Source organism: Glycine soja, chromosome 10, assembly GCF_004193775.1.
Source record: "Glycine soja cultivar W05 chromosome 10, ASM419377v2, whole genome shotgun sequence".
Lineage (NCBI taxonomy): Eukaryota > Viridiplantae > Streptophyta > Magnoliopsida > Fabales > Fabaceae > Glycine > Glycine soja.
In genome coordinates this window covers 27,191,713-27,252,660 of record NC_041011.1, presented here as the reverse complement: position 1 = coordinate 27,252,660, position 60,948 = coordinate 27,191,713, and the positions used below count along the sequence as shown (strand labels likewise).

General features: G+C 37.2%; 2 protein-coding genes and 1 non-coding gene across 3 annotated transcripts; 2 read left to right on the top strand and 1 right to left on the bottom strand.

Moving 5' to 3' along the window:
• The first annotated feature begins 8,346 nt into the window (after window positions 1–8,346).
• Window positions 8,347–10,129, top strand: LOC114371585 (probable WRKY transcription factor 61). The gene is made up of 2 exons (XM_028328981.1): window positions 8,347–8,421; window positions 9,287–10,129. Exons 1-2 carry the CDS (start codon window positions 8,347–8,349, stop codon window positions 10,127–10,129), a joined length of 918 nt encoding a protein of 305 aa, XP_028184782.1.
• Window positions 10,130–19,929: 9,800 nt separating this feature from the next.
• On the top strand, window positions 19,930–20,036 carry LOC114372711. Its single transcript, XR_003658280.1, has one exon. It is a non-coding gene; the product is annotated as a small nucleolar RNA R71 (small nucleolar RNA).
• A 10,277-nt stretch (window positions 20,037–30,313) lies between these two features.
• LOC114371584 lies at window positions 30,314–30,844 on the bottom strand. The gene has a single exon (XM_028328980.1). The coding sequence runs from the start codon at window positions 30,842–30,844 to the stop codon at window positions 30,314–30,316; it is 531 nt and encodes a 176-aa protein (XP_028184781.1).
• Window positions 30,845–60,948: the final 30,104 nt, after the last annotated feature.

The window sequence follows — 60,948 nt, the reverse complement described above, 5'->3', positions numbered from 1 at the left end:
AAGTCTACGATTCTTATATAGTCCCCACCCTCCAAAAAAAAAAAAACAAACAAACAAACACGCGCATTCACTAACACTAATATATTGACCATATAGTTATAGATTGAGGTATAGTGAATCATGATCTGAGTCAATTTTGGTTCATTTTGAATTGCACCTGGTCAATGATATAGTTCTAGTGTGTATACTAACTTAACTCGTCATACGACAAAAATTCATTTCTATATGCCTCTCTAGCAACTAGCATTTACAATCGGTCTCTATCAATTTTGCCCCCCGGGGATAGACCTACATCTCTAATATCAGAGAGGTGCATGTCTTCATACAATTTAAAAGTTTTTAATGCTATAATAGCAATAACTTGTCTTTATTTGAAGTTTCATTGCCTTTAATTTTATCTTCTGATTGATAAGGTTGGTTTTGATGGAGAAAATATTAAGGGAAGGATGTCATTTTTTTAATTTAATATTTAGGTGAATCGAGTATCAAAAGGTTACCAAGATAAGACAAAAGAATGTCGATTTCACCATGAAAAAATATGAACTTTAATATTTTATTAATTCCGGTGGATTTATAATTTATTATCCAACACTGTTCGTTAAAAAGGGGACTCAAATGTTGCACTAACGATCTTGTAAAGCACTTGTATATATTTTTTTGCTACAAATATTTATTATTTTATATGGATAGGTATCAAAATAGAGCCAAATGGCAGAAATCCAACAAAGCTTCTAGGGGATTGGGGTTAATTAGATCACCTTCTTCATCATAACCTTGTCTAGCTTGAGCTGAATGTCCATTTTCATATAAAGTGTCACAGTTAAGTGGAGTACTAGCTAGTGGGAAGTCGCATGTCTCTATCACTATCTCTTTTCTATTCATTACTTATCCTAAATTTTCAACATACTTACGCTAATAATAAATGAATAATATACTTTCCATGTTTTTGTAGTGCTGTTGGTAAAGAGACTAGACTAGAGAGACTAGAGAATGTTGATGACTTGATTAGCTACCAAATGATTTTTAAGAAGCATAACATAAGAGTATGTTACTACAAACATTGCAATGAAATTATTACTTTCAGCATATGAAAAATGGGATACATTGTACATCTGCACAGGCTTCAATGAGAAGTCTCCCTATCCAGTTGTTGTGCTTCAAACAGGTAAATCATACTTAACCAATTTTATTATATAAGGAAATTTTCTTATACATCATATCTATTTTGTTTTCCCAAATAAAAAACTAATTTACCACTATGGGACAACGCAAAAAGGAAGAAGGATCTCCATTCCATAGAATAAAACTAGAGAGAAAAGGACATCCAACAAACATATTTAAAGCCTTTTAATTAAGTATTTTCAACAAAAAAGTTTGCTCTTCAACAGAATAGTGATGAACCTGATTTGGCAGAAGCAGAACTGGATGACAGTCTTTGCCTCCTTGCTTTTTCAGCTTTTTCCAAGTAATATTGATGAGATTGGTGTTTGGTCCCTGCAAGGTAAGAAGAACCTCAATAGATTAAGTATTTAAATGTGCACAATGAAATGGAGATTTATAAGAAAAATGTAAATATAAAGGCGTATCGAATTATCTACATCTGATAATCAAAACAAACCAATCCAAAAGAAATTAAACATCATTGAAGGTACTGCAGTTATTTAAAAACTCTAATTTTGTTCAAGTTTGTGATAATGCGGGCAAAACACATGGGTCGGGGGAGCTGACAAAGTCAAAGAGTATGAAATCATCATTTAAAGGGAAAGTTACTAGTTTATTCTTATGAAGGAATAAGAAACCATCCAGAGAAAATTGTTGTGAATCTCAATCTAAAAATGAATCCCAATCCATTGTCATTGAAGCATCAGATTCTCCAGTCATTTCATCTACAGTCCTTAGGGATGATGTGTCTCAAAGAACGAAAACTGCAGTTTCTCTTTCCTTTTTTCTTATATGTACCAATATCTTGCCAAGTAACTTACTCTGTGCCTTGTCTACCTAACTAATAAAATTAGTCCCTTCAAACTTATGGAACTATAGATATGGTTGCATGAGTTGGAGGCTGCATGGTTTACTGTTACGAAAATTGGATGATGTGGTAGCAGGTTGTATTTAAGCAACAGTCTATTTACTTGAGCAATTGTTTAGGATTTTTTGCTAATGCTGGAATGGTGAAACAAATGAAAACTTGACCTGGTTATGAACATCATTGGATTGTAATTGATAGAACTAGCTTTTGTCACTCAGCATTTATTATGTTATATGTTTTGATTTATTTATTTCATACATAAAATAAAATTATTTTGAAACCGATCAAAAATTAATTATATGAATTGAATTGCATGTGTAAAAATGTTAAATATATAACGACGAAACATAAAGCTTATTAAAACATTACAAGCTATTTACGATATTTTAAAGTAAAAATAAAAGTAAAAATTTGCCTTTCTATAATTGAATGTGTAATTCCATTCAATAAATTAAAATTTAAACAAGCAAAAAATAAATATTTCATAATTTTTTTCTTCAGTTCTAATTTTTTTAATTCCTATAGTTTCTACAAAAATGTTTTAATGAAGAATGAAAAATTATCGTATCAAACATTGCTTAATAACAATATCAAACAAATATAATTTCAGATGATAAAATTAAATGAATTTATAAAATTTTCTTACCCTATCAACCATTCCCATATTTTTATCATTTAAAACTATTAATTTTTATGATAACTAGCAATTTTGTTTATGTATTAAATGAGATGAGTATTTTGTAATAATAAAAATTTATACCTAAATTTTTTTGCATTTTTTAATATTCAAATTATAGGTATATATAATTTTTTTAATATATTAAATGAGATGAGCATTTTAGGTATATTTTTTAATATTCAAATTATATCATACCTAAAATTTATAATAAATAAAATATTTATAAATTATATTTTGAGTTTATAGTCAACAGTTTAAATTATGATATAAATTTGTTTTTAATTATTAATAATTTCTTTAAAAACAGTTGTTGATATTTAATTTAAATATGAAGAAAAAAATTAGATCAAGATAGCTAGGAAATTAAGAAGATATTATTATTATTATTATTATATATAAAGGAAAACGTTAACCAATGTAATAAGGATTAAGGGTATCGGTTAAGAAAGTAAAAAAAAAGAATCCAAATTCATAAACATTCATTTTTCTATAAATTTTAAATGAGCTTTCATATTATTTTTAATAAACAAAATTCTGTTTTACTAATTTTTTAACTAGTATTCTTATAGGAGCATTGGTTATATATATATAAAGGAAAAATTCCATTTAAGAAGGAATATTGTCCGTAAGAATGCAGTATCAGAAATTTGATACCAATTTGTGACCACCATCACAATTTGATACCAATTTGATACGAAGGTACAATCTTCCACTGATGGTAGTCATAACGAGATCAGCGGAAGAAGATGTAAAAAACGATATATATATATATATATATATATATATATATATATATATATATATATATATATATATATATATATATCGTTTTAAAAAAATAGCTATATATAAATAAAGACAATTAAAAAGATAGTAGTACCTAATGATATAAGTAAAATCTTATATCTTTAATAAAAATTGGTAAATAAATAGAGTGGAGGATTCTGACTTCTGAGACTCTTTACGGTATGTAGTTTCATTTAAGGGCATTCATGGTGTGCATTCATGGTGTGCAGATACAGTTTGCGAGAAAGAAGAAAGTATATAATCAGTTTCAGAATTAGAGATGAAGAAAGGGGCACTGATTCTCCAACACAGGCGGGAGAGATTGACACATGAAATCTTTTTCCAATCTATTACAGCAGCTGTTACTTTGTTAACAACATAACTCCACCGGAGAATCTAGCAAATGTGGTGAAGGATTTTGAGACAAATTTGGCTTTGGTATACAAAGAGGGAGCAGAACACATAACCACAAACACTGAGACCTTCGAGGAAAGAGATAGAAAACAAAGTCGAAGAAACAAGGGAATGAGAGGGGAGGGAGAAAAACATAGTTTCTTACAAAAGGCCTTCACGAAAGGAATTGGCCAATCTCATTCAACAGACAAGAGGAAGTAGACGTGTTCAATGAATTTATTCAGCAACCAAATTGAAATAAAAATAAAAAATTGAAAAATAATAACATATAAAGTTTGCTAAACTACAGCTCATTGTCAAATAAAAAGCAAACTAACATGAAGACATGAACCACACCAAATTAACAAATACCATCCATACCTCTTTTTCTTTTAATAGAGCAGCATAATTAACAGCTAGTGCTTTAATTTCTGCCTGGGATGCTTCAAGTCTATTGCTTTCTGCTTTATATTCTTCTATCTACAACAAACACAATTTTTTTTAAAAAAAAAATTACACCTTTAACCATAATAAGAACCTACCTCTGCGTATTTAAGGGGAAAATATGTGCCATAAAATTTGAATACATTTCACTTTCATGCAATAGGCAAAATTAAATTCTATAACAAGGATATCCCACCCTAAAAAGATAACAAGCATAAGAACAAAACAATCAAATGAAACAACTCATGTTGATCTTAATGCAAACTTTTATTATGCAGCTTACCAAGGTAAGACTAAAATTTTGATTGAAGAATATCACCACAAATTTTATTATATCAAGGATTAGTTTGGTATCTCTTAAAATGAGAGGGGAAATTATAAGAAAAAATCATTAGTAAATTTTTCAGCCGAATTTTGTAGAATAAATGATACATACACTACTAATAGTATAAAAGACTTATAGTCCTATACTGGCATCAAATTACAAACTATCACAATAAATTTGTTAATTTTTTAATAATTAACTTAAAATTTATACTAATTTTTTATAACATTGTAAAAAAAATATCAAACTAACAATACCTGCTCATCAAACATAATTTTATGGGAGTATGAACTTATACTATTAAATTGATATAAACTACTACCTCTTTATCAGACTCATAATTTGCAAATTTCTTATGCGAATGTGATCAGCTAATAATCTGATTTTTGAAAATGTGAAACAAAATTCTCTTTATAGAAAGTAAGAAAATGACTAAATCATCATTAGTTTGATATGTAGTACGAAGTAAAATTTTATCATAGTAAGGGTTAATTTGATATCCTTTAATGAAAGTGGTGTAATGTGTGTGTGAGACTGTGAGTGAATCTCTAATAGTCTAATTTTGCGAACAGGTGGATATGGGGTGGCTCAGATCCTCGTTACATGTCCAATGTAGCCACTGATTGGGATGACATATTGAAAATTATAGAGAAGCTGATAGGGGAAGATGAAGTTGAAGGAGTTGGGCTTGTAAATTTCAACAAGACTGAACTAACACAATGGGAGCATCTTATTCCTGAGGCAACACATGTTGTTCTGCCTCTGGAGTATGCTGCAAGAAATGTGACATGGGAGTCCTTGTACCCGCAATGGATCGATGAGGAAGAAGAAACCCAAGTTCCCGTTTGTCCTTCTCTGCCAAGTCTAAGGTCCCCTGGCATAAGACCTAACCTCATTTACTGTGAAGCTTCCTTGTAGGAATGGAGGGAATTGGTCTATAGATGTTGCTCGGTTGCACCTTCAGCTTGCAGCTGCTGCCCTTGCAACCTTTTTCAAAGGCAACTACCCCGTTTATGTGCTCTTCGTTACCAACTGCTTTCCAATACGATGAATATTTACGTGTAAAGAACTCGTTGCACGCCAAGGGAATCTGTGGTTATACAAACCAAACTTAAGTGTTTTGAGAGAAAAGGTCCATCTTCCTATAGGGTCTTGTGAACTTGCACTTCCTATGAGAGGAAAAGGTAAGTTATACTCTCTTTTTGTCCCTTAGATTCTTTAGACAGAACATCATTATTATATGCCTTCAAAAATCAAATGCATAGTTAATTGTTGCAATTGTCTGTGTTTCACCGAGAAGGTTTTTAAAACCGGTCTGCGATTGTGAATTTGGTTGCAATGTCAAGGTTTTTGGGGTCTTTGCAACCACATTATTACCACAATTATGGCCACATCAACCATATTCGTTTGTAATTTCCCGCAAGGTCAAGGATGTTGACCAAACCGCAACCATAATTTAAAACCTTGTACACAAACAATGACTTGTTTACAGTTTCATATATTTCTGGAAATTTTGATGACTGTTGAAGACTCCAAAAGACAATAAACAGAAATGGAGACTCCAAGAACAAAGAAAATGACACTTTTCTTTCATGCTTAATCATACTACATACTCATTGATGATCATGAAAGTTAGAATGTCATCTTTACAATGTAATAATTGCATGTACTACTACTATCATGTTTTTGTCATTATATTTTTCTTATCATGAAGTTGACACTAAATGAATCGGATTAATTAGAAACAGAGTTGGTTTACAACGGGAATGCTCCCAGAGAAGCATATGCAACAATTCTGCATTCAGCTCATGTTTACGTTTGTGGGGCTATAGCTGTGGCACAAAGCATCCGCAAGTCTGGATCAACTCGAGACCTTGTAATACTTGTTGATGAGACAATCAGCAGCTATCACAGAAGTGGTCTGGAAGCAGCAGGTTGGAAGGTTAGAACAATACAAATGGTGTATTGTATTCTATGGTCTTATTCTGATCATATACTAACAACTGTCACCACAAATCAATTTTATAGGAATTTACCTATCGACATATATACTTCTTGGTTACATGGTCATAAGATATGCATGAGTAACTAATGCTTTGTTGATTGAAGACTACAAGCATAAAAAAAAACAAGGATAACTGCACCCAAAGCATGTGGTAAACGAATAGAGCAAGAGCAGCAAGACAGGTAGGAACTAGGTGGTGTTGCTGCTGGGGCATGCTAGTCACTAAACTAAAACGTTTATTGGCAGTGTCCCATGCAAAGACAACTTATGTCAGTTATCAAAATCTCTATCGTTTAAAACAAATTATGTTAGTTATCAAAATCTCCAACTTTTGAATAAGTCAAATGAACATTAATCCAGTACAAAGAAAACCAGAAACAAAGAGATTGAGAGTTATAAGTAATTTATAATATTCTCTAATTAAATATTTTTTTTAAAAAGAAATTCTTTTGAAATAAACAATAAAATTACATCAGGTAGTAGGTAGAGTTAAAACTTAAAACCTATATGCAGACATTTGGACTTGAATTTAATCACAAAGCTTGGACTTGAAATTAAACAATAGTTGTTTTGGGGATTTGATTTAAAATTTGAATACAAATGCAAACAAACCACAAGGTATCCATGTATGGGGACAGAGATCTAGAAAGTAGAACTAATACACAGTATTCAACAATGTATACATCACCAGAAATTGCAGAACCATTCTTAGACAATATTCAGCATAATTAGAAAACCATCACCCGAAGAGAGTATGAGAGATTCGTTGTTAGCCACAATCTTTCGAGTGTGGAACAAACTTTGTACTTAAGATATTAACTACAGAGATCCAGATAAAAGAACTTTTGTTTGGGCACACACAAACAGCTCACATTGGTATAATTTATACTATAGCTTCACTGAAATTTCTGCAGATCTGCATTCCAGTGCAGCCACCATACTCGAATGCAAGTCACAAGCATTATTCTTTGATTTGAAGGTGCATAGCCAATCGTTTCCAAATGCTAAGGAAGATAGAGGAGCCAGCCACTGATTCCTATATTAGAAAACCATGTATATGTATTTTGAATAGTTTGTTAGTTATCATTTTGCAGACAGTTAGTTGTCCCTTTCTTTTATGTTTTGCGCTGCTGTCAGCTGATAGTCTTGATGTATATAAATAGGATCTATTGTATTCTTTGGCTTTTAGACTAGTGAATTATGCTTCATTCTGAATGTCACAAGATTCATTCTGTCTGTTCATGGTTCTTCATATTGATTTTTCAATTCAAAGCTCTTTAATCTTTTGGAATTTTCATCTTGGTTTTATTTGATACCACTTTTTACATCATAATCGGTGGATTCTTCATTCTTTTCTAACCCACAATTGACAGACCCAGTTTCAGGACAAAATTGTGCTTAATAAATTATTAGTCTTGTCCAACTATCATGTAAACCCGGTTAATTTTTTTTTCTTTACAACTAGTCCTAACTTAATCCAAACATTAAGAGGCATAAGTTAATAGGGTTTACTAACAAAACCCAATATTATTTTACCCATATACAGATAAGAAGATTTTATTTTTAAATGGAGAACTAAACTGAAGGCCCTGCCATTGCGATCTACCATCACGTGAATTGCTTTCAACACGTGAATTTTTATACAGATGAATGATGGGTGCCATTGCAGAAAATATGGGCAGAAAATGGGCAAAGGAAACCCATGCCCCCGAGCTTACTATCGATGCACTGCTTCTCCATCTTGTCCAGTAAGAAAACAGGTATGAATCCTCTAATGACTTGTTTTGAATAATTAATAAACAGAGCAGAATAGAAAACAATAAATTCTGTTTTTGATGGGCATATAGAAAACAATGAAAATTAACAATTAGTCTACATACATATGATGCATGCATGCAGTCATGTATTGACTAATTAATTTTATTTCTTTCATTTTCTTTACTCTTTCAATTTGTTTTTCTTAAGTAGTATCTCAATTTTCACTATTTTATATATTACATTGGACTAGATTAGATACATTAATAAAAATTGAGTTGCTAATTTAATTGTGCCATGGGATGGGAAGCCTAATAGCTAGTAAGGTACTCTATTTCCTCTAAACTTCACTACACTATCACACTTCAATCAATGGTCCTCTAATCTAAATGTAGGGTTCTCTACCTAGGATGGAAGGGTAGGGACTGGATTTTTGTAACAGGTTATGTGGAGCTGGTTTGGATGTATTCACCTCTGAACCAGCTGGTCACATAACCACTGCTTGTACTTTCAGTACCTCTGCTACTCCTAGTATTAATACAATATACATATTTTTGCTGAGAAAAAAAAACACTATCACACTTCAAATCTTTTGAACTTCTACCACTTTGTACTTGGGCATTCAAGTGATTAGTTAGTAAAAGTAAAGGTAGATTTATCAGGTTTGAATAGTATTGGTTTTCTTAACTTTTTTATTGATGTTATGACATCAAATTAAGCTGAAATTAGAATCCAAAAATTGGTGTGTTTGATATAAGTTACTATTATTAGCTTACAAGGTTTCAGCTCTTAACTTATATAGCTTATAAGCTAATTTTACTAAACATGTTATTAATTAATATCATTTTCTTTTAATTAATTAATTTTCAGGTGCAAAGATGTGCTGAAGACATGTCCATATTGATTACCACCTATGAAGGAACTCACAATAACCCGCTTCCTATGTCAGCCACTGCAATGGCCTGCAAAACTTTTGCTACAGCTTCCATGCTCCAATCTCCCTCATTGAGTTCACAACATGGATTAGTTGATTCAGCTATATCCTCCATCATCAACTCTAGTGCTCCTTATTACAACCCTAATAATGCTCTAAACTTCTCTACACACCAAGTTTCAAGACGACAACAATTCTACTTCCCCAACTCATCCATTTCAACCTTGAATTCTCACCCCACAATCACTTTAGACCTTACAACACCTCCAACTTCTTCCTCAAATTCAAGCTTCACTTGCATGCCAAAATATTCATCAACAAACCTTAACTTTTCCTCAGGTTTCTCTCCTCTACATTCTAGCATGCCGCAATCACCTTGGAACAGGTATAGTGGTTACTCCAACTCTGGAACACTTTATCAAAATAGACACCAAGGTGGTAATTACATGTTAAACACGGGAAATCAAAATCAGCCACATTCTGTAGGGCATCTCCATCAACCTATTTACATGAGCAACAATAGTACCATTTCTCAGCATTCTTTCCCTAATCCCATTGTTGCTGCAACTGAGGCAATAATCAGAAGCAACCCAAAATTTCAATCAGCACTAGCAACTGCTCTCACAACATATGTTGGCAATGAAGCTAGTAGTGGTAGGACAAGAGAAAATCATGTTCTTGAGAGTGCAGAACTGATGAAGTTAAAGCTGCTACGTAGTGAAAATAGTATAGGAAACTCAAGTATATTTCCACTACCACTACCGGAGCAAAGGAAGTGAAACAAAACTTCAAGCATTGCGTATGTGTCCGTTTGTATAAGATGTTGGTTGACTTGATTTCAATTTTGAATGAGAACCGAAGAGTTGATTTCAATTTTAAAAAAAAAAAAACAGGTTTTTTTAAAACTTTTGCAGCAATGCATGACAAGAAGAGAAAACCTGGTTGGGGAGCTATGGGTTTCCTGATCCTTGTAGCCCTCTGTTTTCAGAGAAGCAAGTGCAACCCTTGTAACCAACTCTCTGCAATATTGTGCCATTCTTTTGGATTTGGAGTAATATAACAGATTGGGGAGCGAAATTGCACAAAAGGAATGAAGTTGATGACTTCAATCAACCATTTTAATTTAAATTTCACTAAAATTAGGATTCTACACTAACTTTTGGAAGGGATTGAAGACCAACAAATTTATTATCATCATAACAATTACCATGTAAAGCTAAGATTCAACTATATATGAACAAAGTTGAACATATCAACAAAATATCAAATTAAAAAAACATAACCAATATATCAATATAAATATATTTTACTAATAAAACACCATACGAACATCAACCAGAGCTTCAATAAGAAATAATCACTGACCCGTTTGCAGCCCACTCAAAAATGCATCAGCTTCTTCATCAACAACTCATCGATGACATGCGCGCGTCTTCCCTGCAACCACGATTACCAAACATCACCGTTAAAAGAAAATACATGGAACCCGCGACCTTTCTTCAACAGTACACCAACCACTTAACTTAAAACAAGGTTAAAATAAGCTTAACCTAACAAAGTTACTAACTGACTAACCAATCTCTGTCTTCACGAAACTTCGAGCTGAGAAGTTGGAGCGATGAAGTCGAAGAGGTGAGGTCAATGTCAAAGAAAGGAGCTTCAATGGAAGAAGGGGTAGGGCTTCAATGTCAAAGAGCTGAGGTCAATGTCAAAGAAAGGAGCAAGCAGAAAGGTCTAGGGTTCACAGCAAGGAGAAAGCTAGTAGAAAGGTCTAGGGTTCACAGCAAGGAGAAAGCTAGCATAAAGGTACGTACAGCCGCGAGGTTTCGTAGCAAGCAGCAAGCGGTTTTTCCTTTTTTATTTTTAGAATTATGACGGTTTTTTTTCTAAAAACCGGCATAAATTTTATTAAACATAACATTCTAAGGCGGTTTTCAATAACCGCCTTAGAAAGTGCGTCGTAAAATGCAATTTGTTACACAAAAATTACAAAAATGCCACCGCACCACTTTCTAAAGCGGTTCCACAAATAACCGTCGTAAATCACGTGTCATAAAAAGCCATTTTTCTAGTAGTGCCAGTGAGGCAGCCACAGCGGTGACTCAACCCCATCATTCTAGATGTGGTGAAAAAGGAAGTGACCAAGCTCTTACAAGCTGGAATCATCTACCCATTTCTGACAACCAGTGGGTGAGTCCAGTCCAAGTGGTTCCTAAGAGGACAGGCCTCACAGTGATCAAGAATGAAAAGGATAAGTTTATCCCCACAAGAGTGTAGAACAGCTGGCGAGTTTGCATTGATTATAGGAGGCTGAATCAGGTAACTAGAAAAGATCATTTTCCCCTGCCTTTCATTGATCAAATGCTTGAGCGCTTGGCAGGTAAGTCTCATTACTGTTTTCTTGATGGTTTTTCTGGTTATTTAGAAATTCATATTGCTCATGAGGATCAAGAAAAGACCATATTCACCTGTCCCTTTGGCACTTTTGCCTATAGGAGGATGCCCTTTGGCCTATGCAATGCCCCTGGTACCTTCCAGCGGTGTATGCTTAGCATTTTCAGTGATTTTTTAGAGAGTTGCATAGAGGTATTTATGGATGATTTTACTGTTTAAGGATCCTCTTTTGATACATGTTTGGATAGTCTGGATAAAGTTCTTAGTAGATGCATTGAAACTAACCTTGTGCTGAATTTTGAAAAATGTCACTTCATGGTAGAACAAGGTATAGTTTTAGGGCATATCATTTCCAGTAGGGGCATAGAGGTAGACCCTACAAAAATAGATGTTATTTCACAATTTCCTTACCCCTCTTGCGTGCGAGAGGTTCATTCTTTTCTTGGTCATGCAGGGTTTTATAGGCGCTTTATCAAGGATTTTAGCAAAGTGGCCCTTCCACTATCCAATCTACTGCAAAAGAAGGTGGAGTTTGATTTTGATGACTGATGCAAAGGGGCTTTTGATTGCCTCAAGCGTGCGGTGACTACCACCCCTATCATTCAGGCACCTGATTGGACAGCCCCATTTGAGCTAATGTGCGATGCATCCAATTACGCATTTGGGGTTGTCCTTGCTCAAAAGATTGATAAGCTGCCTCGGGTGATCTACTACGCTTCCAGAACTTTGGATGATGCTCAAGCAAATTACACTACCACAGAGAAGGAGCTATTAGCGATAGTTTTTGCTCTTGAAAAATTTAGTTCATATTTGCTTGGTACTCGTGTTATTGTTTATACTGACCATGCAGCTCTGAAGTACTTGTTGAAGAAGGTTGAATCAAAGCCTTGATCGATCAGGTGGATGCTTTGGCTCCAAGAGTTTGATTTAGAGATTCGTGATCGGAGTGCTGCGCAGAACCTCATGGCTGACCATCTGAGTAGTATTAAGCGTCTGTCTGAGGACTCACCCATTCGGGATGATTTTCTGGATGACCATTTGTACATTTTGTATAGTATTTCTGATTCCTTCCCCACTCCTTGGTTTGCTAATATTGTGAATTATTTGGTTGCTTCTGTTTTTCCTCCCTTAGCATCTAAAGCTCAAAATGATAAAATTAAGAGCGATGCTAAGCATTATATTTGGGATGACCCCGATTTGTGGAGGTTGTGCAGTGACCAGGTTATTAGGAGATGCATTCCAGACCATGAGATTGACTCGGTCCTGCAATTCTATCATTCTTCCGCACCAGGTGGCCATGTTGGCATACAGAGGACAACTCGTAAGGTGCTTGACTGTAGTTTCTATTGGCCCACCATCTTCAATTACATCTTCAAGGACAACTCGTAAGGACCCCGAATCTGTAGCACTTGTGAGCCTTATCAGAGGGCAGGTGGCTCACCTTCATGGAGACAACAAATGTCTCAACAACTCATGTTATTTTGTGAGGTGTTTGATGTCTGGGGTATAGATTTTATGGGGCCTTTCCCTGTCTCTTTTGGTTTTGTTTATATTCTCCTTGTTGTTGATTATGTTTCAAAATGGGTGGAAGCCAAACCCACCAGAACTAACGATGCTAAGGTCATTGTGGATTTTGTTAGATCTAATCTATTTTGCAGGTTTAGAGTCCTTAGAGCCATTGTTCGTGATCAAGGCACCCATTTCTGTAACAGATCCATGTATGCCTTGCTCAAAAAGTATGGGGTCGTACACCGAATTTCCACACTGATCGAGGCCGTACCCGAATCAAATAAACATTAGAATGCAGTAACTAGGAAGTGATCCTAGGTCGTTTCCCAACGAGCAATGACTAACCAAATGTTCATAATATGCTTCGTTATAACAGTAACAATTGGGGGGTGTTTGTTTTGTGAATTTAAGAACAAACAGATTGGAATACGAAATTAATAGTATTAAAAACATGTTGTTTCCTCTGATTCAGAAGTCATTCTCTTATCCTAGGTTATGAGGATTTCACCCCTGGCAGTTAACCACTTAATCCAACCCTAATTTAATTTACTAAGCGAAAATCAATTTAGGGTTTTCAATATGTGATTAAGCAACACATACACCAATTAACCCCTTGTTCATTAAGCACGAACGTAATTTAAGCACAAAGGCAATTAATCAAACACGAAGCATGCACAGATTAACAGAACGCATGTGGGTTAATTGGTGAAGGGAAAACCGATAGGAGAGCAACATTAAAATCAGAACCTCAAAGAGAGTGACGCTTCTTCCTCAGAGGGAAACAACACTAGAAATTTAGCCTTCCATAAGTTCAACCAAAGCATAAAACATAAATGAAGCTAAAGGCAGAAAACGAAAATGAAACTAAAGGCAAAAGAAGAAACAGAAACAAAATTGCAATTAGAAGCAGAAAATCAAAAAATGCATTCACGTGAACAGTAATACCAAGCTCCAAAACGTAAAACCCTAAAACTCCTGAATAATAGAATAACAGAATTAGCCTGCACGAATCTATTTATAAGGGTCACTCAAAGTCACTGAGCCTGATTACATTATTTTGGCCTAAAACGAAATAAAAACACTAAATAAAAACTGAACGCAATAAAATGAAATTAGACGAAATCTAATAAAATTGCCTTCTCTCTTCAAGACCAATCTGGCTCAGCCCAATTGCTTATAATTATCCTGAAATTGAATTAAAAACACCAAATTAGTCAAGTGGGCCCAATTGATAAAATTGAATAATAAATTCGACAAATAGAGTTAATCAATAATTAAATTGGTGACAAAAAGAGTTAAGAAATAGGAGAAAATAATGACACATTAAAATCCCCCACACTTAGCTTTTTGCACTCCTGGGCAAAATTAAAAACAAAGCAAAGAACAAATCTAGAAACATTAAAGAGAGATAAACAAACACCAAAGCAATTACATATTTCTCACTGAGTCTCAGGAAATGAAAGGAATAGGTAATATCCAATGTGCAATGAGTTAAAGAATCAAGACAGTCATGAAAATCATCCAAGCATCTCAAACATGGCCAGGTAGTCAATCAACTCAAATATAAGTGATATAGCCTCACAAGATATTCACTCTATCTCTCAAGTGTCTAGGCTACTGTTTACTCTCAAGGCACCCATGAAAACAAACACCACATAGACTTGGCAAAATTCTAAAATTGACAAACAAACTTCACAAACACATGCACATGAGGATCAGAAGGTCTTTTAAGGTTGTAATGGGGCCAAGGACAAGGTAGGGAAAAATATGGAATAAGTGGCTAAAACCCTAAATGAATAGAGGAGCGATGGGGAATAAGTGGAAATTAAGCACAAGTAGTAAACCAAAACCCTCTAATATCAACAAAATCAACCAAGGCTTCAACCCAAATCAAGTCCTCAAAACAAGACTTCATTTATTTTAACTTCACTTCTTGTTATTCTTTTTTTTTTTTAGAACAGTACGAATTTGCAGCAATTGAAAGTATTTTGAATTTTTGAAGATTAAAGCAAGAACTAGGCAAAATATATATACATCAAGCATGACCAAAATAAAACATTAAGCATGGCCAAAAATCATATCTTCCAATGAAACATACCCCCCCCCCCCCCACACACACTTATTCCCAAAACAATTCCAAAGCTCCAAAATTCCTTAAGGGTAAGGTGATATCATGGTTTTTCACTTAAGGCTTGTAGTGAGCTTCAAAACAAGGAAAGGGAAACAAGGCTCAAAAGGGCTATCAAAGTAATTAATTCAAGGTAGGCTCATTTGGCTAGAGGCTTATAAGAATAAAATGCCTAAATCATCTCCCAACAGGCATGTGAACCAAGAAGTATCAACAAGAATCAAGCCAAGGCTATTGTGCAAGTAATCAATTGGGAAAAGCACACCGAATAAAATAAACAATGATGGCTCAAAATCTCACCAATGGTAAATTTATCACTTTCAATTCGACCTTTCATAACTAACTTGACATGTAGAGAAGGCAAGGATTTCAATTCACAAAATGCCAAGAAACTCCTATTTCGAAAACAATTACCCATTTCCTGTACATAACCCAAAATTCAAAGAGAAACATGCAATGTTGTACACAAAACATAAAACCAACATAACAAATTTAACACAAATTTAACCTAGAAAAACAAAATTCAAACAAAGAACAATCTCCCCCCCCCCCCACACTTAAACAACACATTGTCCTCAATGTGGCACTATCACAAGATTCAAAGCGATCAGATCAATCAATAAAATTGGACAAGTGCGTCAAAAGTAAAGAAGGAGACAGAAAAAGAAAACTCCCTAAGTCATGGCGGGAGAGAAGTCGGGTGGAGTAAGGAAGTCTCTTCCACCACTGTGTCCACTAAAGAAGGGTTTGTGAGGAATGACTTAAGTCGGTGTCCATTGACCTTGAAGCTCTTGTTTGTGGAGTCGCTTTTGATCTCAATTGTACCATAAGGAAAAACATTAGTAACAACAAAAGGACCAATCCACTTAGACTTCAACTTACCACTCATGAGTCCAAGCCTAGAATTATACAATAACACTTTTTGCCCAACCATGAAGTCCTTCTTAATTATCATGCTATCATGGAACTTCTTGGTCTTTTCTTTGTAGAAATTGGCATTCTCATACGCTTCTAGTTGGATCTCATCTAACTCACTCAGTTGCAACTTTCTTTCCTCACCAGCTTGATCCATAGAGAAGTTGCAGGTCTTCACTGCCCAATATGCTTTATGCTCAATCTCCACTGGAAGATGACATGTCTTTCCAAAGACAACCCGATAAGGGGACATTCCTATAGGTGCTTTGTAGGCAGTCCTATGTGCCCAAAGAGCATCATCAAGCCTGGTACTCCAATCTTTCCTACTTGGCTGCACAGTCTTCTCTAAAATTCTCTTAATCTCCCTGTTAGAAATTTCTGCATGTCCATTGGTTTGGGGGTGGTATGGTGTGGATACCCTGTGTACAACCCCGTACTTTTTAAGCAAGGCATGCATTGATTTTTTGCAAAAATGGATTCCTTGATCACTAACGATTGCTTTAGGTACTCCAAACCTGCAAAACAGATTAGATCTGACAAAATCTACAGCAACCTTAGCATCATTAGTTCTAGTGGGCTTGGCTTCCACCCATTTTGAAACATAATCAACTGCAAGGAGAATGTAAACATAACCAAAGGAGACAGGAAAAGGGCCCATGAAATCTATGCCCCAGACATCAAACACCTTATTGGAAATAATGTGGCCTAAAACTATACATTGTTCAACCATAAAATGACATTTTTCAAAATTTAGAACAAGGTTAGTTTCAATGCATCTATTCAAAACCTTTTCCAGACTATCCAAACAAACATCAAAAGAGGATCCATATACAATGAAATCATCCATAAACACCTCTATGCAATTTTCTAAAAAATCGCTGAAAATACTGATCATGCATCGCTGGAAGGTACCAGGGGCATTGCACAGGCCGAAAGGCATCCTCATATAGGCAAAAGTGCCGAAGAGGCAGGTGAATGTGGTCTTTTCCTGATCCTCAAGAGCAATAATGATTTGCATATAACCAGAAAAACCATCAAGGAAACAATAGTGAGATTTACCTGCCAGGCATTCAAGCATCTGGTCAATGAATGGTAGGGGAAAATGGTCCTTTTTGGTAACCTGGTTCAGCCTCCTATAGTCGATGCAGACTCTCCAACTGTTCTGCACCCGAGTAGGAATCAGCTCCTTCTTCTTATTTTTTATCACGGTGAGGCTGGTTTTCTTCGGGACTACTTGGACGGGACTCACCCATTGGCTGTCGGAGATAGGATAAATGATTCCAGCTTGCAAAAGGTTGGTTACCTCCTTCTTCACTACATCAAGAATCCCCGGGTTGAGTCTTCTCTGTGGCTGTCTTACTGGTTTAGCCCCATCCTCTAAATTTATCCGATGCATACATGTGGATGGGCTAATTCTAGGAATGTCCGCCAGGGTCCAGCCTATAGCCTTCTTATGCTTCTTGAGAACTGATAACAACTTCTCTTCTTGCTCATCAACAAGGGAGGCAAATATAATTATTGGAAAACTTTTGCTATCGTCCAAGTAAGCATATTTTGAATTTGATGGCAGAGGTTTCAATTCTGGTGTGGGTGGCTGGATAGTGGTAGAAAGAGATGGTTTCTCAGCCTGTACCTCATAAACAAAGTCAGAGGTATATGAACTTCCTGAAGCATGGTTTGTTCTATCTGACTCTAGAAAATCAATCTCAAGAGGTAAAACATCACCAGACATGTAATCAATATCAAATTTAGATTCACTCCCAGCATCAAATTCAGACATATGATCAAATACAAATTCAAATTCAATGCATGGAGAGTGACAGACATGCAAATTATAATGAAGATCAGTCATGTATTCATCAACAATATGGTCAATTATTTCAGCACGGAATACAGAAAGATTTTCATATGGGTGTTTCATAGCATCGAGAATATTAAAATGAATAGTTATATCACCAAACTCCATAGATAGTGTGTCTGCATATACATCTATCTTAGTTCTAGTAGTTTTCATAAAAGGTCTGCCTAGAATGATGGGAACTGATCCTTGAGAAAATCCCTCCTCCATATTCAAAATATAAAAATCAACAGGGAAAATCTGTTCACCAACTCTAACTAAGACATCCTCTATGAAACCAGCAGGATAGGCAACACTTGTATTAGCTAAATGAATCACCACATCAGTTGACTGCAAAGGACCAAGAGATAGAGAATTAAAAATAGACAGAGGCATAACACTAACAAAAGCTCCTAAATCTAGCATGGCATTGTCAAACTTAATGTTCCCTATAATACAAGGTATGCAGAATGTACCTGGATCCTTACATTTTTCAGGGATTTGGGGAACAGATTTCCCAATCAATGTGGAGACATTTCTGCCCATGCTAATTCTTTCACTTCCTTTAAGCTTCCACTTATGAGTGCACAACTCTTTCAAGAATTTAGCATATCTTGGAATTTTCTTTATTGCATCCAGCAGAGGTATGTTTACCTCTACTCTTCTAAATGTTTCCAAGATCTCCTTCTCTGCCTCTTCCATTTTTTTTGTTGGAAATTTCTCTTGGAGGGAATGGAAGAGGGATATGCTGCCGCTGTAAGTCAGAATTACCAGTAGAAGATTCACCTGCATAGAAATTGTTAGGCAACTTACTTTTAAAATTTTTGTCATCATCTTTTTCTGAAGTAGAGTGAAGTTGGGCAGGTTCATTTGCGGACGAGGAAGAGGCTACTGGTTGAGGTCCTTGATACTGCTTTCCCGACCTCAATGTAATGACACTCACATTTTTTGGATTCTGGACAGATTGAGAAGGTAATCTGTCAGAATTCTGGGACAGTTGTTGATTTAACTGTGTAGCCAATTGTCCCATCTGATTAGTTAAGCTCTGAATGAAGGCTCTGGTCTCTTGTTGAAACTGCATGTTTTGCATAGTCATTTGCCTCACAAGTTCTTCAAGGGAAGGTTGCGGAGGGGCCTCAACTGTTTGTTGTTTCTGGGGCTGTTGTTGTTGTTGTTGTTGTTGTATTGGAGGAGGAACGTATGGTCTACTTGGACCAACAACATTTTGGAAGGAAGGAGCAGGCTGTTGTTGTTGCTGTTGAGGGCTAGACCATCTGAGATTAGGGTGATTCCTCCATCCGAGATTGTATCTGTTGCTGGAGAGGTCATAATTGTTCTGCTGTGGTTGATTTTGCTGCTGAGGTGGAGGAGGTTTGTTGTAAATGTTTGCAGCATAAGCTTCAGGCTGCTCAATTGCTCCAAGTTGCTGCATAAAAGGGAAAAGATCTGTATGGTGGTCGACAAAGGAGCATAAACCACAGACTCTTGCGACAGGTACAGATTTCTTATTCAAGGCCAGCTGGGTTACCAGGTTAACCAAGGCATCTAGTTTACCCTCAAGCTTCTTAGTTTTAGCTGATGAAGATGAATTCGTGGCTACTTCATGCACTCCTCTAATGACAATAGCTTCATTTCTGGCACTAAACTGTTGGGAGTTGGAAGCCATCTTCTCAATTAAATTCCTAGCTTCAGTAGGGGTCATGTCTCCAAGGGCTCCACCACTGGCAACATCAATCATACTTCTCTCCATCTTACTGAGTCCTTCATAAAAATATTGGAGAAGAAGCTGCTCAAAAATCTGGTGGTGAGGGCAACTGGCGCATAGTTTTTTAAATCTCTCCCAGTATTCATATAGGCTCTCTCCACTGAGTTGCCTAATGCCTGAAATATCCTTTCTGATGGTCGTGGTCCTGGAAGCAGGGAAAATTTTTTCTAAGAATACTCTCTTGAGGTCATCTCATCTCGTGATGGACCTTGGAGCAAGGTAATATAGCCAGTCCTTTGCCACTCCCTCTAAAGAATGAGGAAAGGCCTTCAGAAAAATGTGATCTTCTAGGACATCTGGAGGTTTCATGATGGAGCAGACAATATGGAATTCTTTCATATGTTTATGAGGGTCTTCACTTGCAAGACCATGAAACTTGGGTAACAAGTGGATCAATCCAGTTTTAAGAACATATGGGACATCCTCATCAGGGTATTGAATGCACAAGCTTTCATAAGTGAAATCAGGTGCAGCCATTTCCCTTAGAGTCCTCTCACGAGGTGGAGGTTGAGCCATATTTTAGAATGTTCAAAATCAGAATGCTCAAAATCAGGATGTTCAAAATCACCAACCACAGAATGCACAGACTCACCAGTAACAGAATGCCCAGGATGTTCAAAAGGCACAAAATGTTCAGGGAAAGTAGGATGCACACTATGCCTAACTAATCTATGAAATGTTCTATCTATTTCAGGATCAAAGGGTTATTAGTCAGATGGATTGCCTCTAGTCATACAATACATTCAGCATGCACAACTAGTTGCCTTCTTATGCAAGTAATAGTGTAGGTTTGAACTACAGCTACCATAAAATGATATCCAACTGACTTGAAATTTTGTGAGCAACACCCTAAAATCATGAAAAGATAGCACAAAAATTTTCAGACAAAAATTCAAATTCTAACTATGGAAACTACCTAAGGAAAGTTTAGAAAAATAAAATAATAAAACTTGAAAAATAAAAAAAAACTAGTAAACAGGCGATTTTGGCTAGTTAGAGACCTCAGACAGCCTATGGCAGGTTGCCACGGTATGGGAATTTTTTTTCTACCCCAAATACATATATAATAATAGTCATTCTGACCACACCAAGTGTTCCTGGTATTTTTCACACAAAATATGAGTCAAAAGAACCTACCACACCAAAATTCAGCCAAAAATAACAACCCTAACTATTAAAACAAAAGTCGCCAATTAAATTGTCAGCAGCAGTCACTAATTCAGTCACTAATGTAATGCTGTGTGAACTGTAACACATAATCAGTTTCTAATTCCGTCACTGAGCATTATTCTCAGCAAAACATAAAACTAAAATAGGGGAAGCGCTGAACAGAAAAACTAAACAAAACACCATACTAAACAAAATAACATGACACTAAACAACACTAACACAAGACCAAAGAATTAAATGTAAAACAACTAAACATAAAACACAAATCACTAGCTATTATGAACCTTTGCACACTGCTCCCCGACAATGGCGCCAAATTTGATCGAGTCCGTACCCGAATCAAATAAACATTAGAATGTAGTAACTAGGAAGTGATCCTTGGTCATTTCCCAACGAGCAATGACTAACCAAATGTTCATAATATTCTTTGTTATAACAGTAACAATTGGGGGGGGGGGGTTGTTTGTTTTTTGAATTTAAGAACAAACAGATTGGAATACAAAATTAATAGTATTAAAAACATATTGTTTCCTCTGATTCAGAAGTCATTCTCTTATCCTAGGTTATGAGGATTTCACCCCTGGCAGTTAACCACTTAATCCAACCCTAATTTAATTTACTAAGCGAAAATTAATTTAGGGTTGTCAATATGTGATTAAGCAACACATACACCAATTAACCCCTTGTTCATTAAGCATGAATGTAATTTAAGCACAGAGGCAATTAATCGAACACGAAGCATGCACATATTAACAGAACGCATGTGGGTTAATTGGTGAAGGGAAAACCGATAGGAGAGCAACATTAAAAACAGAACCTCAAAGAGAGTTACGCTTCTTCCTCAGAGGGAAACAACACTAGAAATTTAGCCTTCCATAAGTTCAACAAAAGCAGAAAACATTAATGAAGCTAAAGGCAGAAAACGAAAATGAAACTAAAGGCAAAAGAAGAAATAGAAACGAAATTGCAATTAGAAGCAGAAAATCGAAAAATGCATTCTCTTGAACAGTAATACCAAGCTCCAAAACGTAAAACCCTAAAACTCCTGAATAATAGAATAAAAGAATTAGCCTGCATGAATCCTAAGGTTGCTATTTATAAGGGTCACTCAAAGTCACTGAGCCTGATTACATTATTTTGGCCTAAAACGAAATAAAAACACTAAATAAAAACTAAACGCAATAAAATGAAATTAGATGAAATCTAATAAAATTGTCTTCTCTCTTCAAGTCCAATCTGGCTCAGCCCAATTGCTTATAATTATCCTGAAATTGAATTAGAAACACCAAATTAGTCAAGTGGGCGCAATTGATAAAACTGAATAATAAATTCGACAATTAGAGTTAATGAGTAATTAAATTGGTGACAAAAAGAGTTAAGAAATAGGAGAAAATAATGACACATCACACACCTTACCACCCCCAAACTAATGGGCAGGCTGAGATTTCAAACAGGGAGATAAAATGGATCTTGGAGAAGATTGTGCAGCCGAACAGAAAGGATTGGAGCATCAGGCTAGACGATGCTCTTTGGGCGCATAGGACTGCCTACAAAGCACCCATAGGAATGTCTCCTTATCAGGTTATCTTTGGTAAGGCATGTCATCTTCCTGTAGAGATAGAGCACAAAGCCTACTGGGCTGTAAAGACCTGCAACTTTTCTATTGATCAGGCTGGAGAGGAAAGGAAGTTGCAACTAAGTGAGCTAGATGAGATTCGGTTAGAAGCCAATGAGAATTCCAAATTCTACTAGGAGAAGACCAAGAAGTTCCATGATAGCTTGATAGCTAAGAAGGACTTCATGGTTGGACAAAAAGTTGTACTATATAACTCTAGGCTCGGACTCATGAGTGGTAAGTTGAGGTCAAAGTGGATTGGTCCTTTTGTGGTGACTAATGTTTTTCCTTATGGTACAGTTGAGATCAAAAGTGAATCCACAGATAAGAGCTTCAAGATCAATGGACACCGGCTGAAACCATTCCTCACAAATCCCTGCTTAGTGGATGTAGTGGTGGAGGAGACCTCCTTACTTCACCCTACTTCTCTTCCGCCATGACTTAGGGAGTTTTGTTTTTCTGTCTCCTTTACTTTTATTGCACTTGTCCAAATTTTTTTTATTGTTTTGATTGCTCTTGATCTTATGATTGTGCTACATTGAGGACAGTGCGTTGTTTAAGTGTGAGGGGGGGGGGAGATTGTTCTTTAATTTTGTTGGGTATTCTAGTTTAATTTTATTAGGTTTTTCTAGATTAATTTTGTTATTTTAGTTTTATGTTTTGTGTACAACATTGCATGTTTCTCTTTGAATTTTGGGTTATGTACAGGTAATGGGTAATTGTTTTTGAAATAGGAGTTTCTTGGCATTTTGTGAATCGAAACCCTTGTTTTTCTCTACATGTCAAGTTAGTTTTGAAAGTTTGAATTGAAAGTGACAGATTTACCCTTGGTGAGAATTTGAGCCATCATCATCTATTTTATTCGGTGTGTTTTGCCCCATTGATTGCTTACACAATAGCCTTGGCTTGACTCTTGTTGATACTTCTTGCTTCACATGCATGTTGGGAGATGATTTAGGCATTTTGTTCTTATAAGCCTCTAGCCAAATGAGCCTACCTTGAATTAATTCCTTTGATAGCCCCTTTGAGCCTATGTTCCCCTTTCTTTGTTTTGAAGCTCATTACAAGCCTTAAGTGAAAAACCATAATTTCACCCTACCCTTAAGGAATTTTGGAGCTTTGGAATTGTTTTGGGAATAAGTGTGAGGGGGGGGGGGGGGGGGTATGTTTCATTGGATTATGTTTTTATTGGCCATGCTTGATGATGTATACATATATTGCCTAATTATTGCTTTATTTTTCAAATGCTTTCAATTGCTACTGTCCACGTTAAAAAAAAATACAAATATATATATATATATATATACAAAAAAAATGAAATTGAATAAATGAGGTCTTGGTTTGAAGACTTGGATTGGTTGAAGACTTGGTTGATTTTGTTTTGGGTTTACTTTTTAAAGCTTAATTTGTAATTTTGGTTTTGGGGTTTACTACTTTTTCTTACTTCCCACTTATTCCCCATTGCTCCTCTATTCCTTTGGGTTTTAGCTACTATCCCATACTTTCATCTACCTTGTCCTTAGCCCCATTACAACCTTAAAAGACCTTTTGATCCTCATGTGCATGTTCTTGTGATGTGGTTGTCAATTTTAGACTCTTGCCATGTCTATGTGGTGTTTGTTTTCATGGGTGCTCTGAGAGTAAAACAGTAGCCTAGACACTTAAGAGATAGAGTGCATATCTTGTGAGGTTTTATCACTTTTCATTCTTAAGCTGATTGACTATCTTGCCATGTTTGAGATGTTTGGATGATTTTCATGACAGCCTTGATTCTTTAACTCTTTACATGTTGGATGTTACCCATTCTTTTCATTCCTTGAGATTCATTGAGAAATATGTAATTGTTTTTGTGTATGTTTGTTTCTCTTTAATGTCTCTGGATTTGTCCCTTGCTTTGTTTTTTTTATTTTGCCCAGGAGTGCAAAAGGCTAAGTGTGAGGGGATTTGATGTGTCATCATTTTCTCCTATTTCTTAACCCTTTTTGTCACCATTTTAATTACTGATTAGCCTTAATTGTCAAATTAATTATGCAGTTTTATCATTTGGGCCTACTGGACTAATTTTGTGTTTTTAATTTAATTTCAGGAGAATTATAAGCAATTGGGCTTGAATCTGGAATTGGGCTTGGACTTGAAGAGAACAGACAATTTTATTCTACCAAATCTTATCTTATCCAGATTTTATCTAATCTAGATATTATTTCATCTAGATTTTATCTTATCTTATCTTATCTAGATCTTATTTCATCTAGATTTTATTTTATCAAATCTTATCTTATCTTGTCCAGATTTTATTTTATTAATGGGTTTGGACTGAAAACAGTTTATTAAGCTTTGGGGCTGAGAACCTATATAACAACACCAAGGTTTTAGTTTTAGGAGTCTTTTTCATTTTGGAAGAAAGAATAATTTTAGGTTTTGCAATTCCAATTTTTACTATTCACGTAGCAATAAAATTTCGTTTTCTGCTTCAATCTACAATTTCATTTTCTACTGATTAATGGAAGGCTAAGTCTCCATCGTTGTTTTCTCTTGAGGATCAAGCACAACTCTCTTTGAGGTTTTTTTATTACTGTTGAATTTTGCTCAATTTTTCCTCTTCACCAAATACTCTGTATTTGTTGCTATTAATCCATGCATGCTTAGTGCTTGATTAATTGTCTCTGTGCTTAATTTACGTTCATGCTTAATGATCAGTTTCGTTCATGATTAATTGGTGTATGTGTTTCTTAATCACATAATGACAGCCTTATGTTAATTTTCGCTTAGTAATTTAATTTAAGGTTGGATTAAGTGGTTGAACTGATTAAGGATAAATTCTCGTAACCTAGGATAAGAGACTTGCTTGTGAATCAAGGGGAAACAACATGTTTTAATTCTGTTAATTTCTAATTAAAATTTGCTCACTGTTTAAATTACAAAAATAAACAACCTCCCTAATTCGTTACTGTTATATTACTATCTGTTATGAACGTTTGGTTGAGCATTGCTTGTTGGGAGACGACCTAGGATCACTTCCTAGATACTTCATTTTTAATGTTTATTTGATTTGGGTATGGCCTCGATCACCGTTACTATGATTTCCTACCTCTTAAATCTTCTTTCCTTTTGTGCTTATGATTCCTTTTTTCTTCTTTCACCTTCTTTGATCCTTCAAGGTATTATCTTTATGATCATGCCTTCATTTCTGTGTGACTTCGCCGTCAGCATAGGTGGCAGTGATTCTGGCGGTTCAATTCAACAACCCCTGATGGATTGGGAGGTCATTTCCATTGACGGTTCCTCCTCGGAGGATACTCGCCGTGGAGCCTCCAACAATGAATCCTCTTCCTCAGAGAGGTTGGGGGCTTCACATTGTACTGGTGGATGCACCTTTCGCCTCCACAGGAAGGTGCAGCCTTTCGCTGCTTCCTTGGCTAGGGAGTTTGTCTCGTTCATGGTGGTTCTCCCCTCTTTTTCTTCTGGGGGACCAAGGAGAAGTGGTGGGGACGTTAAGTCGTCACTATTAGTCGATGAATACGACTAACTTTTGTGTATAAAACTTGTGTATATTGTATCAAACTTTCCCAGTTTATGGTTGTTTTGTAATACTATAAGTACTTTTTGTTAAATATAGGTAATAGATAATTTATACTTTTGTTTTGTGCGTTTAATAATCAATTTCTCTCAATTTCAGGTTAAATAGGCAACTTTAGCAAAGTGTTGTTTTTCACTCTTTCGCTAAGCCAAGTTGTTGGCTTAGCGAGAATTCGCTAAGCGCAACCTTTAGTGGCTAAGCGTGAGGAAGAATCCATAAGAAGATGAGCTGTCAAGTTCGCTAAGCGCACCGCTCCAGGTCAACAAGTGCACCACTTCATCTCATCCACTACGCGAAACAAGCGCGCTAAGCCAAAATCGACTTATGGCGCTAAGCGATCTAGATCTGCGCTAAGCGCACGAGCACGAACAAGGCCACCTATTTAAGCCTGAAATCAGATTTGCAAAGGGAGTTTTGGGAACTTTTCTTGAGAAGCTCTGCATGCACGAAGGTTTTAGAGAGAGAAGGGTCCAAGTTCCAGAGAGTTCTGAGAGATTTTGCTGTGTGAAGATCTGCAGAGACGCGAGTTCGAAGCGAAAGCCGTTCTAAGAGTTTGAGATGAGTTTGTGAGTGATTGTGAGATCCTAGAGGTGAAGGAGACATCCTCACCACTTATGTTTTTGCAGTCTTTCATCTTGTTCTTCTCTTTGTTGTAAAGGAGGTTTCCAGACTATGGAAAGCTAAATCCTCTGTTGGATCTTCCCTTTAGGTACCTGATGTAAATATATTTCTATCTATGTAATGATGTTTTGTGTGTTCTCTGTGCTATCTGCTTTTCATTCTAGTGTGTTGTTAACTTGATCACGTAGATGCATGCTTTGTTAGGGTCATTCAACAGTGGAAACTGATCTGATTCTAAAGTCCTTGATAGTACGGGACTAAGTTGTTGTGCTATCACGAGGAATCGGGGTACAAGAACTTAGTTGTGTATGTGTGTCTTAATGCGGTCTTGGTTGAGTTTAGTCTTACAAGAGGAATCTGCGAACGAGGCTTGGTCAGGACTAGGCTATGCTATCATGAGGAATCGGGGTCTAGCAGTCCAAGAGACAACATAGGAACACATGAGCATTGTTAAATAGAGAACATCCTTTTTGGCATCAGGAACCTATGTGGAAGACCAACGCATTATCTACTTGTTTTTACACAGTATTTCTCTTGCGTGATTTTCTTTCTTTTTGCCTAGATAGTTTAAATACCTGTTCATAACCACAATCATATTTTCATACTAGACGCCTATTTATCTAAATAGCTTTCCAGATAACACAAGTTCCCCAAGAGTTCAATACTCGGTTCTTACCATTTTATACTACTTGTGTGATCCGATACACTTGCCGGTTGCAAAAAGTCACCTTGTGTGCAACGTAGCCATAGCATTAGGTCACCATTGTCCCACCTGCCATTGCTGGCTATGAGTGGGTGAGGGGCGATGTTCTGAAGTATAAGTCCTCCCTCACTTCTGTGGGGAGTGTCGCTGCTTTACAATGCCAGGTGAAACTAGAAAATCTTGAAGAGTCCTACAAGATAGTCGTCTAGGCTTATGGGTGTATGACTTTCCATTTCTGGGGGTGGCATCCAGTAGTACATCCTTCTTCTTCATGTACAGATGTTTGCTTAAGGTCATGGGTCTCATTCTTCCCTTGACCGCTTTTTAGTGTGCTCTTCTTGAGCACTTGAACGTGACCCTTTCCCAACTTCACCCGTATCGTTGGACCATGGTGAAGGCCTTTAAGATTTTATACCCCTTCTTCAACATCTGGCCTAGTGTGTCGATCTTCCTATTTTTCTTCCAGATGAATCTGACTAGCAAGATTGGTTGGGTTTCATTGAATAGCGTGTCCAAGAAGTTGTTCGAGTTTGACTTAAATGTCTTTCACTGCTTCAAGGATCGTTTTTCATGGTGCTGGCTACTATGTCATGGCTGATGGTTTACCACTTATGTTCAACAGGTACATGAGCCCTGCTTCCCGTTCTACTGACAGTCTGACCCTACCAGGTTGACGTCTGGTTCGATCGCCCTTCGAGTTTACAAGATCTACCTCCGGCTTTGTCGACCCTCAAGGCTCCTACTCCTGCTACTGTTGCCGCTGCTACTCCTACTCCTCCACCTCCTCCTGCCATACCTATTTGAGAGGTTATTGCTGCTGTTAGAATTGGTGTGTTGGCTAGTTTGGCTAGTTCTGTTGCGGCGTCTTCATCCACCACTGCCATAACCTTCCTAAGGGTTGGTGTGGTGACCACTAGTGCTCCTATGATGTCACCTCCTACTTCTTTGGCTCCCCCAGTTACACCCTCTATTTTGTTGCTGACAACGTCGCCTTCCTCGTCTTTTCATCCCCATGTCTTGTTGGATCACCTGTACACCTCCAGCGATGCTAATTCACTATAGGGTGTGAATTACAAACAGAAGCAGAAAACCCTACTGGCTTTATTTCAGCCTTTGATAGAAACCTCATCTAATTAGCTGGGGTACAAAATGCTACAAACTCCATCAAAGTCTTCCTCTAGAGAAGTTTGGCAATTCTGGAGGAGAATTGACATCGGCACCAAAAGGCTCTTCGCAAGGTGTTGTCCTTGGAGATGGAGGTTGTCAAATGGCAGGCTACTACTCGCACAGTTTGGAGACAAGAGTGCCCTAAGGTAGCTAACACCAACGTTGCCTTTGCAGAAGCTATAAGGTCAAACCACCAACTGTCTTCCAAGGTTGGCAATGTCTTGGCCAAGTTGATGCACACAAGGTTGGCAAGGGCTTGCAGGAAGAGAAAAAGGACTTGGCTGGCAAGGTGGAAGGCATTACGGTGGAGAGGGGCGAGCTTGCCAAGGTGGTTACTGATTTAGAGGCCCGGCTAAAGCAGTCTAGGCTAGAGTAGTTTGAGCTGCAGGCAGCCAAGATAAAGGAGGCCAGCAAGGAGCTTGAAGAGAAGCTGACAATGTACAAGAAGGAAGTTATGGACTAGCATGAAAAGGGCTTTCAAAAGGCCGCCAAGCAGGCCGGGTTCTTCACCAAAGTCCTTGACTTGGGTCTTTTTGACCTTTTCAAGGACGTGAAGGATGGTGTTCTGCTTGACAAAGAAGAAATTGCTACGAAGGAAGAGGAGTGAGGCGATGATGCCCAAGTTTAGGTTTCCTTATATTTATTTTCTTATTTTCTTCATTATTGTATTTTGGTTGCATAGGCCTTGTAATTATGACAATTTTTATTTTTCTTCAATGTGTATGTTTTTCCTTTGTTGACGAATTTTGCTTTGTCTATGCAATGCTCCGTTACTTCTAGTAGTATAATTGGACCACTATGGTGAAAGTTAAATCTTTGACGGCATAGGGAGCAAGACCTTGTCGGTGTTGAGGCAAGACTTTGGTGGTCTTGTGAAATAGAAAAGTAGATGACGTGAAATCATCTTAGGTTTAATTTCAACTTGATTAAAGGTCTTGTCACTCATGCAGTGGTACTTCCTTTTCACTTTGTGGAGCTTCTCCTCTAATGCTTGTGTGGAGTTAGTGTGATTGGCACTTGGTTGAAGGTCTTGTCAACTAGTCTAGTGATAGGTCATCTTGGCTTATGAAGTTTCTCTCTTGATGGTTATGAGGAATATGTTTGGCTTGCCCCTGGTTAAAGGTCTTACCAACCAATTTGGTAGTAGGTCATCTTGACCTGTGGAACTTGGACCTTAGACTATGGTCTTCATAGTTGCTGTGAGTGAGCAGACTAAGGAGGAGCCTTGAGTTTTGTAACAGTGTGTACCAAGGGTAAACCTTGGGTTTTTGGTACCAAGGGCGAGCCTTGGATTTTTTATATTCTTGCAAACTTGAATTCCTACACAGATAAAAGTTAGGAATAGGAAAGATTTTCAAGGGTGAACCTTGCGTACCTTGAGTTCCTAAAGAGATGGAACTTAGCAAAAAGGAGGGCTCACCAAGGGTGAACCTTGGATTTAACGAGTGTTGGACTAGGGACGTGCTTGCCGTGGGTTTTGACAAGCCTGTAGGTCTACGTTGAGGCTTACCAAGGATGAGCCTTGGGTTTTGTGAACCTGTGAGACTCACCAAGTGCGGGCCTTAGGTTTGACAAACCTTTGGAGAAACGACCAGGGAATTGTCCATCTTGGGTTTTAGGAGGGACTCACCAAGGGCAAACATTGATTTAATGAGCCTGGTGTGTCCAACATGCGTGTCATGCTCTTGCATACATGTCATTCGTGAGTGGCATGTACTGGAGTCGTAGTGCCTTTCTCTTGCATACATCTTAGTCACAAGGTGGTACGTACTGGAGACATGATTGCGTGTTCTTGCATACATGTCACTCGTGGAGTGGTACATACTGGAGACGTGGTAGCATGCTATTGCATATGTGTCACTCATGGAGTGGCATGTACTGGAGACATAGTGGTGTGCTCTTGCATACGTGTCACTCATGGAGTGGTACATATTAGAGTCATAGTGTTGTGCTCTTGCATATGTCTCACTCGTGAAGTGGTACAAAATAGAGTCGTAGTGGTGTGCTCTTGCATACGCGTCACTCATAGAGTGGTACGTAATGGAGTCGTAGTTCCATGCTCTTGCGTACATGTCACTGGTGAAGTGGTACATACTAGAGAAATAGTTTCGTGCTCTTGTATACGTGGCACTCATAAGGTGGCATGTACTAAAGACTTGGTGTCGTGCTCTTGCATACGTGTTACTTGTTATGTGGCAGATACTGAAGATATAGTGCTCTTGCATGCATGTCACTTGTGAAGTGGCACATACTAGAGACTTGGTGTCGTGCTCTTACATATGTGGCACTTGTGAAGTGGCAGATACTAGAGACATGGTGCTTTTGCATACATGTCACTTGTGAAGTGTCACGCACTCGAGACTTGGTGACATGCTCTTACATACGTGGCACTTGTGTAGTGGCAGATATGAGAGACATAGTGTTTTTTCATACATGTCAATTGTGAAGTGACACGTACTGGAGACTTGGTGCTAGAAGAAGAGCTCACCAAGGACAATCTTGTAGAAGCAAAGAATTTTTTATGTTTTGATGATGCCTAAGGATCATGTGCTTCTCAAGTTTAATTCAAGAGGATCATGCGCTTCTCAAGTTTAATTCAAGACAAGAATCCAAGAAATTCAGGATATATGATCAAGATAATCTCTAGAGACTTAGGAAGGGAATTCCAAGTTGAAACAGCAAGAGGTTTGGCCAAAGAATATGAGTTAAAATGTTTTTTAACAAGAGATTTACTCTCTAGTAATCGATTACCAGAGGATGTAATCGATTACCAGTGGCCAAAATGATTTGAAACTATTTATAACAGCTATTAGAAATTAGAATTCAAATTTTACAATGTGTAATCAATTACACTTGGATGGTAATCGATTACCAGCAGTTATTGAATGTTTTGATTCAAATTTTAATGGCGAGAACGTGTAGTCCTTTGAAGGCGAGGACGTGTAGTCCTTTGATGGTGAGGGCATGTAGCCCTCTGAAGGTGAGGACGTGTAGCCCTAAAAAGACGAGGGCGTGTAGCCCTCTGATGTCGAGGGCGTGTAGCCCTCTGATGGCGAGGACGTGTAGTCCTCTAAAGGTGACGGCGTGTAGCCCTCTGATGGTGAGGACGTGTAACCCTCTGAAGGTGAGGGAGTGTATCCCTTTGAAGGCGAGGACATGTAGTCCTCTAAAGGTGAGGACGGGTAGTCCTCTGAAGGTGAGAACGTGTAGTCCTCTGAAGGTGAGTGCGCGTAGCCCTCTAAAGGCGAGGATGTGTAGTCCTCTATAGGCGAGGACATGTAACCCTCTTAAGGTGAGGACATGTAGTCCTCTAAAGGGGAGGACGTGTTGTCCTCTGAAGGCGAGGACGTGTAGTCCTCTGAAGGGGAGGACGTGTAGTCCTCTGAAGTGGAGGACATGTAGTCCTCTCAAGGCGAGGACATGTAGTCCTCTGAAGTTGAAGACGTGTAGTCCTCTGAAGGTGAAGGGGAGGATGTGTAGTCTTTTGAATGTAGATGCAAATGCCTTTGGTGTTTTGATGATGATCATGATGATATGATGCAATTGATGCAAATGGGCTTTTTCAAGTTTAAATTCAAGACAATACTTCAAGAATACAAGTCACAACATCAAGATGATCACTAGTATATTAGGAAGGGAATTCCTAATTGAATTAGCAAAAGGTTTGGCAAAGTAATTTAAATTAAAAAGTGTTTTTCAAAGGATTTACTCTCTGGTAATCGATTACCAGAGGATGTAATCGATTACCAGTGGCCAAATATGCTTTACAACAGCTACTAAAAATTTGAATTCAAATTTTAGACTGTGTAATCGATTACACAATTTTGGTAATCGATTACCAGCAGTTAATAAACATTTTAAATTCAAATTTTAAAATCTGTAATCGATTACACAAATCCTGTAATCGATTACCAGACAAGACTTTCAGAAAAATAATTCTAAGAGTCACAACTTCTCAAAAGGCTTTTTCATGACCACCAATGGTCTATATATATGTGATTTATAACACGAATTTGCTCAGAGTTTTTCAGAACAACAAGTGTTTATTCTCTAAAAGAGCAAAATCATTTTATCCTCTTAAGAATTCCTTGGCCAATTCAATTGCAATTCATTCAGGAATTATTTGAGTGCTCAATCTGTAAAATCTATCTCTTTCAAGAGAGATTCATTCTTCTTCTCCTTCTAATTCTCTAAGGGATTAAGAGACCGAGGGTCTCTTGTTGTAAAAGAATTCTAAACACAAAGGAAAGATTGTCCTTGTGTGTTTAGAACTTGTAAAAGGAATTTACAAGATAGTGGAACTCTCAAGCGGGTTGCTTGGGGACTGGACGTAGGCACAAGGGTGTGGCCGAACCAGTATAAATCTGAGTTTGCACTTTCTCTTCCCTTAAACTCCTTTATTTATTATTGCTTTATATTCATATTCAAATTGTTTTATTTGAATCAATATTTAAGAAGTTCATTGTTAAGGGAATTTATAACTTGAATAAAAAGTGAAATAGATTTTTACTTGGGGAAGTAGTTTGGAATATCTTAATTCAACCCCCCTTCTTAAGATATCTGAGGCCACTTGTCTAACAAGTGGTATCAGAGCTTCATTCTTGTATAAAGTTTAGAAGCTTCTAGAAAAAGATGGCCTCAGCAAACTCCTTATTTCCAGAAGGGAATTCTATCAATAGACCTCCAATCTTTAAGGGAGAGGGTTACCACTACTGGAAAACCCGAATGCAAATTTTTATTGAGGCAATAGACCTAAATATTTGGGAAGCCATAGAAATAGGGCCTTATATACCCACCACAGTAGAAAGAGTTACAATAGATGGAAGTTCATCAAGTGAAAGTATAACAATAGAAAAACCTAGAGATAGATGGTCTGAAGAGGATAGAAAACGAGTACAATACAATTTAAAAGCCAAAAACATAATAACATCTGCCCTGGGAATGGATGAATATTTCAGGGTTTCAAATTGTAAGAGTGCTAAGGAAATGTGGGACACTCTTTGATTAACACATGAAGGAACTACAGATGTTAAAAGATCTTGGATAAATGCACTAACTCATGAGTATGAACTATTTAGAATGAATGCAAATGAAAATATTCAAAGCATGCAAAAGAGATTTACACATATAGTAAATCATCTAGCAGCCTTAGGTAAAGAATTTCAAAATGAGGATCTCATAAACAAGGTGTTAAGATGTTTAAGTAGAGAATTGCAACCTAAAGTAACGGCCATTACTGAATCAAGAGATTTGTCTAACATGTCCCTTGCCACTTTATTTGGAAAGTTACAGGAACACGAGATGGAATTATTGAGATTACACCAACATGAAGAAAATGACAAGAAAAAGAAAGGAATTGCTCTTAAAGCATCATCCTCAATTCAAGAAGAAAGTGATCAGGAAAATAATCCAGATGATGATGATGATCTAAGTCTTTTTGTAAAAATATTCAACAAGTTTCTTAAAGTAAGAGGAAATCAGAGGCGACCCAATTTTAAATCAAAGAGAAGGACAAGAACTTCATTTTCTACTTTAAAATGCTTTGAATGCAATCAACCTGGACATCTGAGGGTTGACTGTCCCATCTTCAAGAAAAAGATGGAGAAATCTGAAAAGAAAAATCTAAGTGAAAAGAAACTGAAGAAAGCATACATCACATGGGATGAAAACGATATGGAATCTTCTGAAGATTCAGAAAATGAAGAGATAAATCTCTGCCTTATGGCTAAAAGTTATGAAAGTGATGAAGAGGTAACATCTTCAAATAACTTATCTATTTCTTTTGATGAATTTCAAGATGCATTTGCTGATCTGCATAAAGAGTCAATTAAACTTGTAAAGTTAGTTTCATCTTCTAAGAAAACAATTTCAAATTTAGAAAATGAAATTTCAAAATTAAACAAAGAATTAGATCATCTTAGAAATGAAGTTTCAATTTCTAAAACAAATGAAAAAGTTAATATCTCCACTATTTCTGACAAGAAAATATCATATTCTTGTAGTTGTTGTGAAAAATATGAAAAAGAAATTAAAGAGTTGAAAAAATCACTTGCAAAATTTTCTTATAGTAAAAATAATTTAGATGTTATATTAAGTAAACAAAGATATGTTTCCAATAAGAATGGACTAGGGTATAAATCTGAAAAACAACAAAAGTTTCATAAAAACTTCTCTACTTCCACACAAAAATGTAATTCTAATTCTATCACTTGTTTTTACTGTGGAAGAAGAGGACATAGCATATCAACTTGCTACTTCAAGAAAAATTACAGCAACATTAAAATGATATGGGTCCCAAAAGGATCCTCAGTTTATACTAACATACAAGGACCCAATAAAGTTTGGGTACCTAAGTCAAAAACTTGATTATGTAGGTATCTTTGAGGAAGAAGTGGTACATAGATAGCGGATGCTCAAAACATATGACTGGAGATGCATCAAAGTTTACACATATCTCTCCAAAGAAAAGCGGGCATGTAACATATGGTGACAACAACAAAGGAAGAATCCTTGGAGTTGGTAAAATAGGTACAAATTCTTCAAACTCCATTGAAAATGTTCTACTTGTTGAAGGTCTTAAGCACAGCCTGCTTAGCGTTAGTCAATTATGCGACAAAGGCTATCTAGTATCATTTGATTCTCAGAAATGTCTTATAGAACATAAGCATCACATTAATATAAAGCATGTAGGACATAGAGTTAATAATGTTTACATGATAGACTTAAGCATAAAACTAGAAAACAATCATTGCTTTCTTAGCAAAGATGATGATCCATGGTTATGGCATAAAAGAATTGCTCACATAAACATGGATCACTTAAATAAATTAATTTCAAAAGATTTAGTAGTTGGTTTGCCTAAATTGAAATTTGAAAAAGATAAACTATGTGATGCATGTCAAAAGGGAAAACAAACAAGAGTCTCATTCAAACCTAAAAATGTTGTTTCAACTACTCAACCCTTACAATTATTGCATATGGATTTATTTGGTCCGTGTAGAACAATGAGTTTTGGAGGAAATTACTATGCTCTAGTTATAGTTGATGATTTGTCTAGATATACTTGGACATTATTTATTACACATAAAAGTGATGCATTCCAAGCATATAGAAAACTTGCTAAAGTTATACAAAACAAGAAAAATCTTAAGATTGCATCCATTAGAAGTGATCATGGGGGTGAGTTTGAAAACAAAGATTTTGAATTATTCTGTGATGAACATGGTATTGAACACAATTTTTCTGCACCTAGAACCCCTCAACAAAATGGAGTTGTTGAGAGGAAAAATAGGTCATTGGAAGAAATTGCTAGAACTTTATTAAATGATACTTCTCTTCCAAAGTATTTTTGGGCTGAAGCGGTCAATACTGCATGTTACATCATGAATAGGGCCTTAATAAGACCCATTTTAAAGAAAACCCCATACGAGTTATATAATGGTAGAAAACCTAATATTTCTCATCTACATGTTTTTGGTTGCAAATGCTTTGTGCTCAATAATGGTAAAGATAATCTAGGAAAATTCGATGCAAAATCTGATGAAGGTATTTTTCTTGGATATTCATTACAAAGCAAAGCATATAGGATATATAATAAAAGAACTATGAATATCGAGGAATCCATTCATGTTACCTTTGATGAATCTAATGCTATCTTGTCAAGAAAGAATATGCTAGATGATATTGCAGATTCTTCAGAGCATATGAATATTCATGAACAAGATTCCAAAGGAAATGATAAAGGAAACAATGAAGATCCTCTAGAAGAAGTCAAATCCAATGATGAACTTCCAAGAGAATGGAAAGCTTCAAGAGATCATCCCCTCGACAATATTATTGGTGATATCTCAAAAGGGGTAACAACTAGACATTCTCTTAAAGATTTATGCAATAATATGGCTTTTGTATCTATGATTGAACCTAAAAATATAAAAGAAGCCATAATATATGATAACTGGATCATTGCCATGCAAGAAGAACTGAATCAATTTGAAAGAAACAATGTGTGGAAATTAGTAGAAAAACCTGAAAATTATCCTGTCATAGGAACAAAATGGGTTTTTAGAAATAAATTAGATGAACATGGTATAATTATTAGAAATAAAGCCAGGTTAGTAGCAAAAGGGTATAATCAAGAAGAAGGAATAGACTATGAAGAAACATATGCTCCTGTTGCAAGATTAGAAGCCATTAGAATGCTCTTAGCATATGCATCCATAATGGATTTTTGTTAGTGCTTAGCTCTACTGAGTTTTAAAAGATTGGCTAAGATTTTGTTAAAACATAAGCACTTAGACAATGAAGGAAAGCTGGAGTTGCTGCACATGATGTCCAACGTTATGTCAAAGAATAAGATCGGGCTGCACAATGCACAAGGCAAGATGAAATGTCAAATGAAGAATTGAAGCTGCAGGATTCACGATGTCGGATACAATGTCCAGGACATCCTGCCTGAAAATACTGGAATTGCTAAAAGCATTGAAGCTGCAGGATCCACGATGTCGGATACAATGTCCAGGACATCCTGCCCGAAAATACTGGAGTTGCTAAAAGCATTGAAGCTGCAGGATCCGCGATGTCGGATACGATGTCCAGGACATCTGGCCCGAAAATACTGGACATATAAATCTGTTATATCTTTAACAGATTATTGTGCAGTTAGCAAGAGATAAGATGATCTATCTTTAGGAACGAATTAAAAGATAATTAAAGTTCGAATTACAAACTAGAAGAGTTCATTCAGGGATTAAAGATTAAAGATTAAAGATAAAAACTAAAAGATCAAACTGTATCTTTTAGATCTTTAAGTGCAGATTTTTTCAGAAGAATGATAGATCTCATCCAGCACAAGGTGTTGCAGCCCAGATACGCACACTGCTATATAAACATGGAGGCTGCACGAGTTCTGTACCAAGTCCGGGATTGAAGAGTTATTTTGTGAGTTTTGGGACTTGAGTCTTTTGTGAGCCACCTTGATGATATCCTAACATCAAGTGTTGGACCTGAGTGTGTAGAGTTGATCTCTATAGCTTGTGTAGAGTTGATCTCTGTAGTTTGTGTAGAGTTGATCTCTATAGTTTGTGTAGAGTTGATCTCTGTAGTTTGTGTGGAGTTGATCTCTATTGTTCAGAGAGCAATCTCTGGTGTGTATTCGATTTAATTGTAAACACGGGAGAGTGTTTGAGAGGGAGTGAGCGGGGTTTCTCATATCTAAGAGTGGCTCTTAGGTAGAGGTCGCACGGGTAGTGGTTAGGTGAGAAGGTTGTAAACAGTGGCTGTTAGATCTTCGAACTAACACTATTTTAGTGGATTTCCTCCCTGGCTTGGTAGCCCCCAGATGTAGGTGAGGTTGCACCGAACTGGGTTAACAATTCTCTTGTGTTATTTACTCGCTTAAACTATGCACACTGTCAAATACAATCTGCATGTTCTGAAGCGTGATGTCGTGACATCTTGTACGACATCTGTCCCCAGTATCAGAATTTCAATTTTAAACTTTATCAAATGGATGTTAAGAGTGCTTTTCTAAATGGCTTAATTCAAGAAGAGGTATATGTTGAACAACCCCCTGGTTTTGAAATTCCGGATTAACCAAATCATGTTTATAAATTACAAAAGGCTCTTTATGGTTTGAAACAAGCCCCTAAGGCGTGGTATGAACGCTTAAGCAATTTTCTTCTAGAAAAAAAATTCTCTAGAGGTAAAGTGGATACCACATTGTTCATAAAGAGAAAGCATAATGATATTTTGTTGGTTCAAATATATGTTGATGATATAATTTTTGGATCCACTAATGATTCATTGTGCAAGGCGTTTTCCCTTGATATGCAAAGTGAATTTGAAATGTCAATGATGGGAGAACTAAAGTACTTTCTGGGATTACAAATCAAGCAAACTCAAGAAGGTATATTCATCAATCAATCCAAGTACTGCAAGGAATTGATCAAAAGATTTGGGATGGAAAGTGCAAAACACATGTCTACACCAATGAGCACTAGCTGTTACTTAGATAAAGATGAATCTGGTCAATCTATAGACATAAAAGAATATCGAGGTATGATCGGATCTCTTCTCTATTTATCTGCTAGTAGACCTGATATTATGTTTAGTGTATGCATGTGTGCTAGGTTTCAATCCAACCCCAAACAATCACATTTGAGTGCAGTAAAGAGAATCATGAGATATCTATTAGGTACAATCAATTTAGGATTAAGGTATCCTAAGAATTCAACATGTAACTTAATAGGATATTCTGATTCTGATTTTGCCGGATCTAAAACTGATAGAAAGAGCACAAGTGGAACTTGTCAATTCATTGGATCGGCTCTTGTCTCATGGCATAGTAAGAAACAAAACAGTGTTGCTTTATCCACTGCTAAAGCGGAGTATATCTCTGCCGGAAGTTGTTGTGCACAGATTTTATGGATGAAGCAACAGTTATCTGACTATGGCATCCTTCTTGATCGCATACCTATTAGGTGTGATAATACTAGTGCCATAAATCTATCCAAAAACCTAGTTCAACACTCTAGAACTAAACATATAGAGATTAGACACCATTTTCTTAGAGATCATGTCCTAAAGGGAGACTGTGTATTAGAGTTTGTTGATACTAAGAATCAACTCGCTGATATTTTAACAAAACCTCTCCCCAAGGAAGTATTCTTCTCTATTAAAAGAGAATTAGGCCTTTTAGATGTTAGTAATTTAGAAAAATAAGGATTGATTGATTAATTTACTCTTATGATTGATTGTTTATAGATTATTTTGATTGATCTTGTTTAAATTCTTGTTATTATGATAGAATTTATAATTTCCTTTGTATTTAATAGTTGAATGATTGAATTAAGTGCATTAGTAGTGATAATTAATCATATTGGATGTGTTTTAGCATAAACATAGATACTCTCTTAAGAAACTAGCCTAGGATAGGCTCTGGTAATCGATTACCATCCAGTGTAATCGATTACACATGAACAGGCAGCCTGTAATTGATTACAACATCCTGTAATCAATTACCAGAAGGCTTATTGCTCCTGTAATCGATTACCAATCCCTGTAATCGATTACAACTCGTCCTCATCTATAAATACTCACGAAATCAGAATTGTTGCGCAGCCACAGCCTCCCCTCACGTCTCCTCCATACCTAAATCTTCCAAACTTCGTATCTTACTCAAATCTTCACCAAATTGCGTCCCGTAAAGCCCAATCTTCCTCTTTTTCACTTCTCTTTCACTTCCACCGATTGAAATCCACTGAAACTTCATCAAAATGGCAGAACCATCGAAGAAGAGAAAGGGATCATCCTCCACCACCGCTGCTGCTGCCGATCGCCGCCACGGACCATCCGGAGCACCCACAGCACCTATTCATCCCTCTTTGTCATCTCCAAGATCATCCACATTGTTTTCATCTGATGATCAGCGTCTACGGTACCTTTCTCAGTTTTCTTCTACAATCATCTTAGACCCTAAATACCTAGACATAGAATTCTTTAATGATGAAACGTTTGATTGCTATCAAGTGTTTCAAAATTCTGGCCTTGTTGATTTCATGTCATTAAAATTGCCATATTATCCTGAACTTGTAAAGGTCTTCTACTGCAATTTAAAAATTCAGGATGGCATTATTATTTCTGAGGTGCATGGTATTCCTATGGTCATTGATCAGTCATTGTTCTTTTCTTTCACTAATTTACCCAGTCAAGGTGCACCTTTTGAGGGCACCATTGTTGATGACTGGAAATTTGATTATTCGAGTCATGATGCTCATCGTATGGTCTGCAATGATCAAGCTGAAATGACCGGTAGATTGCTGGCCGGGTCATTAACATTTGATAATCGCATCATGCATTATATAATTGTTAGAATTTTGCTTCCTCGGTCTTCAAATTTAGCACAAGCCTCTGAGGAGGATTTGATTCTTATGTGGGCTTTTCTTACCGGTCGTCAGATCGACTGGGCCCATTTGGTTCGGTACCGAATGCATAAGGCATTCGGGCCAATGCACCTCTCCCTTATCCACATTTGATTACTCTGTTTCTGCGTCATTTTCAAATTCCGCTTGATGATGAACCATTTGTTCAAGTCAAGCATTCCTTTGCAATTGGTGTTGGTGCAGTGACTTCCTTTGGGTACCGTAAAGATCGGAATGGTCAATGGCTGAAGAAGGATGCACTCCCTCCTCAAGATGAACGTACTCCTTCACCTCCTCCTCAGTGCGATGATTCAGCACTCATGAATGAAGTCCTCTCCAAATTACGGGGTCTTCGTTCTTATGTTGGTGACCATTTCGACTCATTAGATACACGCTTTTCCGGCATGGACATTCGCCTCACACAACTTGAAGAGGATGTAGGTTACATTCGTCAGAGTTTCGATCTTCCACCACCACCTCCACCTTCTTAGAATTTAGTTTCTAATTATATGTCTCTTATAAGCCGTGTATTTTGGCTATTTAGTTTCTTAGAATTTAGATTATTATGTTAAGTACTTTATTTATCTTGTAGAATTTGGATTTCAAACTTTTATGCTTTGATACTATGTGGTTTGTTTTTTTATTATTTGGATTATGGTTTGGTTTTTTTCTCATTTGTGAGTTTGGTTGCTTATGCCTTACACTTTGATGTTCATCTGTTTCTACTCCATTATTATCTCTGGTTTACTTCCCAAGAACTTTGGCTTTTTGATGTTGCCAAAGGGGGAGAAAAATGGGGTGTAGAAAGGCTTAACAAACTTTGAAATCAAGTGATCTCAGGGTGTAGAAAAGCTTAACAAACTTTGAAATCAAGTGATCTCAAGTGATCATAAATTCCAAAACATAGGGGGAGTAAACGTAAATTTTATATATATACAATTGTTTGTTGCTTGCTCTTGAATCTTGATTTCAGGACTTGTATTGTCATCATCAAAAAGGGGGAGATTGTAGATGCAAATGCCTTTGGTGTTTTGATGATGATCATGATGATATGATGCAATTGATGCAAATGGGCTTTTCAAGTTTAAATTCAAGACAATACTTCAAGAATACAAGTCACAACATCAAGATGATCACTAGTATATTAGGAAGGGAATTCCTAATTGAATTAGCAAAAGGTTTGGCCAAGTAATTTAAATTAAAAAGTTTTTTTCAAAGGATTTACTCTCTGGTAATCGATTACAAGAGGATGCAATCGATTACCAGTGGCCAAATATGCTTTACAACAGCTACTAAAAATTTGAATTCAAATTTTAGACTGTGTAATCGATTACACAATTTTGGTAATCGATTACTAGCAGTTAATAAACATTTTAAATTCAAATTTTAAAAGTTGTAATCGATTACACAAATCCTGTAATCGATTACCAGACAAGACTTTCAGAAAAATAATTCTAAGAGTCACAACTTCTCAAAAGGCTTTTTCATGACCACCAATGGTCTATATATATGTGATTTATAACACGAATTTGCTCAGAGTTTTTCAGAACAACAAGTGTTTATTCTCTAAAAGAGCAAAATCATTTTATCCTCTTAAGAATTCCTTGGCCAATTCAATTGCAGTTCATTAAGGAATTATTTGAGTGCTCAATCTGTAAAATCTATCTCTTTCAAGAGAGATTCATTCTTCTTCTCCTTCTAATTCTCTAAGGGATTAAGAGACCGAGGGTCTCTTGTTGTAAAAGAATTCTAAACACAAAGGAAGGATTGTCCTTGTGTGTTTAGAACTTGTAAAAGGAATTTACAAGATAGTGGAACTCTCAAGCGGGTTGCTTGGGGACTGGACGTAGGCACAAGGGTGTGGCCGAACCAGTATAAATCTGAGTTTGCACTTTCTCTTCCCTTAAACTCCTTTATTTATTATTGCTTTATATTCATATTTAAATTGTTTTATTTGAATCAATATTTAAGAAGTTCATTGTTAAGGGAATTTATAACTTGAATAAAAAGTGAAATAGATTTTTACTTGGGGAAGTAGTTTGGAATATCTTAATTCAACCCCCCTTCTTAAGATATCTGAGGCCACTTGTCTAACACTGAAGGCGAGGACGTGTAGCCCTCTGAAGGAGAGGACGTGTAGTCCTCTGAAGGTGAGGACGTGTAGTCCTCTGAAGGTGAGGACGTGTAGCCCTCTGAAGGCGAGGGCGTGTAGTCCTCTGAAGGCGAGGGCGTGTAGCCCTAGAATGGCGAGGGCGAGTAGCCCTCTGAAGGTTAGGGTACTAGTACCCAAGGGTTCACCCTTATGAGAAAGCAAGAGATTGACTCATTGAGAGGGTCGGTCATTCCAAATTCAAAAATATTGGATAGTAGATGTAGGAAATTCAAGTAGTGAGCAGGATTTTTAGGGATCCGGATGCATGCAACCTTTGTCTTGAAATGCGATAAATGCGGACTTCGTATGCAACAATGCAATGAATGGAAAGTTGTACAATGTTCATGACATTCTTTCCCTATTTTTTTATTTTTATTTGATTTGATTTTTTTTGGAAAACACAGATTGACTGGCCTTTTGAAAAAGGTGATAATTCATGCAACCTTATCCTATCTTTTGCATATCTCTTCGGGAACTCCCTCAGAGTGTATGTTTTGTTTGATTTAAACACTTGACCATTTTGGAGTGACGACAATGGAGCCGTTTGACGTTTAATCAATCCATTGAAATCCTAGGGTTTGTCCCCTTTTTTTGTTTAAAAACATCAATGGGTGAGAACTTTTGATCTGCCCCTAGGTTCACTTGTGGCTCATGCACGGTGCCCCTCGTTGCCCCAGTGTAAGGCTTTGAGGTACCAATCGTCGTCTTTCATCATGACCTTGTAGTAGGGAACCCATTGGATGAGAACTTCTAATCTGCCCCTAGGTTCGCTTGAGGTTTTTGCATGGTGCCTTTCATTGCCCCAGTGTAGGGCTCTGAGGTATCCATCATTGTTTTGTTTTCACAACCTTGTAGCAAGGAAGAATGAAAGAAGCAGTTGATTCTCACAAAAAGAATTTTTCAAGGACAAGAAATAGTTGAAGGATATTTTCAATTGATTGGTTAAGTCAAATGACTCCTATTCTTGATAACTCACCTATATCTAAAAAAGACAAACTTTCCGAAATGATAAAATGAGGTCACATGAACGTCTATATTTTTCCTTGAAAACACAGTCAGTCAAATGCTTTTTTTCCTTTTCTTTTTGAACTTTTTTGCTTTACTCGTTTTTTACGGCGTCCTCACCAAATGTGTAGCACGAGTAATTTCTTATTGAACAGTTTTGGAAGTCCAAACTCAGGAGCGCAGGTCGCTTGAGCAAACGAACCAATGTCTTGCACCCACATTCCAGTGGAAGCAAAGATGTAATTATGAGAGGATGAGGGACAAAGATGTCAAATTTATCCATGTTATTTAGCATTGTAACTGTGGTTTACAATAATGGCATAAACTTGAAAATCCTGATGAGTCATTAGAGACATCTAACAACAGCTTTCAAAATTGCCCCATGTGTGGTGTCACTTGTCAATGTTAGGATTCAACAAGCGATTCTCCTCAAATTTCAGCCAGCTCGCATCAATTAGACCTTGCACCTTATGCTTCAGGGCCCTACAATGCTCAATGGAATGCCCCGAGGCTCCTCCATGATAAGCACATGTTGCATTCGAGTTGTATCCTCGGAGAAATGGAGGTTGATGAACCTTGGCTGGGGTTATGGCTACCATTAAATTATCAAGTAGATATGGGAGCAAGTCAGCATAGGACACCGGAATTGGGGTGAATTCTATAGGCTTTTTCGTTGCAAAATTCATTTCTTGGTTGGTGTTTTGGTTTGTGCTAAAGGTGGTGTTCATCATTGGAAGTGCGGTAGATAGGCATTGTGGTTAATTTAGGGATGACCTTTGTGGATGACTGAGTGGTGGGTAATGAGAAGAGCTGATATATGTTGAGTAATGACATTGTTAGGCTGGTGGGAAGTTTGGCCATGTAGGAATGACAGTCGCAGCATAGGTTTCTCCTTCATTCTCACCCTCTTCATTTGCCCCAGTTTTCTCATTCGTCCAAGCAGGATGATTAAGTTTGCCTTTTTTTCAAACCCACTTCGATCCTTTCGTCAACGAAAACTAAATCAGCAAAGCTTGAAGGTGTGTAGCCCACCATCTTTTCATAGTAGAACACTGGTAATGTGTCTACTATCACAGTTATCATCTCCCTTTTCGTCATTGGGGGTGCCACCTGGGCTGCCAGGTCTCTCCACCTTTGTGCGTATTCTTTGAAATATTCATGTCCCTTTTTGCACATGTTCTGTAGTTGCATCCTATTCAGAGCCATATCAGAATTATACTAACACTGCCTAACGAAGGCAACCATTAGGTCCTTCCAAGAATGGACTCGAGAAGGTTCCAAGTTAGTGTACCAGGTAACAACTACCCTAGTAAGACTTTCTTGGAAGAAATGTATCAGCAGTTCCTCATCTTTTGCGTATGCCCCCATCTTCTGACAATACATCTTTAGATGGTTCTTGGGGCAAGTAGTCCCCTTGTACTTGTCAAAGTCCGGCACCTTGAACTTGGGAAGGGTGATGATATTGGGTACTAGGAACAACTCTTCTAGGTTAGCAAAGGCATAATCTTCGCCTCCTTCAATGGCCCTGAGCCTTTCCTCTAGATGATCCAACTTTCCCATTTCTGCCATAGCATGAGGGTTTTTACTTGCTGTGGAATGCAAGTGTGGTTGTGGGTGATACTGAGGGCCCTCCAAAGTGTTTTGCAGGGGTGTATCACCAAGTGCTTGCCCTTCAGTGGCATATCCGAGGCAAGGCTCGAAGTCGGCTAGATTATGGTGGGGCATTTCATGTGTCTCCCCCATGGGTTGAGAGACATGTGCATGACCAGATTGAGGTTGTTGGCTCTATAGAAGTGAAGTTATTGGCATTCTCATTGGGAGTGTACGCTGTAACATCCTGGAAATTTCTACCCGGAGTTTACGGAAACGATGTATTTTGAATGATTATATATAAGTATTATTCAGTGTATATGCCTATATGTTCTTGGTAGAAGTAGGAATAGCGGGGGGCAAGATATGCGGGTTAGGCTAATTAAGGGAGAGAAATCCATAACTGGGAGGTTATGGGTTAATTCCTAATTAATTAGTTAAAAATCATCGTTTTGCGTGCGACTTAAAATTTAACGAAACCAACCTCTAAACCACGCTCGGGGTTTTATTCTGAGCGTTTTGATATATATATTGCTTGCTTTCGAAAACTGGCCCCGGCGGACGCAGAGAAACGCGAGAAACTGGAATCAGAGAAACGGCACGCAAACCGAGGCAGGATTTTAGCGTTTCAAAGGTCAGATTTTTCTCACTTTTGTGACTGAGTATGGGTCACAGTCAAAAAGAGAAAGTGGGCCCTTTTGCTCCAATCAAATAGGGACATGTGGCAAAGCTTGAATAAAATAATGGAAAAAGGGAAAACCCTTTTATTAAAACCAAAAAGCTTTTCTCTCTCCTCACTCAGCCAAAGCAGAAATTCAGAAGCCTTTTCTCTCTCTCTCTCTCACGCAGCCTTCTTCTTCTTTTCTCCCATCCACCATTGTTGCCCAACAAAGCTTCAACCTTTGGTGCTCATTTCTGCTCCAAATCGCGAAAGGAGAGCATTTTCGGAGTCGTGAAGTGCGTGGCTACGAGTGGGACTTCGAAAATTCAGGTTTGGGTGGACTTCTTTCCCTCTTGATTTTCGTGGGTATGGGGTTTTGGGAGATATGAGGGGTAGTTTTGTTAGTTTTCTGCTGTGTGATGATTATTTGTGAAGACATTTGTTGAAAGCTTGTCGAAATTGCCATGTTTGGGTGAGTTAGACATACCCATTCTGTTTTAGGGTTTTTGTGATGATGTTTGTGATGTTTATATGCTGAAATTGCTGATGGAAATCTGTTAGAGACGAAGGGTAGAACTAACCCAAGGTTAGAAAGTGAGAATGTGATGTTATGAGTGGAAAAAAAAAAAATGAGACTTTGAGAGTTGGAAGGCTAAGTCTGAATTCTGTGGTAAATGGAGGTTAGAGTGAGTTAATACTAGCTTGAAATGTCATTTAGAACATGTGAGAAAGGTTAGGCTGAGCTAGAGAGAAAAACAAATGACCAAAGTGAACAAAGAGCCATTGCTAGGGCAAATTTGGGTGTTGAAGAGTCAAATTTTGATTCGGTGAGATTTTAGGTGTAAATCCAGTTTGAACAAGTCTAAATGGATGTTATGGACTGGTGTGAGGTGAGAGTTTGCCTCGAATTTACCTCATTCTAAATTTCACTTTTCAAACCTAGAAAACCCATTGAATTGAGGGGTTTTGGACACCTAGATTCTGTGTTGCTGTGTTTTGAAGCTTGATTTTGGGTTAGACATGATTGATACATGAATTGGGACTTGTAGGAATTGATTTGGGCAAGATTGGACGAGGGGAAGTGTGGTTTTCGAAATATGCTCTTTGTGCAGATTTTGCTGTAAAATTGTGCAGCAGAATTCTGCACAAGTGCAGAAAAATCCATGTATTTGCTGGTTGTGGAAAGAGTAATGTAGAATGAGTTCTGGATGTTTGCTAGTAGATCCCAACGGTCAAAATGTAGGCTTATGCACTATAGACTTCCAGTAAAATTTTGGAGTCGATCCAACGGTTAACGAATTGGATCGAAGGAATTGTTACTGGGGTCTTTGAGTGGGAAAAGCTGTGATTTTTGGTTGGTGTTTTGGCAGAGTTTTCTGCCTTTGCTCTGTTTTGCTTGGCTGTGATAGCTTGTGCTGTGTGAATGTTGTTTTGCTTGGATGTTGTGGAAGCTTGGGAGGATTGATGGGGACCCGGTGTTGAGAGAAACGAGGATACGGGCTACGTGGGAGTACGTGAGCTCAGTTGGAGGTGGGCAACAGGGGATGGTGGGTTTATGCGCGCATTGTGGATGTGGAAAAACTTGTTGTGCACCATCGCCCGACCGCCACCTAGTACCACATGTGATGGGTACCCCATAATCCTACAAGCTTGAGATGAGGAAGTGTTGAAGGGTGAAACTTCCTGCTTTTATTGTTGACCACAGAGTGGTACCTGGAGATATGTCGCGGGGGTCAGGAGACCTTGGGGACGTCAGGTGGGGTGCTATTGCCCAAAACCAAGCTTGACCAATCCCGACCCAACCCGGGCATAGTCGGTCAGCGAGAACCTGTAATGTACCTAAGCAGGCGAGCTCCTGGCAGTCAACAGATAAAAGGAAAACAAGACCACAAAGCAAGGAGGCTTGTGGTGGCTGGCCAGCTGTGAATTTTGTATAATATGTGGATTGTGGCCTCTGGTAATCGATTACTAAGGGTGGGTAATCGATTACAAGGCTAAAAATTGAAGACAGGAGGCTAAGATGGTCTCTGGTAATCGATTACCACGGGGTGTAATCGATTACCAGGCTTGAAAACGAGGTCAGGAAGCTAAGGAAGCCTCTGGTAATCGATTACCAAGGGGTGTAATCGATTACCAGGCTTAAAAAGGGATTTGGGAGATGATAGAAGCCTCTGGTAATCGATTACCAGCCTGTGTAATCGATTACACAGAGGAATGGGTCACTGGTAATCGATTACCAGGCATGTGTAATCAATTACACAGTGTATTATTGCATATTTCATGTCCTGAGGCTGTGTAATTCAAGTTTAGCCTCTGGTAATCGATTACCAAGGATGTGTAATCGATTACCAGAGATGGAAAGCCTTAAAATACCCATTTTTTTTTCTTGCATGTAATGGTTATGAGAAGCTTTGTGTTGCGGCATAGTTAGATTCTTGTGAAAGAGTCTACCCCTTTCTTTTCTTCCTTGTAGATCGTGATGGCGGCGCAGCTAATCCGTGATCGAGTAGAGATGGAGTGCCTAGAGGGAGCTTGGGAGACCCTCGAAGGTAACACGAGGTGCCGATTTCGGGGCACCATTCGATTCACGGCTACTTCTTTGGTGCATCCAGATGAACCTGCACGGACGCTTCAGCGCACGGTGGAGTGGACAACTCCTTGGATTAGCTTTGTGTTTTTTTTTTAGGGTGGGTGTATCTAGGACTGACTGTTAGGTTTACTCTTTTGCTTTGTATGGGTAGACCTGATGTATAGGAATTTGATAATTGTATACATGTGGCTGAAGCCAACACTGTGGACACCTTTGCTCTGGATGACACTATATATTTTGTAAAAACTCCCATATTTTGGACAGCTTTAAATGATGAAAGCATTTATGATCAATCTTGTTATTTGAAAAGAAAGCATTAGCAACTTTATTTGTAAAAGAGTTTATCGATTGTATTTTATCCTTTTATTTTCACGTGACGACCTAAAGTAATGGCTGGTATATTCTTCCTTTTGAAACAGCGAAATAATTTAGAGAATTATGAGCGGTAAGAAAGAAATGACTCCGAATAGAGTTGTGAACTGGCCATTCAGGACTTTATAGTGAGGATTTTCCTTCTAAACCTAGTTATGGTCAAAAAGAGAAAGAAATGAAAAAGAAAAAGAAAAAAAAAATTTACCATGGTTTTTGTTATTTAAATTATTACTATTAAACCAGTCATTAATTTAGGGACGCCACATACGCCACATTGGGTGGTGTATAGTTGGGAGGCAAACCATATGGCGAGAAGGCGTGCTTGTTTTCAATTTGCACACAATGGGGGCCGCCCATACTTGTCAACTCTTTGCCTTTCACATCCGAGGTTGGATGACTTATTTGATTGAGGCCAGATGGGTGAGTCAGGTCCACCTCAGCAATGCAGCTGCATTGACCTCCATTATCTCTTTCATGCTCATATTGGCCTCCATCATTATGGTCATTTTCTCTTTCATGGCCTCTATGTCAGCCTTGATCTGTTCTTGTACCTCCTCTACTTCACCCATTACTCTAGCTCTAGCACGCATTTGGTAAGGGTGTCGTAAAGCACGTTCTTTCAGTTTGATTACAATGTTTACAATTTGGTTTTCAAGGAAAGAATGCAATGAACAATACGACCAATGAAAAGCATGGATGTATGTGAATGATGCATTGTTGAAGTACTGTGATTTTAGACACGACACGGGGCTGAATCAAATTAGATTTTCAACATGGTCCATGACATCTTTGTCAAGGTGAAACTAGAAGTAACAAGGACATCAACAATCCTAAATGTGTTTGGAAGTAGACGAAGCAACGATGTAACTCGATCCATCTTTTGCCCCAATTTTTGCAAGATGGTTACTTCCATGCTTCAGCTTGATTGGATGAACCTTTTCGTAAAAGCATAAGCTTGGTTGAACCCCATAACCCAAGGAATGGCAATTTTGATCGCCAATACTTCGACAACATTTCATAGAGATGAAAGACTCGGGAATACGTATGCTATGCATGGAAAATGTAATTATGAGATTGAGATGCCCGAAGAAACATCATTTCCTATTTAACCATGCATTAGGTACCATGCTCAATCATTTTGTTTTGTTGTTTTTTTTTTAGAAATGGGTTTATGATCCCAACATGGTTGGCTCATGGTACCTAACACATGCAACTAAGAATGCAGTGTGAATTTTCACGCTTCCTTTTTTTGTTTTTTTTTTTTTTGTAGAGGAAAACGCAAGGATCATGCATGGGCAAACATGAAAACAAAAGGTATGCGGTTTGTAGAACAAAAAGTATGTTGAACGCATATGCATGATGATGCAATGACTCATGCAAAATATAATGCTGGAATATGATAATGGACAAATGCAGGAACGATATGTTCATTATGACGCCATGAAAAGATGCTTATGTGATGCATGATATGAATGCATTTATGGACATGAGAGCCCGGAAAATTATCTCCTCTTAATTGCGCATTCAGGGGCGCAGTGCCCCATGTGTGCAGTTAAGAAGGTGATATGGGCCTTCCGGCTTCTCGTGACAAAAGACGAGACCAATAAACAACGCATGCGTGACGACAAGATGCAGATGCACAAAAGCGCAACAGGGGGATGTACACAACATGACAATATCCTCAAATAAACATACAGCAAAGGCGTACATGACATTTAGGTTATATGCATGGCAGTGTTTAAAAGGCACGCAGCGTGTTCACTTCGTGCCCTTATTTTAGGGACCTAAACGGGAGGAACTAAAAGGCTTTTAGTGATAATTCCCAAGGTGGTTATACCTCTCTTGATGGTTTAGAGGTATCATCCCCTTCAAAAAAACATATTGCAGCTGTACGGACTACCAGCAACAACATGCTATCAAAGAGAAAAACTCTAGATAAGGTTTCACTGTTATCAAGCAACTCGGAGACCCAGCATGACCACAGATTCACCTCCACTCCTTATGTTCTCATGGACCCGGATATAGGGCCCTTTTTCAACTCACCATGTGTACAAATAGTGTTGGTGTTTGTGTGCATCAAATGAATAAATATCTATCTCATGCATACATTTCAAAAAACACACTAAAAGCATCAAAGAGTTATATACAAGAACATAAAACAAATAAAAAGGAAACCGACAAAAGAGGAAGTCATGATATTGCACGAGATTAGAAGGCCTAACTCTCTAAAAACAGTCCCCAGCGGAGTCGCCAACTATCGCAGCCTACCCTTCGGCGGGAGGGCGACGCGAGGGTGCACGGGTGCGCCTTCCAAGGGAGGAAGGCGCGTGGAGTCGCCACCAACGTTTATTTGAAGAAAACGTCAGAAAAACTAGAAAGGTGTGGTCTACGAACTTTAATTGCGAAAGGTTCGGGAGTTGTTTTTACGCACGGGGAAGGTGATAAGAATCTTACAGGGAGGATCGTTTGATACAGGCTACGAAGGTTTGGATGACGCCACTTCCGGTGAAGGAAGATAAGTCAAGGTAGACGCCACTTCCGGAGAAGGAAGATAAGTCTGGGTAGACGCCACTTCCGGTGAAGGAAGATAAGTCTGGGTAGACGCCACTTCCAGTGAAGGAAGATAAGTCAGGGTAGACGCCACAAGGATTACCTTGATAAGTCTGATAATTGGTTCAACCAGGAACCTAGAGAGAAACTCTCACCCAATTTTATGAAAATGCCAAAAGTTTTTTTATTGAAAATAAAAACCAATACTTATAGTGTATCTCAACAAAAAGATAAAAATAGACATGGGCCTTCTAAATAGGTTGGGCCAAAACTACAATAAATAAAAATTATAACTAAAAACATATTTAACTTGGGCCTTCAAATTAGTTTGGGCCTTCAGCAACAATTAATTGTCTTGATAGTGTCTCTGCCTCTGGGCCTTCATCCTTCTCCACTTGGGGGCTTTGTCCTTCTCCACTTGGGCCTTCGTCCTTCTCCACTTGGGCCTTTAGCCTGTATTTGGCCAGTTTCATGATTCTCATCATTCCCTCCTTCTTGGAAAACATTTGTCCTCAAATGTTCAGGATCATCACCGTGTTCAAGTACCACTTCCTTCCTTTTCTTGTGGGCTTGCTTGGCATAGCTTTCATTCTTCTTTGCAATTTGCACCTTCACTTGGTCATACAATCTTTTCACATACTCAACTTTGGCATGTGCATCCTTACGTTGAGTCTCTTGGGGATTGCTTTTGTAAGTTGGCCTGTTAGGCAATGAAGCTCTGGGGAGGAGATCAACTTGATGTTCTATGCCTCTTGAAGGTGGTAGTCCATGAGGAATCTCCTTAGGAAAGACATTTTTAAATTCCTGCAATAATGGTTGAACACTAGGAGAAATAGAAATAGTAAACTCATTAGAATTATCAGTAGAAATTTTACTGTCTTTGCAATACTGTAGATTGAGTGGTTCATGAGCAGGTAACACTTTCCTCACTTCACTCGCCTCTGCAAAATAATTAAATTTTCTCTCATGTGTATCACTCTCTCTCTTATGTGTATCACTCTTTTCCTCGGGTGTATCACTCTTCTTTTTCATATTCCTTTGTGGTGCCTCACTATTTTCTTTCTCTTGTTCTCTCTTTTCTCTCATTCTGATTTGGTCATCACACACTTCTCTAGGGGATAGAGGTTTAAGAGTAAACGAGGAAGATTTGGCTATTCGTTTGTAGGGCTCTTCTTTGTTACGGTTCAACAAACGTTCCATTTGTGTAGTCTACGCGTCCAGAAATAAGCGTTGAGATTCGTCCAGTTGATGATATACACCACCATTGTCACCAGCTCTTGCCATGATTAAGGAACAAAGAATTTTGCAGTAAATTAAAAAAAATTCAGGACCTCACCACACTCTACTCACGTGTTTCTCTCTTTAATGGTAGTTCACTCGTGTTTGATGCTCTCAATATAGGCTTTTGTGTGATGTTTTCACTCTTGCCTTTTACCACTCACTCCCTCTTAAGTTCCTGGATGGATCGAATTAGACACACAAGGTAATATAAAATAAAAGGAAAGACAATATAATTATCAGAGTAACAGATTTGATTTGGGATAACAACTTGGACTTGATTTGGATAGCAGATTGGATTTGATTTGGATAACAGATTAGATTTGGATAACAAATCTGATTTGGATAAAAAAATTGATTTGATTTGATTTGGATAATAGATCAGATTTGGATAACAAATTAGATTTAATTTGGATAACAGATATGATAACAAATAAGATAACAGATAGGATAACAGATAAGATAACAGATATGACAAGTAAACTTCAAATGCTCATAACTTTTGCTACGGTTGTCCGTTTGAGGCCCACTATATATCAAAACGCTCAGAATTCAGAGGAGAATCTAGATAAGGGGATTTGTTCCACGATTTTCTTTCAAAAAAAAACACCTCTAAATGCCTCAATTTCGTTTTCAAAGATCAAACACCCACTTTCTTTTTTTTCAAAATTTTTGCAACTTTTTTTTTTTTTTTGCAACTGTTTCCTTTTTTTTTCTTTCTTTCTTTCTCTTTCTTTCTTTCCTTTTTTTTTTCGTTTCTTTTTTTTTTCTCTCTATTTTTTTTTGTTTTTTTTTCAGACGTCCAGCTATTAGAATTCGTTCAATAGGCAATCATCATTAGGCAAATTTGACAATTTAGCAATTCAGCAATTAGGCAATTTTTACCCCAAACAGAACTCGAATAGGCTGAAACAAAAGTTATGAACAAAAGACAGAATACAATATGATAGGCACAAGAACAAGAAACAAGAACTCAAACAATTTTTTTTTTTTTGACACAAAGTTTGAAAGACACAAGAAACAAGAACAAGAACGTGACAAGAACAAGAACAAGAACAAGAACGCAAATAACAGAACAAGGACAAAAACACGAACCTACACAAATTACGAAGAAAAAAAAAATAGGATAGGATACGATAGAACCTGTATCAAGAGCCGAAGCTCTGATACCAAATGATGTGAACCTGAGTAGGAGTGGATCGTTTGATACAGGCTACGAAGGTTTGGATGACGCCACTTCCGGTGAAGGAAGATAAGTCAAGGTAGACGCCACTTCCGGAGAAGGAAGATAAGTCTGGGTAGACGCCACTTCCGGTGAAGGAAGATAAGTCTGGGTAGACGCCACTTCCAGTGAAGGAAGATAAGTCAGGGTAGACACCACAAGGATTACCTTGATAAGTCTGATAATTGGTTCAACCAGGAACCTAGAGAGAAACTCTCACCCAATTTTATGAAAATGCCAAAAGTTTTTTTATTGAAAATAAAAACCAATACTTATAGTGTATCTGAACAAAAAGATAAAAATAGACATGGGCCTTCTAAATAGGTTGGGCCAAAACTACAATAAATAAAAATTATAACTAAAAACATATTTAACTTGGGCCTTCAAATTAGTTTGGGCCTTCAGCAACAATTAATTGTCTTGATAGTGTCTCTGCCTCTGGGCCTTCATCCTTCTCCACTTGGGGGCTTTGTCCTTCTCCACTTGGGCCTTCGTCCTTCTCCACTTGGGCCTTTAGCCTGTATTTGGCCAGTTTCATGATTCTCATCAGAAGGTATTAGAACCCCACATGTGCATCACAAGGGACGACAACCTTTAACCAAGTGTGCAATATCATGTCTTCGATTTGTTTTATTTTCCCTTTTTTACGTTTTTATGTCTTTTTATGCCTTTTGTATTTTTTTATCTTTTTGTGGTCGACAAGGGTGTTTCCCTCGCTCCTACGTATCCTCAATTGCAATGAGGAAATCAGACCTACGTAGTTCTTTTTAGAACTAAACGTTGGTTAAGTTGTTTTGATCTTTTTCCGCAAGATCAATTTTAACCGCATAAAATTCGTTTAAGGCGTTGGACCATTAAACGATCTTTTGATTCTTTTGAAAGGAGAGAAACATTAAGGCGTTGGACCATTAACGATCTCTTGTATTTGAAAGGAGAGAAACGTTAAGGCGTTGGACCATTAACAATCTCTTGAGGTGATCGACAAAAGCGGGGCTTTTGCTCCTACGTATCCTCAATTGCGATGAGGAAATCAGACCTACATATTTCTTGCAAAAGCGGTAAAGTTACATGTTGATTTTATGCTTTTGAACGGTCCATGTTAACCGATAAAAGCAAAGAGGATCGTTTAAGGCGTTAGACCTTAAAACAATTTTTAGTGATTTTTGCGGACAAAACTTGATTTGTGAGTTGATTTTAGCCTTAGTTTCACCTTGGTTATTAGTCAATTCATTCAATGAAACTTCCAAAGAAAAACGTCCGATTGATTTTTTGATTATTTTATTCAAAGATATTTTGATTATTTTATTATTTTTTTTAAAGATATTTTGATTATTTTATTATTATTTTCCCTTTTTTGGTTTAACCGTGGTTACAGTGTGAACGATCGGTTAGATTTTGCTTTAACAGTGATTAAATGAGATTACAACACAAATGATCAGTTGAAATTCATTTTATCATTTATTAGGTACCCTAGAAATGTAGGATTTTTTAGCCCTTGTATTTTCGGGCACCTAGACTAGTTTTTGTATTAGGGGTAGTTTTGTAATTTCACATGCATTAAGTGAATATTTGATGTGTGTGTTGGAAAATAAATTTAATTGAATTGGGAGAAGTCAAATCCAATTAAATTTTAGAGGGGGAGGTGATCATTTGCTAGCTACACCCGATTGTCACATCATATAGTCACACTTTGTGCATGTCCTTTATGTTTTACATGCCTCATGACACCTAAGCACACTTAGTGGAGAATCTTGGACTTGATCTTGGATTAGTGGGCTGAACCATAACTAAAATTCACTAATCATAATTAGTGAAGTTTTGGCTCCAAAATTTGGCTCCACAAATTCAATTTCAAATCCAAGTGAAATTTGACTAGAAATTCAAATTTCTCTCCAATTTTGTGTGACACTTAGGCTATAAATAGAGATCATGTGTGTGCATTTTTTTCAACTTTGATCATTTGAAAATTAAACTTCAGATTTCAGAGCTCTTTTAGAGCACAAAATTTTGTGCTCTTCTCTTCCTCTCCCTTCATTCATCTCCTTCTTCCTCCAAGCTCTTATCCATGGCCTCTTATGGTGGTGAGTTTCTTCTAGACTCATCTTCTCCTTGAAGTTGCGTCTCCTCTCTCTCTTCCTTCTCCATTCTTCTGCCATTCATCTTTCAAGAAGCAAAGGAATCCATTGATGAAGAAGATCCTAGGCCTATAAGCTTCAATGGAGCTTACATCATGTGGTATCAAGAGCATCTTCATCTAGGTTATGCTCTTTTGCTTCCTCTATCTTTTTGTTCGGTGAATTATCTTTAATTCCTTGTTCTTCATCTTATTCTCTATGTATATCCTCCATTGTCTTGCGGTTTGGTGCTGTTTAGAGTAGATTCAAAAAAATAAATTGATTAAATCTTAGATCTACACTTGTTCTTGCATTTCTATGGTTCAAATTATGTAGATCTACTCTTGAATCATGTTTTTGTGTTGATTTTAGGTTCTATCATTTTTCATTCATAATATTCTTGCACTAAACCTTAGATCTAAATTTTCTTCCAAAATATTGATTAAAAAAAACACAAAAAATCTAAGTGTAAATAACTTAATCCATGTTGTCTTAGAGTCATGTTTAGTCATAGTAATTGTCACATTATGTTCTAAGTTTGTGTTGAATTTTTATTTTTGTTGAATGAATTATAGATACATTTGTTCATATATTATTGTCATTCTTAGCCTATATTTTGAATTTTGAGTCTAATTCATGCATGTTATTTGGTTCATAACATGTTCTAAATTAATTCCTAGAAGTAGTGTTGTTGTTGAACTCTTTTTTTTTTGTTTTCTAAGTTTCCCACATGATTCCTATGATGAAGTTGAGTTGTGGTGCTGAGTTGTGGCTGGATTTGTGAATCTAAATAAGTCTTAAGCTCCCTTGAATTGTGTTATTCAAGATAATTGAGCATAAGCAAACACAAATTGTAACTATCCAAGCCTTAAGCAACATAAACACTACTCTTGATTTCTAGGTTGAAATCGTTGGTGTTGGCAGCTTGAACATACGAACTTGTATAAATTACTGAGAATTGGTCACGATGTGTTTTTAGCTGAAAGTTTTACAGAATTTTCTAGAAATCTGGAACAAAATTATGAAAAAAGAACCAAGTGATTTGGATTAAAGGAAAAAATAACAAAAATCACACAAGTTGGCAGAAAAATCAGTGTTCAGGAAAAAAAAAGTGAAAGGGAAGTGTGCTTGTTGTTTTGGCTCAAAATTTGTTTTATAATTGGTGCCTATTTTATACCAATCCTAGTTCTGAAATTTCAATTGAAAATTACTGTGAATACAAGTTCCAAAACTAAAGGTTTCTTGAGTCCTTTTTTTTATTTTTTATTTTTCTCTACTCTAGAGTCATTCTAAGTTTCTCTTTGAGTCCTAGCTTGCTTTTATGTGCTTTTCATTGCTTTAATTGTTGAATAATCCTTGAAAATTTTTCTTGTTAAAACTCTATTGGTTTATCTTTCATTTCATTTTTTTGGTCTTTGGTTATTGCTTGTATCTTTGTTTCCTTGTTTGTGAGTTGCCATATAGGGAATTGGAAAGGAGGATTGGTGTCATCCCTTGAAGAATTTGAGTCAAGAAGCAAGGGGAAAACCACCTGAAGATCTATTGGACTAAGAAGCACTCCAAATTGAGTGAATCACCAAAGAGAGAACAACCACCAAAATTGAGGACCTTTTTGTAATTTTGTAATTGACAATTTACTTACTTTCATTGCTTTCAAATTTTGTAACAAAAAGGCCTTTCATTGGAAGTAAGTTGGGAGCCTCCAATAGGTCACCCTACTTCTATTTGTGTGTAATAATTTTAGGCAATTTTCCCTTAGGATTGTGAGTGTTTTGTTGGGAACCTTAAATGTGGTCATCGAAACACTCTTAGGATTCGCTTAGTTTACATTTCTTGCTTACTTTCATAGTTATTTCCTTTACCTTCCATTGTCAAACCTCCTAGGTAGCTTACCTTTTACCAATTAGTTTTTGCCTTATCTTTCACACCTCTTTTAGTGTTTATTTTGGCTAGTTTCAACCATAGTTTCTTTTACCTTTTGTTTTCAAACCCCCAACAAGAAAGAACCATAACTTAGGAACCAACATGAGTCTTCATTGTTCATCTAGTGTTAATGGTGAGGGTTCTACTCCTAAGGACCCCTTGTATAAGATATTAGATGAGTTGAGATCCCTTAAGTTGTTGAAAGAAATACAAGAGAGGAAAGAAAAAGGAAAAAAAGATTGGAAGAAATAAGTGAAGATGAAAGAGAGAAAATAAGAAAGGAAGAAAGAAGAAAAATAATGAAAGAAATGAAAAGAGAAAAACATGCCTCCTATAGTAGTCATAACTCTTGCAAGAGCCTAAGTGAAGAACTTCGTGACTATTATGAAGGAAGGCATAGGTCACATCTTAGACCTCACTCCCATAGGAGAGAAAATGAAAGAAAGCCTCAAGAGGCTAACATTAACCTCCCATACTTCCATGGGAAGGACAATGTAGAGACTTACTCAGATTGGGAAATAAGGATAGAGCAAAAACTTAAAAGAAAGTCTACTAGTATGCAAGAAAAGACTAGCTCTATAAAGTGCTTTAAATGTCTTGGAAGAGGACACATTACTTCTCAATGCCCCACCAAGAAAACCATGATTATGAGGAGCCAAGACATTTATAGTAGCCAAGATGAGGCTACTACTTCACCTTCCTCTAGTGAAATTGAAGAAGCAAAAGGGGAAGAATCTAGTGAAGAAATCTACCCCCAAGGAGAGGGACAACCTTTAGTGTTTAAGGAGGAGTATAAGGAGGTAAGTGTCTCCTCCAAGAGGTTAGCTAAGAAGGAAAGGCATTTTGAAATAATGACAAATATTAAAGAAATTTCCCTCTTAGACAACCTCCACATTTTCTCCTTTGTAAAAAGAAACTTGTTAGCATTGCCACACCTCTTGGGCTTGAGTTTATTCCTCAAGTAAAGGAGTTGTTGGATGAGGGTTTGGTTCGCAAGAGCTTAAATCCTTGTGCTTTGTCGGTGCCCAAAATAGGTATTATTAGGCACCAAATCCCTAAAATAGGTGGTATGATGAATGTTTTGAGTAGTGCAACTCTCTTTTGTAAAATCACTCGTGCACCCCAACATCTTCATGATTTGTGTACATAGGGACTCATTAGATAGGTTTGTTCTTATTTTTAGTTTCAATACAAACTTAGGTACTCATATGGGACACCTTAGGTTTGTCATACTTATGGTAGGAATAATCAACATGAAAATATAAAAAAGGTATGCTTTATTGTATTTCTTTTCTTAATTTTTTAAATAGTGATCAAGGGGTTCCCATGAACCCTAAGAGAATAAAGTTCATTCCTGAGTGGCCCACTCCACCAAGTATAAGAAAAATTTGGGGCTTCCATGACTTAACAAACTTTTACAAAAGGTTTGTCCCATATTTGTCTATACTTGTAGCACCACTCATTGTATTGGTGGGAAACCATGTTCCTTCATGGGAAGATGCCCAGAAAATGGGTTTTAAGACCTTACCTTATTTCAACATACCAAACACCACTAATACATATGTTTTTGTTCTTTTTACAGGTGTTGAGAAAAAAAGCCCAGAGTTTCAAGAACCTCGGGATTTGAGGTCAAATCTTTTTCAAGGGGGAGGGAATGATACAATCCTACCCCGCAAGGGCATTGGATAGAAGACTCCAAGAAGATTGGGCCAAAGATGCAAGAGAAGGCCCTAGGGTTCTCATGAGCCTTAGGGTAGATTTCGGGCCCATGGGCTAAGTATGAGCCCGCTTATCTTTGTACATATTAGATTAAGATTTCATTTTTTTTTGCCTTGTATTTAGGGCTCCATGATATAGGTAAGGTACCCTAGAAATGTAGGATTTTTTAGCCTTTGTATTTTAGGGCACCTAGACTAGTTTTTGTATTAGGGGAAGTTTTGTAATTTTACATGCATTAAGTGAATATTTGATGTGTATGTTGGAAAATAAATTTAATTGAATCAGGAGAATCTCAATCCAATTAAATTTTAGAGGGGGAGGTGAGCATTTGCTTGCTACACCTCATTGCCACATCATATAGTCACACTTTGTGCATGTCCTTCATGCTTTACATGCCTCATGACACCTAAGCACACTTAGTGGAGAATCTTGGACTTGATCTTGGATTAGTGGGCTGAACCATAACTAAAATTCACTAATCATAATTAGTGAAATTTTGGCTCTAAAATTTCGCTCCACATATTCAATTTCAAATCCAAGTGAAATTTGAATTGAAATTCAAATTTCCCTCCAATTTTGTGTGACACTTAGGCTATAAATAGAGGTCATGTGTGTGCATTTTTTGCAACTTTGATCATTTGAAAATTAAACTTCAGATTTCAAAGCTCTTTTAGAGCATAAAATTTCATGTTCTTCTCTTCCTCTCCCTTCATTCATCTCCTTCTTCCTCCAAGCTCTTATCCATGGCCTCCTATGGTGGTGAGCTTCTTCTAGAATCATCTTCTCCTTGAAGTGGTGTCTCCTCTCTTTCTTCCTTCTCCATTCCGCTGCCATTCATCTTCCAAGAAGCGAAGGAATCCATTAATGAAGAAGATCCTAGGCCTACAAGCTCCAATGGAGCTTACATCACTTATGTCCAGTATGTTGGTGAGTTTGAGGCCTTTTATCTATAAAAAAAAGAAAGTAGTTGGGTACCATATTAGACAAATTTGGGTTTTAAAAAAGTAGTCTCTTTTGTTATGTGCTTGAGATTTTTAGTTCTTGTTGGCACACAATCTATTATACAAAAGTACTTGCCAAATTGAGAGTAGCTATGCAATTTG

Coding starts and splice junctions, on each gene's coding strand:
- LOC114371585 (XM_028328981.1), top strand. CDS start 8,347: ATGGGCAAAGGAAACCCATGCCCCCGAGCTTACTATCGATGCACTGCT. Junction 8,422..9,286: donor CTTGTCCAGTAAGAAAACAG/GTATGAATCCTC, acceptor ATTAATTTTCAG/GTGCAAAGATGTGCTGAAGA.
- LOC114371584 (XM_028328980.1), bottom strand. CDS start 30,844: ATGTACCACTTCACCAGTGACATGTACGCAAGAGCATGGAACTACGAC.